Raw genomic sequence first — 72089 nt, 5'->3', positions numbered from 1 at the left:
GTACTCTCTGGAGCAGGTAGATGAAGAAATGTCACACAACAGTAAACTGAGAAAAGTCTTCATAATAAATAAAAATGGAAATAAACAAGGTTGTTTTTTGTTTTTTGTTTTTTGTTTTTTTTTTCTGATTCTAATAAAAGCATGTCCCAAAATGTTACCTTCATGTGAAGTCCTGAAAAGGAGCATACTGACGTAAATGTAATGATTACTGTATGCTGTAGTTATCACTACATCTAATTTCAATAGCTGTTCAGAGAAATAACTTCCATCTTTCAGAGATAGACTGTCTTTCTAAGGGTAGAGCAAAATTCTATGAACAGTGTCTTAGTACTTCCTTTCTAGTGAAACAACAGCAAAACCACCACTTTATGATAAGAGAAGACCAATTCCTTTATTAGTAATATATATATGTATATATATATATATAAATTCTTTATATTTATTAGTAATATAGGTAATTATACGTGACTTTGAAATAGAATTAGCTCTAAGCCAGTGAAAACATGTCACAGGTACAATTATGTGAAAAACACACAGCAAGAAAAGGAACTTTTTAAATATCTGGAATGACTAACCCAAATAACAGAAACATCAGTCTTACACTATTTTTGCCACTAATTCATCGATTTCAGACAGATTTACAGTCAGTTTTTAATGAACATTCTTAGTATTCTGTCTGTAGCAACCTCTGCACTTTCAGAAAGATTCAGGCTTCTGGTGGTACTCTCCACATAGACCTGCTGCCATGAGCAGAGTATGCAGTAATATGTTTTCACATTACCTCCCCTCTGAAATATAGATAAAATAAAACTCCTTTCCCTTTCATTTTGATTCGACAGACTGCAATGTCTTTTACCACAGTACATTTACCTACCACTGTGAGTTACCATCCAAGACTATGAAACTAGTTTTGATAAAGATAAAACAGATTAGCAGACTTGAGGCTGCTTGGCCTCAGGACTGTGGGGTGAAAAAAAAGTTTCAATTATTAACTGTTAGTTATGTGAAAGGAGTTTCACATGTTCTGAGCTCATTCAAATCTTTGGCATTAGTCAAGCTTTGGTTATTTATAGGGTCAGGATTTCATTCCAAATATAACCAGGCAACTTTTGCCTCAGGCTTTGATAGACCAAGATTTCTCACTTGGACTTAAAAGCAAAAGACTCATGTTATGTTAATCACAACAACCCGAATGAGAAAGCAGTCTGAAAATAAGTCTTCTAAGATGCAACTTCCCATGGGGTTTCCTGACAAAATGATTAATATTTCTCAACTCATATGGAAAAACACTACTCAAAACCACTTCTTCCTGGCTCCACTAGGAAAAAGTTAACTGAAATCAAAGCATATTAGAAACCATAAAATATTAATGCTCTGGATTTCTTTAGCAAACTTTTTCAGCTTTGCATTATTAATGACAGCTAATTGTAGTTGAGATTGCTGCAGGACAAGCTACTTTTACGTCTGCTACAGACTCTATATTTTTAACTATAAATATTTTCTTGTAAAATCCAATGGAGCCCTGGCAGGATTTCATTTTGTCATCTCACATTCTTCAGTCTTGGCTGAAAACTGATAAATAGCACCAATTCCTTGCGGAAAAAAAATAAAAACAAAAACAAAAATCTAGACATGCCTTATTGATTGTGTAAAATCAAAGAAGAATTTTTACTTTTCAAATATTCTTGCATAGGCCACATTCAAGGAACATTAAAGCTAGTTTTAGTGTTTTTCCAATATCAAGAAATATCTCACAATTACCACAGTTGCCAATATTAAGGCACACAAGAGCACCATAACTCTGCAGCATTTTAAACAAGTTGTATTCTTTCTACAGAAGCCCAGTATCAACAGAAACTGCAAACCCATGCATCTGGTCTGAGACATGTAATAGACAATGAAGAACGTGATTTGTCAGCTACAGGTATGCATATTTTCAGAAAGAACCTCTCAAAACTGACTCTGCAATGAGGTATTTGTACGGAAGGCTCAGAACATCTTAAAAAGTTTAATTCACTCACATCACTCTGGGAGAAACAGTAATACACTACTTCTACACACATTAAAGAGTAATAGAAATACACTGTTATATTCTTAAGGCCACAGCAAGTCCGAAGAAATGCGTAAACTGCAGGAACAGAGTTCTGGTGCTAGGGACTTATCTACCCCACGGGACACAGCATAGGGAGAGGACAAGGGTGACATAACAGTGAACTACCCACTCTCCATACTTCCCAGGTTGACGTTAGCACTAAACCTTCAGGATACAAAACACAGCTTATCCTGTCATGGAAGACTGTTAGCATCACCAGTTTATTCATGTAAACGCACAATCCAGTTGGTCATGTATTGCACAGAAATAAATCCTTAAGCTTGTAAGTGTGTCTTATAGATAGTATCTCAGATGTGTTGGGTCCTGGCTATCCTAGCTTGGCTACATCAGCCAGCAGATTCAGCAGAGGAGTCCAAGACCCATCACTTACTGATCCGATATCTTCCACACAGGAAACTAAGCAGCAATTTGTTGTGGTTTTATGATTTTTGATTGGTATTCCATCTCATAATGTCACATAATATACCAGGAGTTAAAAAGTTGATAATGTAGTTAGTAATGTAAGCATTGTCAATATTTCTGGTCTCTCGGTCTCAGAAGAGAAGAATGAACTACAACTCCCAGAAGACTTCATTGTTTTGTTTCCATTTTCTGTTTGGAGGGAAAGATAAAACTGACTGGGAGTCACAAGACAGCTCTTTGCTCCCTCAACACATCACCTACAGAATTAAGTGTAAGGACTTTGGTTTGAGAAACTCCCTCTCATTTTGTTTCATTTATTAGCTTCAATTCCAACCTTGTTGTATTATCTCATATTCTGCTATTTTGTTTAGTACTTCACTCATTGATGCTGTTTTCCTCATCTAGACCCATCTCCCTACATTTTCCCTTCCGCCCCTCCTTTTCCTAGGGCATGAATCTGTGAGTCTCTTCACCCCTTTTGTCACAGAACTAGACTGAACCAGGCAGAACTGTGACACAATTACATAAACATCTCCTTTTCACATACAATCATAAAATGCAGATGACCACCAGAGGAAATATAATGATGGGACAGAGAGGACAAGGCATGCTCTGTCATGATACTGTCTTCCTCTTTATTCTTGTTCCAGGCTTCTTAAAAGCTTGCAAAGAGAGATAGTAGAAGCTTTATTCTAATTTCTTCCCGAAGTAGGGATTCTGAAAAGCTTTCAGAGTTACAAGCATTAGTTCATAAAGAAGAGGAGGTTATTCTTTTTTTTTTGTTTGGTATCCATACTGGAAGTATATTTTCACTTACATATTTACGCCTAGGAGGTTTTAACTCAAAAATTATAGTATAAAGCAACATACAACTACAATTTTATTCCCAGATGCAGTAGGAAAAGTCGTCAAACTAAATCCTTTATCACAAGCTGCAGCTCTGCAGCCTTTAAAGCAGAAGAGTCCAATTCATTGTTTCTGGACTATCCTATGTTTACCAAATAATTATTGGAAAAGCCCCCCCCCCCCCCCTTTTTTTTTTTTTTTTTAAGGGGAAAGAGACACTAAGTATTTGGAAAAATTGTATATTTTGCACTGAAAAGCAACTTAAGATTTCAAGCTACAATTGCATATGCCACAATGAGCTCTTTATTTGTCATACTGAATTCTGAAGTACGTGTAAATAACACGCATTCATTTATACAACAATTGAAACGAGGCATACAGAAATCTAGAACGAAGCAACTCCAAGTTCATCAAACTTGAACCTCACACCAACTTCAGCAAAAGGTTGGAACTGTTCATTTAGTATGAATCAGCAAAATCATTAAAACCAGAAATTACCAGCTAAGCCCTTAAGCTAGGTACACAGAAAAAACTTAGATGTAAAACTTCATCTTTTGGCTCCTGAGGAGGTCATATTCTTGAAATAAAATCTGTCTGCCCTGTCTAAAGGGAATCTAGAAATTCACCATGTCAGAATAGGACAAATTAAATCACTGAGTAAGATGCTGTTTATTGTTGCATGTAATCACCTTCCATTAGCCTAACATTTGATACCTCAAAATGTTAAAATCCTTTAATTTCACCTTCACCAACTCCAGATGCATGGACTGGAACCCCTCCCCCAAATCAATTTATATGTTCTGCCATTAAAAGACCTGAACATTTTCACATCTCTTAGTGCACAGGCAGAAGTTTACGGTTGCTGTAATGAAGTTACAATCTATCTGTCTCATCAGATCGCCAGTCTTTAAGACTTTCTACAAATGAGTTGGTAAGATCTATAATCCTTGCATTTGAATTCTTTCTTAAAAGAATTCTAATCCTGACCTCCCAAGAATTTCTCAATTGAAATGCAATTTCAATTGCATTGCATGCTTTTATGGAACACTATATTTCTGAATTAGTCTTTTTAGCCCTGTGGCTTTAATATCTGCTATAATCTTAAATCAACTGAGACTGATCACTCCTGTTCATTTCTCTCCCTTATCATTCTAACTTCAATTGCATTAGCATACATTGCTGAATATCCAAAATTACTGCTCCCAGTCTAATCTCCAGTAGTTCAAAATGCTAGAGCATCATTTAATTTAATCTGTTTATAACTCAAGGCATAGAATACTTTTTAATTTTACAGTTTACTTGAACTTCTATTTACTTTACCATAGCCTGTTTCTGCAGTCCATTTTTATTAAAATTTTGACGGTCACCCTTGTATGCATTTCTTACATGATCACACAAATCACAGAACATTCTTCACATCCAGACTTGATTGCTTTTTACAATCACAGCTACAGACATTTGCTCCAACTACCTTTATTGCATTCTTAAGGATCCGTTTTAAAGTACTTTCTATGTAAGTTTTGGTAAGTTTTCATGCTGTATGACTTATTGTGTGGGCTGCTACATTAACATTCAACAGAAAAATTGCCTACAATGTCAAAGTACTTTGCCATAAGTATGTTGAGATATAACTATTTACTAAGACAAAAGAGGAAAGTCGAAAGAGATGTGCAGTAACAATATAAATATACAACACAATTAGCCACCGTGTGCTGGCCAACACCCAGCTAACAATACAACTGCTCCCCACTGATGCAAGCTACCACTATCAACTGACAGCTGTTCCTCAGCCATGTCCCCATAACTTTGTAGTCTTCCACATGATGTAGCAGCATTGCCTAATTCAGCCCACCTGACCTGACTCCGCTAAGGTCCCTGCTGCCACACCACAAGGACAGCAGCTCTTCCCTGCTGAGCGGCCTGTCCAGGCATCATTCCGCAGGATCCAAAACATCAGTATGCTTTTAAAACTGTTTCAGCTGAAAGCAAGTCATGAAACACATTGTTTTAATTAAACAATATTTGAGTGGTGAAAACAGTTCAGCTGAAACTTCACACAATGAGAAGTTAAAATAATCTACCCTACTTGGTGTTTTTGATTTACAAATATGTACAGAACACATTATGTCTGATAGTTGGTTGATACCAAAAGATATAGAGAAAGCTGTACTCAAATCTTGGCAAGCTTATAACCACATTTAAGTACTGCTGATGTAATAAGGCACGTCCATTCATTCCTATAATAGAAGACCATATATCCTCCCTTACAGATCATTACATGCACTTTGCAGTTGCATTCTGCTGTGTGCTATGTATCATTGTTCACATACACAGCTGCCCACCAAATCAAGTCAAATAAAGACACATGTACAAGGCTGACAAATAACAGACAAGGTGCCTATCTCACATTTTCTTCCTGTTATTACATTCAATTTATGTCACCACCACCTACTGTTATAGCACTAATTACAGTTGTATTTTAAGTCGTTTTTGTATTCAAATATGAATTCTTTTTCAGCTTCTGTGTTTAATAAAAGAGTGCTAAGATAGTTTTGGATAGAGTTAAAATAAGACAAGATTTAGTTTTCAAACAACTGGAAGATTCAAGAGACAAACATTGACATATTATTGGTTAATTTCTAGAACACTTTAGAATGCATACAGAAGGAAATAACGTTATCAAAAGAACAAGAGTCAACTGAAAGACTCAGTAATATTATGAAACACCATGTTATGCTTCTGATTTCAAACCACTTTTCCCATCAGGACTGGGCTCATACATGCTGTATGTTTTGAAGGTGAAGCTTATTCTAAATAAAGGGACAAACAGGGTCCCAGGCATTTCTTCAGTTCACTTAAGTCCTTGAAATAGGGCTTACACTAAATTTAGAGAGAGGAAAGGTAGTGTACCAGAAAGGCAATTTCATATTCAGTTAGATGCATTGATCTTTAATGAGAAATTAAAATGAAATACATGCTTCTATTCAGTCTTCGGAGACATTTCAACAGAAATTATGGATACCTCAGTAAATAGGGGGGTCATTATTACGAGCCTTGGTGCCAGAGGTTTTGCTGATGTGTCGAGAAATAAGCTCAATAATTTTAGCCATTTGACTGAGCTTAACAGTGCTCAGGGGAAAAGAATGGAGCAAACACCCTTGCAAAACCAGGGAAATACTTCATTCAATTTTCATTGCCATGTTAGCATCTCAGATGCGACAAAGAACTAGAAACAGTTGTGAAAGAATGTTCAATTTCAACAGGAACACAAACTTTTTCAACAAAATCTGCCGTGTTTCATTACACAGGCTAATAGATCCTTTGTGCTATGTGCCTACACTGAAATTTTATTGACCAATTCTGTTTGTTTCACACTGTTCCAAGAAAAAAGAATAAATTCACTGAATGTATTATTAAACTACTGACTTTACCACAGACAGCTTAGTCTGCTGCTAACTGCTTTTCTCTCTCCATAATTTCTCTCTTCTTAATTAAGATGCATTTATTCATAGAAGTCTTAGTTGTCCTTAATTTCAAATTTGAGACATTTAAACAGAATTACATTTTCTTTCTCACTGTGAATGGAAAGAACAAATGTAATCTGGTAACAATGCTAGATGGTAAATGAAAAAAAAAAAAAAAAATTAAAAGGAAATGTATCCAAAGAGAGGTACTTAAGCAAACTTAAGGCTAGCTCTGAAAATCCTTTTAGATTCAAAAAAACAACAAAAAAACAAAACAAAACAAAACAAAAACAACAAAAAAAAAAACACCATAATGGCAAAATGTATTGTCAGCTCAGTGAAACATAGGAACACAGAGGTCACTGTCACACTGCACTATACCAGCAAAGGAAGGAATCCCTGTATATCTCACATTACAAAATGTAATGACTAGTGAATGATCATGCTGCAATTTTTGAAGTTAGTTTTAATTCCCTTCCTCTACATCTACCATTCCTGCAGTATATTCTTTCCCTTACAGTATACGTTCAATTCAAAACCTGAATGTAAGAAAAATGCTAAATTGTATACCAGAGCTCATTATACAGTAAGCAACACAGTCTAAACAATATGACTAACTACCTCAAATAAATAACATAGGAGTACAAAGATAAGTTAAGCACATCACTAGGTCTAAGCTAGAACTGTGTTATACTTCCAGTTTTGAAATATTATTCTTTCTTAATAAGAAATTAAAAAAAAAAACAACTACATATTACCCTTGCAATTATTTCATAAATATTCCCATTACAACTAACAAGTTAATTAGCAAAGAAATCATGTATGTTCATCTTATTGCACTCTGTGTCTAATGTAAAGATATATTCCAGGCTTAATAATGAGCAGTAGTAGTAAGAGGAGACAAATTAAGAACATAGAATTGAAAAATAAATAAATAAATGGCTTGTTTGTGGGAAAATCAGTGCCAATTAGAGTAAAAGAAGACTGTAAATAATGGTCCATGAGGCATATTTTTAACTTACCTACTGATCCTAAAAGGAACCATCTAAACCTGTCAGAGTTCAAAATAGGAGGAAGACCATGTAGAATTTTCTTCCAACCTTCTTTTAAACTGTGAAAAAGCTTTATTGTATGGGCATTCTAGAATCATTAGCTCTGTGGAAGAAATATATTTAATAGCAGTAAGCAATTATGCAGATGCATTTGTAAAGGAGAAGTTAAAGTTCTATTATGCTTTCAGATGAATAAAATAACGTCCTGTATAGAAATAGCCAAATATTTTAGAAGTTTACATTTTGTATTTAATCTATTTCTATAATTTAATCGTGATAGTCTTATGCATTATATTAGGGTTGAATAAGTGTGTAATTAGCTGAATGCAAGATTTTTATGCATGAAATAATTACAGTGCTACAGGCTTTCCTCACAATATAGACAAGGATAGATGAACCGATTAATTTTTTTACAGATTTTATTTCATGCAAGTGTTCCGTATTCTTGCGCAAATATAAAAGGTTTATTAAAAAAAAAACATCTGTAATAAGGACATGAATATGAATTTAGCCTGTAAACGTTTGCTGTCTGTGAAGGAAGTATATCTTAGACATAACAGAAATCTGTAAATGCTGTATTAGCTCCTCAACAAAAAATAAAATGAAAGTCTCTGAAGGAACAAAGTTAAGAAATTGAAACTAAATAGTTAAGTTTACTGATCCTAACATCATTTGCATGACAAGTTATCAGTGAACCATGAATGCACCTTTTCTATAACTTGACTTTAAACTCCTTTCTGCTAACATACCTCCACTATTGTTATGAAACACTAGAACTTAAATGCACAGAGATTAAAAGGCAGAACATTTCAGGGACTTGCACAACTCCCACACTGAGGAGCTCACGGTCCCCTAAAGGAAGGACTTTATCCAAGTATTACCACTTCTCAGTCATTTTTAGGTAAGCTTACTAACCAAATTTTCTATGAAACACAACACAACGTCCTTAATACCTATTGGAAGCAAGAAGTACTGCACTTTAACATTCTAGTTTATGCAATTTTTAATATTACTAATAACGATACGCATACGTTAAGAAATTAGACTGCAACAGACAAAGAAAAATTGAAGAAAAATTGTCTATCATATAAACTAAAATCTAGGAAACATTCATTCAGATTTGTGAAAAAAGTTGGATCATATCATAATAAATTATCAGTATAATAAAACATTGGCAAATTTGCCATCTGAAAGGGAGTGATAATATAAAGCCAATCTAATTCAAGTATTAGCATTGAGGCTCTTATAGTTGATGCTACGAGCATTAATTACACAAACATAACCAGTAGCTGAGACTTCCCTTTATGAAGACAGTAACAGCATTTTATAACAGATTACTACTTGTCATGTGAAGAGCACAGTTATTTGCACTATAAACAATTTGATACTTGTTTATAGATGTCTTGGTTTCAGCCAAAACAATGTTAATAGCAAACCAGAATCTTGGTTTTTACTGAATGATTTGAGCACACCTGGGAACAGTTACACCTTCATCGGATTGCAGCAGAGGTGGGATAGAGCCAAGACAGGAGGCCTATATTAGGCTAAGGATTATTCCATACCACCTGACATTGAGCAAAGGTCATAAAGCTCTGAGCAGCCACTGCTTTAAGGTTACTCAGGTGAGAGCTTGTGTTATTTGTGGGCTATTGTATTGTTTCTGTGTGGTAATTATCTGCACTGTGGATATATAGAAATATATATAGATATATACATATGCATATATATACATTGTTATTATTAGATTTTTGTTTTCATTTTTCTGTTTTTCCTTAGTAAATAGTTTCTATCTTGATCTACAGGTTCTATTTTATCTCCTATTCTCTCCCACTTTCAATTTGGGTGAGAGGGATGAGCAAACAAATGACTGTGGTGCTTAGTTGCTTGCTGGGTTAAATCATAATAAACAAATTCTAAACTACCCATGAAAGTTTCCCTGAGGCTTGGGTCACAATTTGTATTTGTTTGAAATTCTGAGCTAGAGTTTTTCTTGTTTCATATCAGGATTTTTTATTATTATTTTCCATTAAAAATAGAGAATGATCTAGGACTTTGAATAACTTTTGGTTCCTTGGTCTGTGGTATACAAACCCTGGACATAAAACCCACTTTCTACTTTCAGGTATTTGTCCTATCCATACTTTTCTCCCTCTAACAAAAGATTTCTTTATTCAGTAGAAATAAAGATAAGCATACAAAATAATTGCATCACACAATTCACAATCAATTTTGGTGAAACAACGGAGATGATCTCCCTACTCCTTCCTTAGCTTGCACTACCACTTGTATCTAATTACAACTAACACCGGCTCTGTGTGGTGAAGGGGTACTACAGGCTGTCACCTCCAACAGCTTGCCACTAAGTTCTCTATAGGCAATGGTTGACTTGGCATTTTAGTTCCCTTACAGGCACTACTACCAAACCCTACTAAATATGGATTTAGCATCTGTATGGTAAATGTTGAGTCACGGCCAGAACCACTCATTGAGCACCTGGGGAAAGGACCCGATCAGCCCTAGAAGCATAGGTGAAGGCAATTCAGCTATGTGACCAGAAGGGGTGGAGCCTGGCTGCAATGGCTGCACCTTTCTTAGGCTTCATTGAAGGGCTGACTGCCACTGAATCTCTGGTTGGAGGTCTCTCCTTGGTGGAGCTTTCCCCTGTGAACCTGAATTTTTCTGATACAGGTGAGCAATCTTCTTCCCTTCCTTTATAGCACCTTTCTATCGTGCTGGTCCTTCTGTCATTGTACCTCTGGTGAAACAACTTTTCCCATTGTATTGATCTGTCTAATTGCTACAGCATCAGTCCAAAAAAAATAAAAAGCTGGCTTATTTCAGTCCTGATATTATAGGATCACAGAGTATAGACTTTCAGCATGTATGCCAAACCCTCATACATGGACTTTAGGACACAGTTTTAGGAAGAAATGTGTGTCACATCACAGTCTTGTGCCCAAGTATAAAAAGCTAAGAACAATAAAAGGAAACAACCAACCAAAGCTATTCTTTGCCTGATCAGGAGATGTACTACTATCCCAGAGATGTCCATTCCCTACAGTCATAGCTTTTAAGAACTTTCAGTGCTTTCATCTTACAGCATTTCAGGAAGACAATTCTGAAAACTGGCAGGAGAAACTACAATGATGATTGCCCACCTGTCGTTCAAGATGTATAAGCATGACTACTACCAATTCACACATGGGGAAAAAAAAAAAAAGAGACTAGAAAGCTACCTTGCACACTGAGTCTTCTCATCTTTTCATATCATTAGTTAGGAAAGACTGTCTTGCTGGAGACTCAGGTAACTTGTGCAGCAATCATTCTAACACCATCAGCATTTCTTTTGTCTCTTTGCACATTTCTTAAGTACATCCTAACAGCAACCAGGAAGTACCAGAATATTACATGTAGTCACATAAGGACACCTCACTAAGAGTCTGACTGAGAAGCCTTTGGAATGGAAAAGAAAGAAAACAATGAGCATTTCTCAAGTTCCCGGGTTGCACAGTGTGAAGCTTTCATTTTTATATAAATATATAAACAATGCAGCTCTATTTTGTGACGTTCATTTCATCTTAGAGAAATAACAAGTATTTACTAAATGGGAAGATCATTATTTTACTTTGTAGCAATCTGCAATTGTTCAAATATTAAGTAACCACCTGGAAATTTTTTCTTTTAATAGCTGCCAGAAATATATTTTCAATAAAGAAGGACGTGGAACTTAAGTAATGACCCGAAACATCATTATTTCACTAGAATGTTTTTGTTAAGCAACTTCACTACTGTTTTTTTAATCAAATCTCATTTCCCAGCAATAGTTTTAATAGCTCCTTTAAACCCATCCCACTCCCTTAAGGGACTTTGGGATCCGCTGAAAACAGAATCATGAATTTGTTTTCTTATACAGCAGAAACACGCATTAGTAGTTGCAATTTGTTTCCTTAGCACCCTGCTGCACAATTTATTAAACGCAAAGAGACTAAGGAGAACAGTTATGCCTCGACGCATCAGGACGAGCACCAATACTAACTCTCTCCTGCCAGCCCGGCGCGGCTGCGTGAGCACCTGCCGATCAGAGACACACAGAGAGCAAAGCAACCATAGCTGGCGCTGTGAGCATCTCCCCCAGCCATCAATTTACAACAACAGAAGGAAGGTAAAAACCGAACCGATGGTTAATCTCTGAGAAGGGTACGCCGCCACGTGATGGCTGAAGCCCACTGACCTGAGAGCAAGCTCCTACCCGCGCGGCCGGTTGGGAAGGAAGAGCGAGAGCACCACCTCACGCACAGTACCGCGCGCGCTGGCGGGAAGCACCGCCGCGCAGGGAAACTTCCCGAAGGAAAGGTAGCCTGCCCTGAGCCTTGTCTCAGCTGGGCGATAAGGTCGGGCGCTGCGGCGATAATTGTGCTTAAAGCCTGCTGCTGCTTGTCGTTGGCTGCCTTTGGTGAGTTATTCCTGAGTCTTTCTCCTCTTACAGGAGGCTTTGGAGCAGACCTGCTGGAGAAAAGATCTGTAAGGTCCCTTCCAGCACGAGTAGTTCTATGAATTGCACCACCGGAGCCCTGTGGGCAGCTGCTCCGACCGGCTACAGAGCTGGATCCAGCCTGCTGGGGGGTAGATGTCTCTGCCGCTCCCAGAACAAGAGCGAGCAGAACACTTCTGGTTGCTCCGTTTGATTCAAGTGCCAGATGGACTCACTCAAACCTTTTCACACGTCATTTCAGAAGAATATTTTTGATGTTCCTCAAATGGTGGTAGCAGCTGAGTCAGTAAGGTGAGGTGTACAGCCACGTTCCTCGCCAAGGACTGAGCTATGAGCTGTGCTATCAGCAACCCCCGCTGCCCATGTCCAAGGCTTTATCAATGTTTCACCTCAGCATGAAATACAGTGCTGTAGATTCCATGGGAGGTGCCTAAGTTAAATCACCTTTTGTAACTGCAGCAGGCTAACATTAAGTGAGTGAATAATCATGGTGGTGCAGCTTTCGTGATCACACATAATAACAGGCCTGCGTGCTACATGCTCTGCCCAAGCAAGCTTGGGGAAAATACGCAGAAACTGAAAACAGAAACGTACAAATTCTCTGCAAGGAGACTGTCTGATGGAGAAACACAGTGTGTTTGATTGTAAGTATGGTAAAATGTAAGAACAGTGTTGGTACAAAACTTACCAAAGATTGATTGAGAATGGAGTGGGTGTGACTTTACTCTGAAGACTGTGGTTTTTATTTTTATAGACAAGTTATGTTTTTAAAACAATATGTTGTTACAAAATCTGATGAAATTAGCATCAGAACATGAAAATTCCCTGTAACTCCAATACAGTATATCTAACACTGAATGCTAGGTTATACAGCGTTTGCTTTCAGGAGTAATTTCAATAATTATTTTTTCATGTCTACTAATCATCTACATATCTAATTATTGTTTTATAGTCAGAAGTCTGAGTGATTCTATACAGCTTACAAATCGTCTTACAGAAAGAAGCCATAGCTGGTTCCTTATTTAATCTGAAACTATAGCAATCTGTGGAAGCCTAAGAAATACAGTGATGCTTTGCTGCAGAAGATGCAGAATCTCATATTCAGTAAGAGACAAGGAATTTTTGTGTTTGCCTCTTTTTCTCTTACAGTTTTGCCATCCCATCCTTTGCATTTCAATCTGACTGCATTTCGCATGTACAAATTTCTGTTCTTTTGATTACTTCTTTAATTTCTCTGTTTACGTTTCATTTGTTATGTTCTGCATTTTGATTTTCTTCAGCTTCAGACATACTCAATTTTATTCTTCAAAAATGAATATCTCATTTTATGACTATCACCAGCCAGGTGTCATTTTCTGACCTGTTAAATTTCCCAGATATTAGTAGAAGTAGTAACTCAGTAAATGTGACTAGGGTTCATTGCCAGTAGTCAGTTTCCACATTAGGTAAGGTAGCTATAGTAATGTTGTGTGGATTCTCTAACTTTAGGTCTAAATAAATTTAACCTGTTCTTTATACCGTCTCTTCATCTTTGTGCTAAATTTCTGTTCTGGATTCAAAAGAACAAACTGACACAACTAAAGTTAGGAAATTTGACAATAGTATAAGCTGTTCCATCTATTTAATACCAAACATAGAACTAAAAACTTTTTTGAAAATAAATAGTTTTAGATTGTAGTCAGTATTGTTTAGAATTGAAAAATACCCTTCAGACTCAGCAGTGAAGTTACTGCTCAACTCCAGACAATGGTTTAGGTGTAACAGTCAAATATTCCCAGCCTTACCTTTCAGAACACTGCCTCAGTGTTTGCAGTGTTCCTTATATAGAAAATGCCTCAGAATGCATCCACAGAGGCCGAGTGTCTAAGCAAATGAGTAACTATAAAGGCATATTTAACATTTAAATTTGATTTGAAAATGACTGCTGTGGGTATTGCAGCCTTAAGGTTACATATCATTCTATTTAATAGCATATACAAGTAACTATTTAGGAGTTGTTAAGCTTTCATGATATCTAAGGTATAATTTTTCCTTATTTATGTCATGAATGTGGGAAACACTGCTGGAAATATTGTTTCGTGAGCATGGGAAGCTTTTACCTAGTCATTTAAACAGTTTAATCTTACTATCTGCTGATGTAACTGTGAAACATGTTCTCTCTGCATTTTTAATTAGTATAGAACAGATGGTAAGGTTTCTAGTTTAAAGTCACAAGCCTATTTAAAAAATCTGTGGTGACTCTTCACTGTTAAAGATGTTTACTGTAAAGTGTGTATGGAAAGAAAATGAAGCCTTTTTTTTTTAATTTCATGTTGCTAATATGTCACTTTAAATAACTTTGGCATATTTCCAAAGATTCTCACTAGAGTTGAACAGTTCTTAGGCTACCTGCCCAAGAGTGATTTACAACTAATTATAGGAGAAGGATCTCATGACATTTGTAGTACAGAACACTGTTGAGCATCTTAGAGAATATGAGCACTAGATAAATGGATGTGGATTTCTGGTATATTGCATTGTTGGTAGAAGGAAGAGAATTTATTAACTGCATCATCTGAATATTTAGTCTTCAGCTGCTATTTCTGAATCCCAAACTTAGTTTCAAGTTCTGAATGACCTTTAGAACACCCCTACACTTACAACTGACTTCAGTATTCTGCTTTTCATTCATGAAAACACAAGGGCATAAATGTGAGGGGGAAAAAAAATGGAAGGGCTCTTTAGTGGTGCAAAATGAATGTATTGTGAAGTAAATCTCTCTCTGCTTATCAGTCATCAAAAGCCTTATCGATTTTTAATATTTTTTCAGAATTTTATCCAAAAACTGTATGTGAAGCATTTCTAGATGGAGCCAGAAAAGTCTTTCGGGGAAACTGCGTGATACTTTAGTATAAAGACTTAACTTGTAATGGTTCTATCATTATATTGCTGTCTATGCAGATTTACAGTAGTGCTGCATCTGAAGTCTGCAGAATACTTTTTCTAATATAACAAGATCAATTCAGGTTTCCCACTGATAATTTCTCCTCACTAGAGGCTTTGCCTACCTTTTTTTTTTTTTCCTCATCTTTCTTCTCAGTAGTGATCCAGTGATTATTTCATTTTTTTTTTTTCTTTGTAGTGCATGTTCTGGTTTTATGTTAAATCAGTTAAACACAAGACCCAGCACAATGCAAATGACAACGCTGTCAGAATTTTTTCTTCATTTGCTCAAGTTTTGCCTATGCACTGCAGTTGATCAAATTGTTTTTCTGTCATTGCTTCACAACTGGACTAAAAGTACAAAAATTAGCTCTGTGGGAATAGTATTACAGAATCAATTGGTTTTGATCTCTAGAACTACTTAAGGTATTTGGCTTCCCAAACATGGAGCTCCCATATTTTTTTACATATCTAATTTCTTTGCTACAACTCTACTTATCTTAGTTACTTTCAGATGTAAAGAAGTGCTATCGGCATTTTCCAGATCTCTTGGATGACGTTCTCATCATGGCCCATGCAAATCTATGTATCAGGAATTTATGTGTTTGCAAGAGAAAACTAGCAGACCTTCTCTTTCGCTTTCAAAGACAAGAGAAGATTCCTCGTTATCTAATTTTTGTCTCTCACTATTTCTCTATTTCTCAGATTACCATCATAGTTAAAATCGGCTCTGAATTTATCCTTCAGCATACCATAAAGGGAGATATTAATGGTGGAACTTAACCAGGTCTGTTCACCAGCAGCCAGAGTTGTCTCTTTGCTGTAGCTAAATTAGCTTTGGCTCTAAGCACAGACGTAGTGCACACTGGCTCCAATTTCATACTTGAAAGGTTCACAGAAGTTCATCCAGGTGATGATGGAGACTCTCAAAGCTTAAGTTAAAAACGGGCAATTTTAAGTATGTTTTAGCTAATGATTATTTCTGGTGATGAAGCAGAACCACTCCTGATGTTTTAAAATACGGATATCTGCACTGGAAAAGGCTCCCCAGGGAGGTGGTTGAGTCACCATCCCTGGATGTATTTAAAAGCCGTTTGGATGTGGTGCTCAGGGACATGATTTAGCAGAGGGTTGTTGGAGTCAGGGTAGTATGGTGAGGTTGTGGTTGGACTCAATGATCTTGAAGGTCTTTTCCAACCTGAGTGATTCTATGATTCTATGATTCTATACAATTGTACTTGAAAAAGAAAGGAGAGATGATGGAAAAGGGGGGGAAAAAAAAAAAAAAGAAAAAAAAAAACCCTAAAAACAAAACAAAACAAAACCCACACTAAAAAAAAAAAAAAAAACAAAACCAGCAAGATCACCATTAAAGTTACATCAAAAGCTTTTAATTCTTAGATTTATCTTACTGGTCCTCTTCGGTAGGCATGCAACTGGTTTAAAACAGTTTAGAGTAAAATACAATGCGTATAACCTAATTCTGAAGGCAAAGTATAAGGTGAGTCCAGTGGAAATGATAAACTAGGTTGATTTTTTTTGTTTTTCCCTTTCTTTCAAGAGGTGAAGGCTATATAATTACCTAGTACTTTCTTAATACATTTTGGCTTTTCATTGTTATAGGACTTTTGGCTGCCAAGATGGCTTCATGAGCCAATTACTATCATTATAATTGAGAGCTTGCTTGGTGTGAGAATATTCATATTGTTACTTTCCAACTAGGACTAAATAGGTTGTTATGCATCACCTGTAATTATTATTATTATTATTATTATTTTTAAAGAATAAATCTTAACTAAGAATTATCTTTTGTTAACATAAAAATACAATTTACTTTTCTACCTTTATATACTTTTCGAATACAGGCATTGTTCTGGGTACCTAAAGTCAGGCTGATCCCTTTAACTGGCTTGTCAGCATACAACCAACAGCCATACACTTATAATGGATATTTAAGAGATGACTGCTGACTGTTAGTTCATAAACATTAGATTGGACATTACAGTTAAGCTGCTGTGAAATCCTCTGAAAAATGAGCAATTGTCTTTTAGCAGAATGCCTCATTTAAATGAGTGATCTGCTTCTGTAGAGTGCATTTGGTCTCTCTGACTCCCTTTATTTTGGATAATCAATAAATATTTAGGAATCATTCCTGCTGCTTTATATTTTTTTATTATTGCATCCAGTGGGAGAGTAGGAACTTTTACACAAGACTGCTTTCACTGGAGATTACCACCATGGACAGATGGATTTTTCATTACCTGCTGTAATAGACTACACATTTACAAGAGCAGCAGTAATATATTCTCTCTGGAAAATTAAGAGCAAATCCACCTGCAAGAAAGTTGTTTTTCATCCAGATGTTCTCCCAAACTGAGACTGAAAGAAAGCTCCTTTTAGACCAATGAAGAATGTATCATGTGCAAAATTTAATGCTGTTGAGCTATTTTTTATTCACTGATATGAGCTAAAAACATATAGTAGCTTCCTTCTTATGTGGGACCAATTCCTACAGGTTGTATTAGCAGTAGGACCTTCCTCTCCTCAATTGTGAGGGCCAGATCTTTTGGCATGGTAATTTGGTATGTATAGCTTTGCAAACTGTGTGTATGAATCAGAAAACCAAGTTTGGACCAGAGAGAAGAGGAAAGTATGTTATGGCTTTCTCTTAACACAGTGAGATCAATCCATGGAGGCTGGAATGAGGAATTATCACAATGTGACTAGCCGAGGCAGTGAAATCCAGTGGCAAGTGCCTTGAGAATATTTGGCATTTAGAGGTTAGTACATATCTCATGAATGAAACCTGAAAGTACAGTAAGATTTTGGTTTGCACATTTTATTGGCATTCAGCAGCAGACTTCCTAGAAGTGAAATAGGAAGAAATCTAGATTAAACTGGTGGGGAAAATGGACTCATAGTTGTAACAGTTTTAAAACATGCAAAAGATACTTAATTCACTGTGGTATTTATATGACATGATTTTTCACTCAATACATTTGTGCTTGCTTCTTCAATGTAAAACACTGCTTTATGATAAGTTCAGTCTGAGCAACAAAAGAACTGGAGTAGCACTTAAGATATTTTAATCCTATTCTTGGTTATTTTTAATGTCCACATGGTTCTTTTGGTTATGCTTCTAGAAAAACTAGTTTCAAGGATTGCAAAACTCATTGCATCTTCACTTCTTGTAAATATCATTAAGAGTAGAGAAACAGAAAATGTGAGAGGTGGTGTCAAAAGGGGGAAAGGGAGGAAAAATAGGAGTTTAAGGAATAGCAGAATATTGTTAGTAGTGGAAATAAAGGGCTGCTAAAGATTTACATGATTGAAATTCTTTCACTGCAGCCAAAGCACTAAGGCCATAATTCACATGGAGGAAGATTGAAGTTCCAAAAGACTACTCAGTTTGATTATGTGCATGAAACATTGCTTCATTGATCAGCCAGGAAGTGACAGCTCATGGAAAGATTTGGCCACCATCTAGAAGAGAAAACTGGGGACATAAAACTAGCCACACAAATATAATTCCCAATTCATTAGAGATTGTATATTATAAAAGGATTATAAAATACTGCTGAGTGTCATGCATGTTTGGGCATCGCCCTTTTAGTCTCTCATTAGCACTGTCAAAAGTCATGACAGTATACTTCTTACACTGGCATTCTATTTCAGTACTAATCTTCTTTTTCTGTATTACTGTAGTGGAAGGAATAATTTCCATGTATCCTCTTGTCATTTAATTGAGAGCCTGAAAACATCACTTCAAGGCATATTCTTTTCAAAAAAATCATTTTGCTCTCCACTTGTTGTCTGTCTGCCTTTAACTCTTACTTCAATGCGTTTTTAACAAGGCTATAAATGTTAAGTAACTGCAGGGCTTGGGTCTTCTGGCTGCCTCTCAACAGTTTGCTGGGTTTCATTTCCATTATTTTTATTCCACCAGAACAAAGTGAAATAAATTTTTGCCTGTATATCACAGTATTTAGGTAAAAATCAAATCTAGAGCAGAAAGGGGGTTTTCTGAAGACCGTTGTTCTCTGGGAAATGTTACAAACTCTATATTGTTCTGTTTATTCCTTTCCTCTAACTTCTAGTACAAGCTCACCTGTTGCAAATATGATCTGCTTAACTGAACATGAAAAACTAAATAGGACTGACTTAGCATTTAATCAGAGATGATCTTTCATATGCTGATATGTTCCACACAAGATTTGCCATTCTAAGCAGAACAATGGTAACCAGAAAAGTCTGGTTTCTGACATGACTGATTCTAGTTCTTAGGTGCATTGTTCTCTAAGTTGATTTAGTCCATCCATGATTACTGCAAATCTCTTTATTACTTCCCTGTATCATGGCTTGTGAAGTATGCTCAGTTTAGGATTAGACAAGGAAGGATTAGTAGTGACATAGGAGATTTCTGTCATTTCAGCTTGAGATGCCTGACAGATCTGCTTGATTCAGAGAGAAAACAAAATTGTTGACTTTATGCAGCACGATCCTTGGAACAGCTTAAAAACTTGCTCATGTCAGATGCCATAAAGAATCATTTTCCTTTCATGGGCGCACATATAGTATTAGAGATTTAAAAAATATTCCATGTGAAAGGATCAGTAACTAAAGCATCCACTGAGCTGTCTTCACTTGTCCCTCAGAAGGATGGAGAAAAAACTAGAAGAGCAAAAGTGAAAAAAAATCATGGTTCAGTATGAAGACAGTTTAATTTATGAAGATGCATGTGTACACAGAGCAAGATAAGGAATTTATTCACTAATTCCCACAGACAGGCAGGTGCTTAGCTTCTGTCTGGAAAACCAGGCCTCAGTAGATGTAGTAGTTACTTGGGAATGTGAACAGTATAGCAGTGAATGTCTTCACTTCCTCCTTTCCCTGAGCTTTTTGTGTATGATGTCACTCTTAAATCAGTTCAGGTTAGATGCATCAACAGTGCTCCCACCCAGCTCCCTGCACAGCCCCAGCCTACTCACTGAGTGGTTTAGAGAGTGGGAGAAAGAGAAAACCCTGATGCTGTGCAAGTGCTGCTCGGCACCAGCAAAAACACTGGTGTGTTAACAATGCTGTTTTAGATATAAATTGAAAATAATGCCGCAGAGGCTTAATGTGAAAAATTAACAGCAAGACAAATAGCTATAGAAAATAATCTAAACTGAAAAACAGGATTCAAGCTATCGCTGGGATTTTTCTATACTATGTTATCAATGTGTGCCTACCTATGCATGGCTATAGTTCTCCCTTGGGAAAGGTATCTCAAACACATTTGGAAATAAGAGTCTACTTTATGAGCGTCTCACTATTTGCTGGTACTCACCAGTCATCAATAAGTACCATCAGTACAAATTTTGAATGTTTTCTAGTTTTTCTCACATTTAAAGAGACCGTGTGTTTTCTCTGTAGTTTGAATTTTTACAGCATTTTCAGGATATTTCTTCATTTATTTTATATACAGAATAATAATGATTAGCACTGGCATAAAACTTAAGGGTTAAAAAAGCAGACGAAAGAAAGAAAGAGATTTACAGAGTGCTTGAATTCTAGCTGATAAGAATTGTTTGTGAATATGTGTCACCTGCTCTAAGTACCACGTGGCAGAGCTTTCTGGCCTTTAGTTCAGACTACATTTTTTCCTCTTCTTGCTTCAGTACGTATCAGCATTTCTCTGAGGTCATCATCTCATACATGTTCTGTGTTTAGTTTGTTTGCTTTTTATTAACAAAAGACTTCTTTCCTACCATGGCACTGTGACAGCCTACGAATGTTAATAAGTATCACTTAGTAAACTTGAGCTTTGGGAATATCTTTGTCTATTATTGTTGAACTAGACCTGATGAGCCTGGAGAGAAGGCTTTAAAGAGTTTGACTAATTGACATTCTTTTTTACCTGGGCAATCTTGTCATCTTACAGGGAGAAAGAAAGTGTGACATTAACAAATTTTAACACTTTGTTACAGAGTAGTTGTTAGGAAATGACACGTGAAGCCTTCTCTATTTCAGCAAATTATCACCGAGAATGCTTTTTGCTTTTGAATTCAGGGGATGATGTTGAATTTAGTATTAGTTCAGAAGCACTCAATGCAATTTACAATGACAGCCAAAAATAATGAATAATATATCATCCATTAATAACCATCCATCCATTTAAAAGTTTCATCCTAATGCATTCTGGAAATCTGCAAATTAATTATGCAAAACCCTGAATGAATATAAAATTGAAATGCTTAAGAATTTAAATGATGCAATTAAAAGTTATTGCATCTAACTGAAAGTTATTTTGTTCTAATACCTATTCATCAATCTTAATTTCAGTAAAAACATTTAGAAACAGAATCAGATCTTATATCTTGTCAACATATTGGGAATTTGAACAAAGACTATTCTTCTACTTGAATTATATTATTTTCAGCCAGCAATTTAAAGTCTTTATTTAAAAAGAAGTGGCCTTCTAAGGACAGATTACAATGTTCATCAGAATTTCAGAATTAGCAGGGTGAGGTCTGTGGTGTTTCTTAAAAAAATTAAAAATCCAACAACAAGGACAGGTCTAAACCAATGACAGTCATAGCTAATACTCCTATGTAATAACCAGGCCAAAACTCTATCTGCCAATAGGCCTACTTTTATATTCTGAGTACTCAAGTGCTAAATTAAACTGTGCATTAATATGCTAGGATTTTGGTGTGTGTGTAATGAATGTATCCACACATTATGTTATATTATTCCTACTGGACAAAATCTAGCATTTAATCAAGGTTTTAAACATAATACTGTAGATTGCTGTTATTTTGTGCTTCAAATTTTGTTGCTGAATTTTGTGCTTCAAGTTATTTAGCCTGGTGTTTGCATCCATTTGTTTATATTTCTTCAGTGAGAGAAGTTTGGTTTCATTGTTATTCTCCTTTTATTTGGAAAGTAGAGTAGTGAGTTGAGCAACATATAAACAGCTGATGATTTAAAGTGGTGTTTTGTTTTCTCATTCTCTTTAGTGACCAACATACATGAGTGCTGAAACACAAAGGAAAAGGAAGACCCTTTTCTAATGTATGGATGCAGACTGACCGTTGTAAAATGTCATTGGGCTCCACTAGAAAGGTAATCAATGTCCTAAATTCAATCACACAAGAAAGGGGAAAAAGTTCTGCAATCTCATCAGAAATACAGGAATAAATATTTAGCTTCCTTCCCCTTATCCTCTGACACCAAGACTTTCTGAATGCAAGGCATTAGCCTTTGCATTAGTTTATTGATCTTTTAATGTAAGATCTAACTTGCTTCGGGGCACTATAAATCCAACATTGCAGAAGTCCTACAATATCAATATTAATTTATTTTTATTGATTAGTTGCCTAAATTCTGGGCATTGAATTAATGTATGCTGGATAACTACTTCAATTAATAAAGTTAAAAGTGGCTCTTAAAATCTACAGAAATGTTTTCTACTACAAAAAATGTTTATTTTCTTACAGTCTGCAATTACTTGCTTAATTTGACTTAGCCTTGGAACTTCACTAGAGGTTGTCCAATAAGAAAATAAATACTATTTATAAACTTCCATTATTTACAAAACATCTTTTTTTTATGTCCCTTACCAAAGCACTGGAATTATTAAATGAATTTGACTGATTCAGTAGATTTCAGAAAGTTAAATTTTAGAAGATGAGTTTTAGATCTTGTTTTTTTCTATGATTGTTTCGGTGCACAAAGTACATCTATTTATTTCCGTATATGTCTGTTATTCATGGTTATGCTGATAGAATGCTTCTGTGAGTATCTGTTCAGAAATATGGTAAAGGTGTTATGAGTCTTTTTCACTCTTTGTAAAGACACTCTCATGGTGTCTTTCTCTTTACAGCCCTTGTTTCTTTGGTAACATTTTGCCCCTATGTATTTGACATAGCAGCCAGTGTTAGTCGAAGACAGGCTGAGGGAGCTGTGCTTGTTCAGCCTGGAGAAGAGAAGGCTGTGAGGAAACCTCATTACAGCCTTCTGGTATTTAAAAGGGGGTTATACAAAAGAACGGGGGAATTCACTTTTTACAAGGGTAAATAGTGATGGGGGAAGGGGAACTGGAAGGAAGGTTTAATTTGAATGTCGGGGGAAGTTCTTTACACAGTGAGTGGCGAGGAGGTGCTGGAACAGGCTGCCCAGAGAAGCTGTGGATGCTCCGTCCCTGGGGGTGTTTAAGGCCAGTTTGGATGGGGACCTGGGCAGCTGTTCTAGTACCAGATCTGGAGGTTGGTGGCCCTGCCTGGGGGAGGGCGGGTTGGAACTTAATGGTCCTTAGAGTTCCTTCCAACCCGAGCCATTCTATAATTCTATGATTACTCAGTAAGGAGAAGCCCAAATATTCAGACTAAATTATCTGTATTTCAATATGTTTATTTCACTCTTATCCTCTTGTACTTGAATTCTTATTTCAACAAAGCTCTATGCTTACATCCGGCAGTGCACTTAATTTAGACAATTTTTTAAAATATTTTTCCATCAAAAACTTCCCATGTAGTAAAAGAATGAAACAGTTTTGGATAAAATACACTCCTTTTTCCATTCCAGATAAGAAATTTCAAAAATTTGTATGTTTTCTGAGCTAGATACTTTCCAAAAAAGTTTATTTTCCCTTTTTATTTTCTTCCTTTCCAACTGTTACTGTAGGCTTTATTTCTTCTCATAAGAATTCTTCTCATAAAAATAATGTATCAAACTCAAAAATTATAATTATTCAGAAAGAAGCAAAAGAAATACAGACATGGATTCCCCAAGATACAAAACCCCTAATGGGAGATGAACATTGATAGGCCTTCATAGATGGCCTAGGACATACACACACGAACATGAGACTTACTGGGAATGTATGTGATAGGCAGCTTAAACCTAAATGAAAGTAAGCTTTTAAAGCATATTCAGAAAACTGACAGAACAGTATGACTAACTGTATTATAGTTTGTGTAGCACACTTCTGTTAAAAAAAATCCTTTTACAGTTGTCTTAAAATCAGTTCTAGTTTTTCTTTCTAAAACCTAAGAGTGCGTGATTTTGTTCTGAGTTCCAGCCTTCACAAAGTAAAAATGATATTCTTGACTGCCGCATAATTAAAGCTAGAGAACCTTGGCACAATTTGTGGTCTTTGATTCTCGGCAGTGCAGTTTGGTACAACCTTAAACAGATGGAGAAAGTTCTGTCTTAGGTTAAGGAACCATTTGTCTTTGTGTCAGACTTAGGAAGAAATTTTTGATGACTTAAATGCTTCTGATTGAGTATCATTATGGCATCCCCATGGTACAAGCTGTACTGATAGTAGTAACCCCAATACTGACAACATGTTCAGTGTGAACTGAGATAAAATCATAGATGAAACTGAAATTAAATTTCTCTTTAAGTTATGAAAAATAACTTTTGGACATACTCTTTCTAAGAATTTAACATTTGAATATCATTCTTCTCTTATTTTCAACTTAGTTGTGATTTTAAATTCTCAGGATCATAATGCTTTTCAATGCATTTTAGAAATAGCCCTGATAGTTCTGAAAGGCCTCTCTTTCTACTGGTAAATTCCCTCTTTTGATGGATGTGAAGACATTTGTCTTTTAGATGTTTGAGATAATACATGATAATATGGGATATTTGTCTTATTATGGAAAACTCAGAGAGCAAGAATCTGGAAGTCTGGGTGTGCGTTAATCTTTCAAATGAGTTGGGTAGAAGTTATGTTTGGTGTGTGATAGGATATTGTCATGAGCAATTATTTTCATGCAAAGAAACAAAGGAATCATGTATGATCTTTGTAATTTTATTTAGATAGAACTTGCATGGGTGACATCTAACAGTGTGGTGTATTTATAATATTATCATTTTAATCACCACAGGAGAATAATCTAAGAGAAAAGAAGAAAGGATTAGGTAGTTCATGTGATTCTGTGTGATTTTCACTGTTTTATATGTTTTTAAATATAATATTTAACTATATTTTCTTATATTTTTAGTGTTCTTATATTTTTAAAATTTATTACATTCACTTATTTGACAGCATAAACTATATATATTTCCATCCCTATGAAGGGCTACCCAGTTTATCTCTGCACGTTTTTTGTCCTAATTGTGAATGGAAATGCTGAATTTGATTTGTAATAAATGCTTCAGCTCCTATAACCAGTATGAAGTGTAAATACAGAGTAGTGTACCAAATCAGAACAGTCATCAATCAAATTTTTGTGGGCTTGCAAGCAGATAAGCAGATAAATCTGCCTATAAAAGGCAGATTTGACTACAAAAAAGACTTAAAGGATAGTGAATCTTCTTTTCCTCTTTTTTAATCTCTCCTTTGTGAAGCTAACCTAGTTGATTGGTCTCTTTTAATGGATACATCTATCTCATCCAGAGAAGTTCTTGATGCAGCCAGCACGTAACTGACAGTAGAATTTGACTTTAACAAGTCTGTAGCTCGTATATACCTTGTGCTTGGAAGATAGCTATTATAGGAGACTACTGTTTCCTATTTACCTAAATCTTGCAATATTTATAATTGTTTCAGCAAGTCATCCAAGTTGTAATCATCAAATAAGTGGAAAGAAGCACCTCTGGTTTGCCATTTTCCTTGTAAATCTATCAGGTACTTAACTCAAGCTGCCAGCTGTTTAAAATCAATGCACAACAACAATATACACACACATACAAGCATCACTGTTACCACTGAAAAAATTATTGATCTTGCCAAGGATCAGTTAACTTTTTGAGAGAAAGTTTGTTAATATCAATTCTTACAAATAGTTTAGAAAAGAAAAAAGCAATTTGCAGTTTAGGCTTTGAATTTTTTGTTCATTGTTTGAGAAAAACGTGCTTGAAGATAAAGCTTAGGTGAAACAATGTATTCTTTCAGAATAGTGTCATAGATCCATAGAATCACTAAAAGGCTTGGCTTGAGAGGGAGCTTAAGGATCATCTAATTTCAATGCCGTTGGCATGGAAGAGGTGTTCAGGATCCATCCAGTATATTCAAATATATTATATTCACTAACAGCTCAGTAAAGCTTATGCCAGCTGGAACAGTCTTTGTTTCCAAATCTAACAATAGTCTCCTTGTTTACAGAATTTAGCTTCAAATATGCTTCCATTTTATGGCTCTGTCTTGTGTGCATTCTTACCTCTATCTTATGCTCTTCTTCAAACGATTCTTCAAATCTGCAGTGGCTGAAATTCAAGTACGTTGCAGTATACATGGAAATAGCTGACAACCAACCACAAAATTTAATCAGCTGGTTTCTGTGAGGCATGAATAAGAGGAAATTTTAAATGGATAACTAGAGCAAACAGTTAGGTTGAATGACTTTTATGTTCATGAAGTTAATGTTCTAATTTAAATTTATGTTCATAAAATGGTAATTTACAATTTAACGTTTAGATAAACACTATTAATTGAAGAGAAAGCAAAATATATCTTTTTTTAACAATTTGTTCGCATGCCCTGTATCCAGCAACAGAGGAACATCATAGCAGCTAGCTCTCCCTTTGAGAAGAAGGCTTAACTGGCTGAGCATTTTGCAGTTTAGAAGAAATAACTGGCTGTTTGCTGTGGATTTTTTGTTTACTTCTTTGTTTTATTTTGTTTGTGTTCATTATTTATGTCTTAGTAAAGCTTTCTAGAATGTTTTTAGAAATCAGTAAGGATTTTTGATAAGACATTCTGACCCTTCTTTAACAAAATCATTGTATTTTTTACAAAATCTTTTTACAGTCACTGGGAAAGGAATGATTTCAAATATAGATCACTGTAAATTCTATTAAATTTATATTAGGTCATAAATGTCCCCTGAAGTTATAAAAATAATATGAAGTTTATGTATGTAAAGTAATTGTTAAAATAGGCACTTCAATTACAAAAGGGCATGTTTAAGGAACAGTTCTTAAAAATAACTTAAACATCATAATTTTTACAACTATTTGTAAACTTTTAAAGATGAAAAGCATGAAAAACTGCTAACTGCTATTATTGCTTCATTTTTGTGAACTTCTTTGATTTTAGTGGTAAATAGAACATTAAAGCTTTCTTTTTCTTACATGTAGATTTTCTGTAGTAAATACTGGGTCAAACCAATCTATTAATGAGTTTTTTTGCTTAATCTCAAGATAAACTGATGTTATCATTGACAGAAAAAAAGCCAGATATTAATGGAATGTTGAGTTTTAACATTCAGTTTAGATTAGTTTGGAAAAAAAATCTTCTTAGTAGTCTGTCTGTTGATGTGAATATTTGGATGGAACAGCAATGAGCTACTCATACTATGCCTTCTTGATTTGTCAGCTGATGATAAATATGGAGATTTAGAGAAACATCCGTTAGACAAAATTAAACCAGTAAAATCAATGAATGTTTTGGAAGGACCCAAACAAGGACCCCAACTATTTCCTGTACTAAGTCAACAAATAGAAATTATAAACTCAAGGAAAACTTTTGAAACATTTTCTTTGCCAAACAGTGCCACTTCAATTCTGCTTAGATAATTTTCTACCAGCTGTATTCCAGGAGGTAATTTTCCATGGCTAGTGGAATATCTGTAGAAGAGGAAGTGTTACATCAGCTTGTTACATGATTAGTGCAACAATTCAGCTAATGATACATGATCAAACTTAATGGCATAGAGTTGGTAGCTTAAGTGTGTGCTGTCTTGTAATTTCTTCCTGAAATAACCCAATCAAGCAAGGTCACTTTCTACCACATATAAGTGTGGTCTTTTGACTTCTCACATATCTTAGTAATACAAATGGTTCTGAAAAGTAGTATTAGTTTAAATCAGTCATGTCTTAGTATACTGTATGATGTACTGCAGTCCTGTGTGATTGATATAGCCTGTACTGCAGAGCTCTCCGTGAAAAATTAGCTAGGAAAGTGGGTGAAAAAAGGTCACTTTTTCGTATTTCAGTTAAGATCTTTTCTACAAGTGCAACTGGTTTAAAGAATTATCAGGACTAGATTACATACAGTTTGAGATTTTGTGACCCTTGAAGAGTAAGTATTAAATTTAGGCAGAAGTATTTTCTGATATTCTGCCTCTAAGAGTGTGTTCTACTTCATTGTGCTCATGAGTTCAAGCCTGACTTGAGGTGTAACTCAGGCAAAAGATGGAGCAAGACTGAGCTTTTCTTGCAAAGGTTTGCAAAGCTCAAATTCTCAACTCAGTTCTCAGTGTCCACTTAAACAGATCATTTCTGTTCCCCAAAGTACAAATGTGGTTCTTTCTTGTTCTGGCAGCCTGTCTGTATAGCTGATCAGTGGAGAAGAAGATCCTCCATTTCTGCTGTCTTTTGCTCACAAAACAAGGTATTCCTCTATGCGTGCCTTCATAGAGGAAATCTCCTGATTCCCTCCTAAATTTAGTTGAATATATGCTCACAAACAAATGTGAATATATTATTTAAACCTCTCTAAATTGTTTTAAAGGAGAAAGCACATGAATTTATCAATGATCTAGGACTTGAAAACATGAGCTTTTATCTTGAAGTCTATCATGGGCCTACTGAACATCATAAACATTTTATTACTTCATGGCACTTGCTTTATTTATAAAGTAGAGATAATAAAGCCACTTACTTTGTAAAATGCTTTGAGATCTAGGAGTTTCACGAAAACATTAGTTTATATTACTGTCAGCAAATCTACTTATAATAAAAACCCCAGTAATATAAGCTGTCATTTGATAATTTCATTTTAATTCTTTAAATAAGGTCAGTTGTCTGTTGCTCTGCAAACAGTACCATGAACCATTGGCTTGTCTCAAAAGCCACTCCATTTCTTGCCTGCTGCAGCTGCATGTTGTTGTGCTTCTCCTCCCTCTTGCTCCTGAGAAATTTGTTCAACTTTAGTGAGTCAGGCAAGAATGTTGACTTGTAAACAGTTAAGTGAAAACATAAATCCATGTGCAAACATTTTTGTTTATTGTTTTCGCTGACTGGCTGAAAGCAAGGTCACAGAAGTTCAGAGAGCTGGATATGTGTATCAAATAATTAAAACAAAAAATAAATCTTAAGAAAAATGACACAAAAATACCAAGCTTTCCAATCTTGCTTTCATGTATCTCAAATGTAATAGTTTTCATTAAAACATGATTTTAAGCCAGGAATCAAATGTAATAGTTGGGAAATACCAATCATACATTTATACAGCTGGATTGGCCTTAGGCTTCATTGTAGTGTGGGGTGTTTTTTTTGTTTTTTTTTTGTTTTTTTTTTTTTTTGGAATGCTGTTTCTTATAATGACCTAAGATGTACAGAAAAGTAAACAGGCTTTCTTGGTTTTTGTGAACGCATCATAGAAATACAGGAATTGCAGGAGAGGAATTTTAACGTGGTATTTTACAATCTATCTTCTGCCATTATTGTGGGATTGCCCTCTGAAATCTGAGGTGGAGTGACTGTGTCTGTATGTTACAAGAGCTTCACTTTTAAACTCTAAACACAATAGGGGCAAGCAGGAGGAGCACATTTGGACTGCTTTTCTTTTCATCATAATGGAGATTTGTCTTTATTGCACTTTACCTTCTTTCCGTCTTTCAAGCTGTATTTGCACCTTGAATGTGAACTCATTTGAGACATATAACTGTTCCTTACAACACACACCTTTTATTTAAACAAACTTGGTTCATATACTCACTGTATGCAGTCTGTATTTTATTTTAATGTCCTAAACTAGATTCAGCCACTTAATTGAACCTGTTCCAAAAGCAAAAAAAAAATCATCCAAAGTTTACATTCATTGTAACTGATGTTAATGGGATTGGCAAAACACAAAAATCCCGTGTATAGAGACAGAACTGAATATAGCAAATGGATACATTGTGTTATCTACATTATAGCTGTGTTTCGCAAACAAGGTGTATAAATTCACACATTTCAGAGTGAATTGTGTATTTTATACAGAAGAAAGAGAAGAAACGTATTTTCCCTAATTTGGAGTGTTCTGACTTAGGCCATTCACTGAGTGTTTACTGTGGTTTTAAATTTTATATTGCCACTTGTTGGAAAACATGCTTTTTTACAAGTTCAGGCTATGTGGAGACACACCTATTTCTATTTCACCGGAATAAAGAGTTCTTTATTCTAATTTTGAAGAACGAAATACATGAAAAAAGTAGTCCAGTAACTTTAGGATCAAAACTGCTTTCTGAATAGATTTTCTCTCATCTTTTTCTTTTCCTTTTTTCTTCCATGGGGATTAGGAACCCCAGCTGTTTTCTGCTGATTAAAATATTTCTGTATCTCAAAGTTATTTTAAAACTGCATTTCCAGTGTTAAAATAAAGCTCTTCAATATGTCAGCGGGATCTTCCATAAATTGCACCATTGTTATGAACTTGTGCGGAGAGCACTACGCAAAACCGGTTTGGTTGTCATTCTGCTCATGCTTTCTGTGCACGTAGATTTAGCTGAGCAGTCATTAATATTTTTAAAACAGCCACTGGAGCACCCACAATGTATTTTCAAAATCAAGAGGGCATTAAACTTATGATTTCAAAAAGTAATGAACAGATACATAAAACGTGACCAGGTTTTTAATATTTGCTCATATGATGGGATTTTCTCATAATAGAATTAAATCAGATTTCAAAAAACCACAAAGTCAAAGACACAAGGTCTACTTACATTGGTTTTGATTTCACTTTTTATGTGCAATTTATTGCTTTCAAAAATCAGCATTTCTGATTATTCAGAATTATTAGTTTTGGAAACTGTCATTTTCCGTTCTAATTATTATTGTGTCTTAACTGATGTCAAAATGAGTTTTTCTCCCCTTTTATTGAACAAAAACTATTTAGGGTTATCAACTTTCACCAGTTTTGAAATCCTAGTGAAGCTTTATCACTGGGTGATTGAGACTTGCAAGTATGCAGCTCATGAGATGAGATGCTTGACAGAAATACTATTATCTTTTACATACCTTTTTGCATACATGATGTAAAAGGGTCTTATGTTTTTCTTCTTTCCTTGTCTTTTTCTCTTTTTCAATCTAGTAATTTCAAAGTATATAATTTTAAAATATAAAAGTGTGCTCATCATTTTCCTCAGTACCTACAAGTTTCTAACTTTTACTTAATGTGTTGAGTCACTTTGGTAAATTACTACTGAAACATTATTTATCAAATCTTCTAGTTGTAGTTTTTGTCTTACTACTCAATGTGATGATTAATAAAACCCTGTACTTTGTTGACTAAGCAAAAAAAATTGAAATTGAAATTGAAAAAAAAATAAAAAAGATAGAGAATAGTCTCACAGACCTATGCATTAAAATACTGTGGCTTTAAATGAATGGTGGCCTTTGGCAGTTTACCTGTGAATTAATGGGAGTAGACTACTGGAAATACTTATCAAAAATTGATGAGTTGCTAGTATATGCTATAAAATAGCAACTGCAATTAATAGCTTTTGGAATTCAGGAACCTTTTAAATATTGACAGAAATATGTTTAGAATGGCTGTAAGGGATTTGAAACAAAAAAATATAAGAGGGAGAGTAGGGGATGGAGGGACTTTGAAACTGAAAATACAATACGAAAGCAAATTAAATTGCTGTTAAGTTCTTTCAACTGAGCTGGCTCTTAATAGACTGAATTACTGCAAAATGTGCTAGTGTAGAAAAACAAAGTAAAACTGTAACAGAAACTAGCATAACATTTTAAAATTCAATTTAAATAAAGGATGGTTTGAACAGCTGCAGTGTTTATAAACCAACAACTCGCAAGTACAGACTAAAATGGTAGCAGTGCAGATTTGAAGCTGTTCCAGTGATACTGAAGAATAAAAATAAGATGCCAAGAATAGATGAAGAAATGTAAAACAGGAGTAGATTTTCTTGAATAAGAATTTCAAGATCAGAATGTCAGCTACCCCTTCCTGGAAATGAAACAAGGATAGTACCATGCTAAATGTGTTTGAAGTCAAGCTTTTTGGACAAAGCTGTTAGATTCTCCTACCTGTTCTGATTTGGAAGAAAAGTCAGAAAGAGAATGTATGCGTCACTTCCTTTCTCTCTTTCTTATTCTCCATCTTTCAAGGGCACGTATGATGAATTATGACCAAGGAGTTATGTGTCACAAATTGTTCTCCATGTATACTGCAAGGAAATTATGCAAAGAGAGCAGTTTTTTTGAAAACACACAAAGGTCACAAACTTATTTAAAACAGTTCATAAAGCTGCGAGCATGACACAAATGTTTGACATGGAAAGGTCATCTGGTCCCTGCAGTGAACAAGGACACCTACTGCTAGATCAGGTTGCTCAGACCCCATCCAGCCTGACCTTAAGTGTCTCCAAGTATGGGGCACCTGCCACCTCTCTGGGCAACCTGTTTTGGAGCCTCACCATCCTTATTGTAAAAAACTGGCTGAAACCAGTCTTGGACTACAGTGAAGATATTAAGTTGTTCTTCATTTACTGGTAAATATACATATAATTCAGTAGGATTTATCTAACATATCCACGTCAGAAAACGTTACTTCATGGATGTAATTTATAAAGTTGTGATTTTCTGGGATATTGAGATATCAGTTTCCAAAATGTGGTGAAAGTAGACTCTAATTCTTCTAAGTGCAGTGAATAAAATGCCTGTTTTTAATAATCCTATGTTTTTCACACTGCTCAGAGATCATAATAAGTTCTTGAGAAAGAGATTGTTTGCCATAGATGCTTAGAAAATGGCTTACTTCCTAGTATTACCATACTGTAGGTACCTGAGGTCAGGGGAGTAGGAAGAATATGTTCTTAAAAGAGTCAAGAACTGTCTTTAAATTCCTGATGGCCAACTGTCCCAAAATGCTGATAGAACAATGCTAGTAACAACTAACAAATGCTTCTTTCATTTCAGAAAAATATTAGTAAATCAAAGCCTTTTCAGTATACTTAGTGAAGAACCTATTGTGAGAATCAATTGTGTAGATGATACTCAGTATAGCAGCATTCTGCTTTTCCTGGGTTATTATGTATTATGTATTATTATATATTATTATGTTATTATATTATGTAGTCAAGAGGCAATTCTCCAAAAGCAGTCCAAAACTAGTCTGTGTTATAGGTTAGTGAAATGCGAATGTGCTTCAAATGAGAATTTTTTTCTGCTGTTCTTTAGAAAACTTCGTTAACTTTCTTTTCATTATTTTAGTATTCAGGCTTGATTTCTCCTCATACTTACAGATATACCATCCCCAAATAGTCCACTAGACTGTGCTGTAGGAATTTATCAGCTGGAAGGCTGTACCACATCTGCACAAGAAACTGGATCTTAGTTATCATTGTACCATCGTTGCTTGACACGGATTCTTGCCTTTATTCTGACTGTCAAAGCTGCAGAAAGAACATCAATAGTAGGGGGGAATTTATGCCTTCTGGGCACTGGACACCGTGCAGAGAATTCTAAGTTATTTCTGGAGAGCTTTGACATCAGCACAGCAGAGGTATTGATCTACTGTGACTGGGTGTCAGCTTGATCCATTGATATTAGCAGAATAAAAACATAGCCACAGTTTTAAGGTCTTGAGGGTGTGAGAATCCAAATAATGACCCTATTAAGTGTGCTTTTCAGAGAAAGGTAGTCTTTCACCAGAGATTCCATACAGAAGTTTATAAGATGTCATGCTTGGTTTGTACACTGTTAGTATTCCAATTTCTTTTTCATTAAGAACCATCTGCAATTAGGGATGGAAATAGAGCAACCAATGAGCTAAAGAACTAGCCTACTCTTGTTTTTCTTAGGGCAAAAGAAAGAGGAAAAGGTCAAGTAAAAGATACTTTTTTTTTTTTTTAATTAAAAAAAAATTGCATTTATTCATTTAAAGAAAAAAGCTTTTACTGTAATTTTAGTGGATTTTGCCTAAAAGGACAATGTTACCAGGGCATTCCTTCATTCTCTTTAGGCATTATTATGTCTGTACTTCTTGGCAGTGTATCACATTAAACTAAGTATGTACAACTTACCTGTAGTCTTTTATCACAAATAATCTAGCATGGGTAATAAATTCTGGAAATCTGAGGTTGCATAAAATAGAGATCAAAATAATCAGTCACTCAGAAAACCTGATCAAGCCTGGAATATAACAAGAAAAAATTGTGACAGGAACAAAAGAAAATATGGTTCATTTAATCTTTTATAAATTGATAAACTCTTCCAGCTTTAAAGGAATGACCCTTGCAAAGCAAAATAACCAAATCCATCTTTTGTCACTTTGGTGAGATTTATATGTGGAAGCTGATGATTTTTTTCTGCAGTATTGTCAGTCTGCTTTTGAGATCAATGCCAGTGAAATATTTTGTTTACAATTTAACCTCCATTTCCCCTAGAATTTGAGAGTGTTAATACTAAGAGTACTTACATTTAACTCTATTGATCCGATGGTAAATTAAATGGCAAAAAAACTACAGTTGTATTACTTCGTCAAAATACTGTCAATAGGGAGAAAAATTCTTTATTAAAACAGGATATGTTGCACTGAAATGAAAAGCAAGTTTCATTTCAAAAATGATCTTTAAAAAAAAAAAAAAAAAAAAAACAAAAAAACAGAAAAACCTTCACATAGGTAGATTTATTTAATGGAAATTGTAAAAAGGTAATAAAACTGAAATTGTGTACTGGATTTATTTTATGTAGTGTAAAGACAAAAGACCGCTGAAAGTTTAAAGTAGACATAAAATGTGCATGTGATAGTTTTGTGTTTAAAATACCTTTTTCTTTATGTAAGCAGTTCACTTATAACTTCCCTGGTTTTGAGGTGTTTTCTGTTTGTTTTTGCTTCCTTCCAAATCCTCTGTTGATCTCTGAAATATGACACAGGGACACAGTGAACACTTGGATAAAGAACTTCAGAAAAAAAAAGACAGGGACTCAATTCAGTGAAGTCTATTAAATAAGTAAAAACCGTCAAGGAGGAATTTCCAAGGTAGAATAAACTGATGTTTCAGCCAGATTAACGTAATTGGAGAAATTACTGATTTAATGGGTTGATAAAATTCTTATCACAATTATTAAGCACATGAATGCCTCTCAATCTGCTTGCCAAAGGTTCAAGGGGAGTTTTGGAATTAATTTCAATAAGGCAAGAATACACTTTCAGAAAAATAAGGGAAGTCATATAAAAGTTTCTCCTTGTATGTGATGACCAAATGTAATACGAAAAAAAAAAATAATGTAATAAAAAAGGATATTCAGGACTAATGGTTTTCAATACAATTTGAAGGATTTGCATCAGTGCCACCCTCTTAACATATCTCTAGATATTCAGACTCCAGCAGCTTACAAAAATAAATTTTAGTCTAGTCTAGTCTAGTCTGTTCTGCCATCTAGCCATCTGCAATTATTTTCTTTAATATGACATTGGCTATTTATACTGGAGGCCACATGAGAAAATTTTTTTATGATAAATCTAGATCTGCTACAAATAGGACAGCATGATTCCTTATAATCAGCTGCCTGTATCAAGAATAACAATTGATGCAACAAATAAAAACTCTAAAGAATTCATAACAGATTTTCATGTCCTATGTTTGAATACATTTTACTTTTAGGAATATTCAAAGTCATTCCTTAAACTCACTGAAGTACTGTACTTTGGCACCAAAGCTCTGAATGGGAAGCAAGGCAGAGCTATACCTCACCACAGGAGGACTAGGCACACTGTAACTCACAGTAACTGTGGCCTACTATAGTGCTTTTTGAACAGGTGTTATGCTGACCTATTGATAATACCTGATCTCCAGTCCCTAGGAGAAGTGTCAGTGCTTCATGAATCTCTCACCTGGAAACACAAGTTCACTCGTTCAAGTTATGTAAACTAAAGCTGTAGTATTTCCTTATTCTACGAGTAGAATTTTAGAATTCACTGAGAATGAATTTCTGAATTGGGCATGTACCTGTTGGTGCACGTTGGCATTGATCTGTTGAAAAGCTGCATAGATTGGACAAGTTACAGTCACTGAAGCAAAATATGTGGCTGTATGACAATATTTGTTGATACCAAATCTAATTGGTTCCTCCTTGTATCAGTATCAGTTTTCCTTTGATGCAGAGAAATGTGGGATAAAATTTCCCATTTTACAGTGGGAAACATACACACATTGCAAGTGTGTGGAATATATTCTTATACTAGATGGATAGTAATTAAAGGACTCTCTCCTGTAGTATTTCCCTTACACAGACGCTCAGAAGTAGAATTTAGTTTTAATCAGAGACCTGCTTTTGCAGTAGAAGTTTACTCAAATACACCTCAACCCTTCTCTGCAATTTTGTGGTGGTGTCAGATGAAGTTGCAACTAAAGAAGAAACAAAAAGGGCTAGACAGATGTCTTAAAGACATAGCTTTTGAAAGCTGTTTACTGTCTTCTTGTTTCTGGGTTGGAGAGTGTCGATTGAGAGTGTTGTGGCTACTAGTAGTATAAAAATGCTCATGAACATATCTTGGCCGTCCCTCCTTCTGTGGTAGGACCTGCTCCACTGCACATAAGGCTATTTGTAAGATATCTGTAGGAGGCTACAGTTAAGAAGGATATCTGCCAGATATCTGCTCAAACTAAGGTGTTCAGTTCCCCATTTTCTGAGGGACAGGAGTCTGCTGCCTGAACTTGCTCTCTTTTTTGTCACTGAGCTTGCACTTTGTTTTTTTTCCTTATTATGTACAGGGATTTGTATCTATCTACAGAAATAATAAGACAAAGAAGATGGAGAAACTTGTGACACTAGTTACATATTTTTATTTAACTTATATTTCTTTGGTTTGGCATTTATTAACTTCTGTTAATGAAGTTTGTACTAATTTTGTTATGACGCTCTATGGAAGTGTTTTATTTAAACAATGGAATTTGCCTTTAATTCTGTTTCTGTTACTAAATTAATTACTCTAGTTCAAGAAGATGAGCTAGAAAAGCTGGCCCAAGAAATCTGCTTGGTGAGCTGTCAAGACATGAAAATTTTCTTTTGATTCAAGAGATAAGATAAAAAGATGAAGAAATTCTAGTGTAAATGACAACACACATCAATGAGATTATATACCAATACTGAATCACTGTGTGACTGAAATTCAGAAAGTTTAAAAGTCTGCTAGATAAGAGCTGGATTTTACAGTTCAAGAAATTAAACTGTCATTAAAAAGCACCTAGCTTATTAAATAAATACGAAAAAAATACTGGAAATAATTGAGAAAAAAGAAAACACAAGAGCAAAACCAATGCACATTACATGGTTTATGAAGGTTTCTTCTGTGTGTATCACTCTTAGTAAAAGCAAAAGTCAAGATTACCATAATTCAAAACTGACAGAAAAAAATGTTTAACCTAAAATTTGAAATGTTACAAAGAATCTTAGGAAGGAAGCTTAAAGTTTAGGGGCAAATATCAGTGATCTGTTTATTTTCTTATGCTTCTCGAGGTGATTTCTTGTTGTTACTGATAAACTCTGTTCTGCTTAGCATGCAGACACAAACATGACACAGAAACTGCAACTCTGTCTATGGCCAGGTGAAATAAAAATTTGTTCTTGCTGTTTCCATCAATCTTTTTGAAGGGGGTAATAAAGCTGTCAGGAAAAACAAAAAAAAACGAGGAAAATAAAAAGTAGAATTAGTGGTTCACAGAAAATTTGAATTGTTCCTAATCTTGACTTTGGTCTAGATCTCTCCAAAGTCACAATTTCCAAAGTTCCTATTAACTGAAAGCAGACAGAATCTCATTTCAAAACACCAAAACATGAAATGAAGCAGGCTTCATTGCGGCTTCATTGGTATTCCTACCACTTATACTGCTGCTGTTGACTCAGAGGCTGAGTAGAATACTAATGCCACTGAGCAGTCTGGTGTTCCCAAAATCTATCATTCTGGGTAGTATATCCCAATGTGAGTGCATTCTTATCTTGACTTTCAAACTGGGATCTTGAATCTTTTTTTAATTCCAAAATCCCTGAATCTGGAGCAGGTGGACATTTCCATTAGTGGGGAACTACTTTGAGAAACATCAACATTGAGATGCTTTGGATAAATAGAATATTGTTGCAAAATCATAAAGCACAGAATTCTAGCATTAACAAGGGTTAGTGCCCCTATGAGTTTCAGCAAAATATTTTATTTACTCGTATATATGTCCCAGATCCATCTTATTCTGCAAAGTCAACCTCAAAAGGCCATATTTTACTTCTGTACAGTGATGTCTTACGTACCTCTGACAAACCTACAGAACAGGTCATAGGAACTCTTCAGAAATAGGCAGCAAATGTGTGGAACAACTGAAAGTCTCTGAAAGAGCACCAAGAGATAGAAATCATGACCCAAATACTGCTACTGCCAAATACTGCCAAGACACTGAGAGAACACACAGAAAGATATAGGAGGAGATATTATGGTGATACACTCTGTTGAAATATTTTAATAAGCTTGTGTTGCTGATTTAAGGATTTAATGGGCTTTCTTCCTGGCTCTTCAACAGTCTTCTCGGAGCTGTGATTGTCCTATGTTTGTTACTAGCATACATATGTTTGCTGAACCTGCAAATCAGATATCAGAGTCAAACTAAATACTCATAACAGAAAACAGCTTCATCATTTTTGCTTTCAAAATACTTCCCCTACTTTTTTAACAGAAACCATTTTTGTGCTATTATCAGTGCAGGTAGAATCATTTTTAAGAAGGTTCATGATATCAAAAGAACATTAAAGCTGACATTTTGAATGTAGGTCCTTTGAGCTGAGGAAAAGATTGTTAAAAATACTTTTAATTATTAAAAAAAATGCTTATGAGTCTTATACTAAACTAGTGTTTTAGGGCTGAGTAATGCATTCACTAGGAGAGTTCTCATACATTAATCTGTACGTCAGGATGCTGATCAGCCAACTTCCACATTTTACCAAGATAGCATGTTAACATTGAATTTGACTTATCTTCAAAGTTTTGTAAGTCAAGTGCAATAACAGCTCCACTTGGTTTTTGTTTTTCTTTATTTAACTAAATAAGAGCGTTAGCAAAATTGCATTTTGTATCATTGCTGTGCAGACCAACAGTGAAAGTATAAAGCTGTCATTTATGTGCTATGAGACCATGATTTTTATCTAGCTGTATAAATTGGACAAAATATATTCAATGACAGTCACAGTAGCTAACCTACAAAAGATGTTTAAGAAGCATAAATTAGCCATATGTCTGAGTGTTTCATTAACAGCATCTTAATACGAACATTGATCTTGCTGAACATGGCAGTAACAATGTTTGAAATGGTCTATTATGCTTAGATGTGCATTTTCAATTTCAGAAGATATTAAAAGTTGTTGAGCCTTAACAAATAAACAACGTGAGGGTACCACGTATGTTAAGAGCCAACTATCATAGTGCTTTGAATTGGTATTGACTTTTCTGGTTTCAGAGGAAGATTCTGCCTTCCATTGCTTTGTGAAGATACGTGCATTGTGACATACAATGGCCACATCAACGTAAGCAATAGCAATATCATGTCATGAAGTCCTGCCTGTGTTCTTCTCAATATGATAGTTGGCAGTTGAGAAAAAAAAAAAAATGGATCTGTTTTTGTGAGCTTTCTAGTAGTACTCAGATAAAGTTTTATGATTAGGGAATAAACACAGGCGATTCAGAGCAGGAGTTTATTTCTAATTTGCATTCATTGAACTTGACTACAGTGAGACTCTAGAGCAATGCCTTAGCTGAATGCAACCTGCTGCTCTTATGCCACTGACACTGATGTAAATGTAGATATATACATTTTATCCTTAAATATAAGGCTGAAAGTTTTGAAATTAAAGCTATAGTATTCAAAAATAAACAGAGCACAATATAAGAACAGACTCCCCCTGTTTTAATCAAAGATGTGGAAGTTCATCATATGAAATACTTATGTGTAATTTTTATTTTTTTTCAATAATTAACAGTTACAGAATCACAGAATCACAGAATCACCCGGGTTGGAAGGGACCTCAAGGATCATGTAGTTCCAATCCCAGTTGAAGCTATGTAAACCAAAATAAGGAATATACTAAAAAAAAACTTTCAAGAGCAAAATTTAATTGCCTTTTTGAGGGTGAGGAAAAAGAAAAAAATTCTTTCACTGACATTTCACAGTTTCCTTAGGGTATTTATAATGCTTCTTTCTTTATGCCCTATAAAAACTTTGATAGCATGTTACAGAACATGGAAGAGACTTTTATATACTTCTTCAGGATAGATAGAAGCAGAACTATGGACTCAGTAGCAAGCATCGTAGAAAGCACAGCAAAAAATATCACTCAGAAAAATCATCAGGATGCTGTTAGTTCCTGTTCTCTTTAATAAAAATTGACAGGCAAGAAACTATACTGTACAGTTTCTAAGCCATAAGATGTTTACTGGAACTATTGATGGAGTAATTGAGCCTTGCTTTGTGCTATTTTCTGCTTCTGTGTAATTCTCTGCAAGTTACAGTTCTTTTTGCTTGTTACTGGCCATGAAAACAGTCAGTGACAAGATGGATCAGTTATCTAACTCACATTATCCTGTGTTTCTGTGTAAGAGACATAGGCATAGATTTATGTCTTAAAAATCACATAGTATGTTAAGCTGACAACATTTAGATACATAGATATTCTTAAACTGTCTTTAACAGTTTAACCTGACTTCAAATCCTTTTTTACTCCAGCATTTAGAACGTTTTCTTGAGTTCTGATTATTTCTAAACCCGATAAAATGATAATATACCCTAAAGTACTTTTTTGTTTGTTATCAGGATTGTCCTTCTGTGATGAAGGACATTCTTCTTCATTCTTCTCAGATAACTGTAAATGGTCAAAATATTTTTAGATGTATTCCAGATCAAATTATGACCTATATACTTCAAAATATGCACCATCTCACCTTGGTAGTTAGATGGAAGCAAATAATCGAATTTGCATTATTTTTTACAAGCAATGTTATCAATTGCAAATTATGTTGATGAGATGAATGCAAAAATTTGCTTATTATCAAATTTTAAATGGTGACACTACAGCAGTATTGCATTTTGAAATATTTGTAATACAGCTTATTGCTGTCTTCCATTTGCAGTATATTTGGCATTACTGTGGTGTGAGGAATAGAAAAAAAAAACCAAAATTACTCCCTTTGGATGTATATAAGTTATTATATTTGATGGAAAAATTACATGTGTTTTTTTTTTAAATAAAACTTGTTTAGTGCTATGTCATCTAATTGAAAAATAGTTTTTATTTTCTTTCTATAAATGTTATTGGTTTACTTTTCAAAACTATGCATTTCAGAGTCGTTAAAAAAAAAAAAAAAGCTCGAAGAGCTCTGTTCTTTCATGTTACACTAGAATTTTTTTTGTTTTATGTCCTTCATTTTTCTCATGTTTTATATCTGACAGACTGGTATGAGCAGTTGAGAAGTTTATTCTGCATGATCTGCAATAAGAATTAGGGCAGTTATTCTAACATTATTGATTCTTGAAAGAATGTCTGTACACTCATTCCAGACTGCGTAAATTCTCTTTTCTTCAAGAGTTAGATGCTGATTATCACAAGTCTCATTGTAATTATCTTAGCCAATTGGAAGCAGTAATTTAGATATATTTATTTAGCTACAATGTAATATCATTATCACTGGCCCTTTCCAGTGTGGTACAGAACAAATAGCAGATACTTAGATGAATGCAGGAGATAAAATTGTGTCTATATATGAAATTGTTATACAGGACACTTTCTGGCTAGTACAGACAACAGTTCAGACTTTTTTTTTGCACTTCAGCCATGGTTGAAGTTGTTTCATAAAATTTGTGGAGAAATTCAGGATCTGTTGGCTGAGATACTATATAAATATTAAATAATATTTTAGTGCACTACAAGATGATGTCACTAAAAACTGCTTTTGACAAAGATTCAGAGGTCTTGCTGGGACTTGGAAATTAGCATAGTGCAGTTGGTTTCAGCTGTTTGCTCTTCTCTGAACAGCTTTCCAGTCTGCAGATTGTTCTTGGTAGAAACAGCAGCATCCTCCAGTGCTCTCTTTGAGGGAATTCCACTTATCAGTTCTCTGAAACTTTTCATTTTCTTTCTGATTCAGTTGAGTTGTTCTGATATTCTGTAGTTTTCTCAGCAGCTCACCACTGTCACAGGAAACGGGAAGCCGGGTTTGAACAAAACTCCTCCCAGATCACCTAGAGCTAGGTTACCTAGACTGGACTAAATTTTCCAAGAACTCTGATGAAGTCTTTGGATGTTTCCAAGGATACTTTACTTTCTGAGCAGAGAAACCCCATTTTTTTTGATGTCTTTAAGGCTTATCCTTCACAGAACAGTTAGTGAGACATCAAAGTTTATTCATATGTAGACACAATGAACATTTACAGCTTCTTTAACAACTAATTAAACTGTGTAGCAATTTTCTTCTGTACATGCCATTTCCTTACTGAACTTACAGGTACAAAAACAGGCTGGATTAACGCCACAGTTTGACAGGTAGAAGTTTAGAATGAAAAGAAAGTTTAAATCAACGAAGTATTGGTTAGCATTGGTTAGCATTTGAAAAAATCAGTTCATTCTTACCTTTGTTTAGTGAAAAATGACTGAAGTATTTTCCTTAAAATGAGAGATATGTGATAACTGTCTTTTATTTCCCTTTTGAATTCACATTTTACAAAAATGAAAAAGTAGAAAATGTGGGGAAAAAAAAAAAGAAAAAAAGAATGTGAATCTGTGTTCTATTTTGATTTCTGAATGTTGAAAAAAACCCTTCTAATATTCCCTCCCTCCCCTCTACTTTTTTCTTCATTTTATGCCCTGAATGAAATGCCTGCTTTTCCAGCCAGCATGGGGCAATAAATATTCCTTTAGAGCTGTTTATACTTTCTTTTTGAGCCCTGATGAGAAATCTTGGAAATTTACTAGATTAATATTACTTTTTAGTCAACTCACCTTGCAAAAATGCAGTGTAGTAAAATTACACATTACTCATAAATTCAAATCAAATGAATATTGAGAATTGTCAAACTAATAAAATGATTTTTATTGACTTCTGTCCACTTTCCTGTCTGCTTTCTATACATCTAACTATATAACGAGCAGAAATAAGAAATTCCTGTGGCCTATCAGAAACACCCTGAGTGGTCTCAATATTTCTCTACAGTTAACAGAGCAAAATCAGAAAAGAATACTGTGTATTGCTGAGATGGCTAAACAGCAAACTTATTTCCTGAAGTAGGCAAGTGAATGCCTATATTCTTTTGCTAAACTACATTATATGATTAATCACTCTCCCTGAAAATCTTTAAAGTATCAGAAGAAACGTGCAGATCTTTTCCAAACTGTTTTCCCATACCAATTAATTGTATGAGGTGAGTAAGCAGCATTGACAGCCTCGACATATCAAATTTGACTGTTCAATGAGTTCTTTACCTAGGAATTTGGAGAAGGGAAAAGGAATGCATAGATTTTTGAGAAGGGAAACTAACCAGTAATGTGATCTTAAAATATTATCTGCAGGAAGTTGCTACTTTTTTGTGCATTATGATTTACTTTGACATTTTCTCAAATACATACTTGGTACTAGCAAATGCTGACCAGGGTAAACTGAGGTCTCAGAATTTACAAAATGACAAGCAGTATTTCTTAATAGTTTTGCTGTCAGAAAGATGAATGTAGCCGATTCATAGAAGAAAACTTGCCTGCATCAGAGAGATTAGGGATAGCAGTGCTTAATAACTCCATAGGGCTCAGAGTTCAACCTTTGTGTTTTGTGTGCAATTAAAATTCATCTTTGCTGGCTTTCTCAGGAAACCTGCCTTAAAATTGTAGCTAAGCAGATATAAATAAATACTATTAGTGCTTTCATCCTCTATCAGAACTCTCAGCTTTCATAATCTGAAGATGGATAGTTCTAAAAAAAATACAGATTAATTAGAGTTATGACTGAAAATTTAAGCTTTGAAATAAGAGATTGTTAGCAGGTACACTGAGCTTCAAAAGACACACATTGCAGGGAAGCTAGCAGTTAGGATTTCATGGAAATATGAGCAGAAAATAGCATCAAATCCCAATTAGAAAAAAATATACACTCACTGGTATTAAAGTGTGAAATATAAATAAAATATACTTTATATTTAAATATTATAAAGGAAATTTGAATGCAATATTTATTCTGATGATAGAACTGTCAGTCATTCTGAAGGGGACATTACCTGAAATGAATGTATCAGAAGGCCTGGTCTTCAAACCTATGAAGATAAAGAGATCAAAGTTCTCAAGATACATTCTTGTTCTTTACCGTATTACCAGAAGGTAACCAAGAAAATAGTTGCAGCGAGTAGCAGGATAAATATATTATGTATTAATAGTACATCTGTGTTAATTGAGAATGAGAAATTTGCGGGAAGGAAAAATACCCAGGATGACAAAGACACCTTCCAACTGCTAAATCAATTAAATTCATGCTATTTTAAAATCTGTGGATAGGGACTATACGTTTCACTTTTAATATTGACTGAATCCAGTACAACTAAAGCTTCAGGAGACTCAAAATGAAGCATTTATTTGGTGAGGTCCCGAGCGACTGGAAAAAGGGGTCACATCACTCCCATCCCTGAGAAAGGGAGCAAGGAGGACCAAGGGGTCTACAGGCTGGTGAGTCTCACCTCTGTGAGACTGTCTCACTGCTATGGCTGTGGGCAGGCTGTCTAGTGGTTGTCGACCCTGCTCATGGCAGGGGTGTTGGAACTAGATGATCTTTAAAATCCTTTTCAACCCAGGCCATTCTTTGATTCTATGATTTATAAGTCTGAGAAGAACAGTTTACAGAATTGTACATAAAGGAAAGAAAATATTTGTCTTGGATGACTTTTTTTTTTTTTTTTTTTTTTTTTTTTTTGCTATACAGTTGTACACTTGTATTTTTTGTCTTTATTATCTAAACAAACTGAGTTCTCCAATATTTTGTATGAGCGTTCTCCTCTTCCCACACGTTCCACTTGAGTTTGTTCTGCAATAAGCCATTTGCTCTGTGTGGTAAATTATTTTAACCACTTCTACCTTGCATTTTGCATTAAGTATTTGTAATCTTTTCATTAAGCCTTCTGTTGGCTACGTGACTTACCTATTTTTACCTTAACTCAAGAACTACTATTTTTAAAAAAAAAAAATTTCCTATTAGCTGCAGTTCTAAACAAATGCATAAAAACTATGAGCAACACATATTTGAAGAATAATTAAACATTTCTGATAGACCCAACTGTCCAGATCTATTTAAGAAAATACTTTCACTAATTTCATATGAGTAGAACTTTATTATGTCACAGGCTACCTATACGAGTCAGAAAACTTCATACATTATTTCTATTTATGTCCTATGTAACTCTGCGAGCTATAGTTTAAATGATACCTATGGTTAGAGATCTTAACTCTCCCTTTCTGATGAGATCAGTTTCATCCTAACTGCTCAAGCAAAGTCTTCCAGAGGGAAAGGAGTCCCCCAGAGAGTGCAGTCCTTTGTCAAAGCGTATACAAAAATGATACATTTTCTGTAAAAGCTTCTTCTTACTAGCATGTCATGTGATCCTGTTGATCCTCACTTATCAGGAAATACATGATGTTAACAATGTATTTCCTGTAATTGCCGTGATACAGAAATTTCTCTGACCACTCATAGAACTGCCAGTAATTTCTTGGTCTTGGTTGAAACCTGGGGAAAGGGAGAATGACAGTGATCATCTCCTTATATGTAACTGTTACCTTAGCATAAAATAAGATGAAGCAGAGTATTTGCTCATCAAAAAGCCCTTTATCAGGTGCAAAGTAGACAAGCTGTTCATGTAGTGTCCTTCCTTATTGCTCTTTAAACATAGATATAAATGACCTTATACCATTTTACTCAGGTAAAATTACGTCAAAAAGATATGCAATAAAACAAAATAATATTGGGAAAATGTGCTTAGATTTCTAAAGAGACATCTTTTGTGGTTTGTATCTTGAAATTTAATGAGACAAAGTCTGAATAACTTTGCATACTGGTAAAGGTTTTTATTTTTGTTTCAATCAATAAGTTATATGAACATTTCTCTGACAAAGTTTTTGTCTCAAAAAATCTGCTTCCTCACTTCTGTTTCCCAGATACAGTCGGCATGTTGTTTCCCAGCCAAACTTATAGTTCAGTACTATTCCTATAGCAAGAAACTTGCATAATAAAAGGGAAATAGAAGATGTAGGGGAAGTAGAACTACACTTGCTAATTAGGTGTCCAGCTCTCATTGATTTTGAATAGACTCTGTGTCCCTAAGAATTCTTCATGCCATTGAAAATTTCTCATGTAATCACTTTCTGCTTTGCTTGTACAGCCCCTAGCACTGAAAGACTTATGGTCTGACTAAGAGAGAGCACATGATGCCTAGTCTAAATTATCCTTGATGGCAGAACTACTATTTACAAATGAAAGATTTTAGAAGGAGAGTCTATATTTTTTGACAGAAACAAACTTTAAGGCTGTCCATATTTTACACAATAACTTCTTAACTACTACAGTGCCTGCTTGTGTGTATCTTCATTCATGTGGCTTCAGTAAGTCTATGTGCATTAGATACATTTCTCCCTGAAAGAATTTTCTGAAACACAAAATTACGTCAGAATAACACATTTAAAAGATTTTAACGTTTTACTGAAACAATTACATATTATGAGGTAAGGCAAATTGGAAATTAGTTATTCTGCAAGCCACACTCAAATGTGCAACGTGGAATAATGTCATACGAAGAATGTTTTGAATATATTATGTAACTTTTATAAATCTATTCTAATAGTCACTAGTTAACAACTAATTTCCCCTTAGATTCTAAGTATTCTCCTAGTTATTCAGAAAATGTTGAAATAGTATGTAACGTGTATTGAGTCTTTTCAGAAAGCTTAACCATTAGACTAAAAAAACAATTTTATAGTAAAAGTGAAGTGCAGTGGAGTGCAGTGTAAGTGAAACTCACTGTTAATATTGATGCAGCAAAGTAAAATATTTTCACCTCTGACTCTGTAGCGTACATTTCTGATTTTAGGGAGATGGAGAAATAAAAAAAAAAAGATGGAAGGAGAGTTAGGGGAAAAGATGATAGTGTTCAGCAGATACTCCTAGTGGGAGGTATTCAACTTGAAACCTACATACCTTAATAGGCACGTGGTTTGCCAAAGTATACAAGTTGAGTCTAAATATAATTCAAAACCACTGGAAATGATATGAGTAAGCTTTTTTACAGGTGAATCTCTTCTAAAATTAGGACTGTTAGTTATGATCTAAAAACAAGCGGGAATTCTTATTAATATATGGCAGAATGCCTTGCTGAACAAAACATAATCACACGATATATCACATACAATCAAATTGGAAAGGACCTTGTTCTTCAGTCTGCTCTCCTATCAGTGGTGGAATAATTGCTTCCTCAGAAAGAAATGTTATTAATGGCTCTTTAGACTTTGAATGCAACTCAAATGCTGCATACCAAAATAAAACTATTCTGTTGCAAAATCTGGCTGCTTAGAATAATTCTAAAAAATTGAGGGCTCTGTTTTTATGTCACAAGGATGTAGAAATATTGTCTCAGAAAGTTAGTTGCAGTTTCAGTGTTTCAAATTTTATTCAGAATAAGGAAAAATAAACCTAGTAAGAGAAGTATGTTTTCTTCTAATCCCATTCAGCACTTTGAATGCTTTCATTGGTCTAAGAAATGAAGCAAAACCTCCAAATTAAATATTATTTTTTGCTCTCAAGCACAGTAACTGGAATTTACTTTGTGTATTCCAGTTGTAATCTAACTGTAAGGAAGCAGGTAAAACTTTATAAAAAATTATGAACAGTGAATGCTAATGAAGTAGACACAAAACGGAAACAACAAACAGAAAACGCATAACAGCTAATGGATAAAAACTGCGAAGTTTAAATTGCCCTCAATTCATTAAGGTGCTGACTACCTCAGTCTTCCTTCATTGGTAGATTTCCTAAAAATGCTATCTGATGACAAATCAGTTACATGTGCTCATCAGTATTCTTGAATAACTTTTGCTTTCCAGGAATTGGATTGGTGTATGGGAACTGCTGAGTCACGGCCTGAACCTCTGATTAATCACATGAGGTGAGCCTTGAGTCAGCCAGAGGAGCACAGGTGAAGGCAATTCACCTGTGCTGCCGGAAGGGGTGGAGCCAGGCTGCAGCCCTCCTGGACCTATTTAAGAGCTGGCTACCAGAGGGGAAGGATCTCTTCTGGAGATCCTCCTCTTTGATATCTTCTAGTGAGCTCAACCCAAGGGTAAGCTCTTCTACTTACTCTCTTTTGTGATCCTTGTTTGCTTTTGCCTTACTCTTTTGATTATATTGCAATTATAACATCTTGGTCATACAATTGGTCACACAGCTTTCATTAACCTTTTCTTCTTAGCTATCTGCATTTTCACTTCTTGTTATATGTTTAATGAAATATTATCTAGGCATGCTTCTTTTGCAACACAGGCATAAATAAAAAAAAAAAAACTCTGATAAAAAAAACCTCTATTAAGCTACCTAGTGTGGTGGTAAATGTTAGCCAAGGCTCTGATAAGTCTTTAAAAGAGAGTACAGTGTGCATTTTTATCCAGTGGTGAACTTGCAAATAAGTGTTATAATACTTTTTCCATTCAAATTCTTGGAAAACACCCTGATAATGCTAATTTAACACGAAAAGCAAATAAAAAACAGACCTGTATTTATCAAATTATAAAAACAAAGCTAAATTTGGGATACTAAAAGGGATTTTCAGCTATTTCAGTCTTTAGTTCTGCCCTATTTCCTGTAGCCTCTGCAAACCACAAAGTATTGTATAAATAAATAAAATATTTGAAATATGGTTTGTCAATACTTCAGCAACAGGTCCTCGCATCTCTGAATTTCTGTTGGCTGAAAATTCTTGCTTAGACTTAAATGAAACTCATGCTGTAAGACTTGCATGTTGATTCAGAGGTAATTTTGTAAGATTTATCCTTTTAAAGACTTTAAACAAGTTTCTTACATTACTTGGAGAGAAATGTTTTCCTGAATGTATTTGTTTATGGAAAACTGCAGTTTTAATTAGCTGGATTATGTAATAAATTTAGCTTTTAACTAGAACACAATTAAGTCATTAGCGCTGTAAAGTTTTCGTTTGAAAATAAGCTATTACTAGAATTCTTAAGTTTTAGCTTTTTAATAATTCAGTGACCAAAATAGATATCTATTTTAAATTGCTCATCCCATAGTTCATTGCCAGTTACAATGTCTCTTAGTTAATTTTTGTATAAATAGTGAAATTTTAAAGAAATTTCTGTAAATATACACAAAAACTCCAGAACTCTTCTTTTAACTGATAGTAGTTCATGAAATTTTAAATATAATTCTGTTTTTCTCACCATGGTAGTTGCCTAAACTGCAACTGTATTTTTTGAGCTTTCAAAGTCAAACTTAAAGCATATGCTTTTTTACATAAATATCTTCAACAGCTTTTTTTTTTTTTTTTTTTTTGTTAATGTTTATATTTCATTTAAGTTATGCCAGGATAAGAATGGAAGGATACAGTACTGTCGTCTTTGTGACTGGGAAGCAATCATTGTTTCTGTAATTTTCCAGATAGCCTGCTACGTCTGTGCTGAAACGAATCATACACAATTACCTGAGGCTTATACAAAAAAAATCTGAATTTTCATTTTGTCCTAACTTTTTTTATAAAATAAATTGAATGAAAACTCAAGTTCATTGACATTGCAAGCAAGCATAAACAGTACACAATGTTAAATGGTTAAAAATCAGTGATCCATTTCTAAATTAACTGTAGAATCACCAAGGTTGGAAAAGACCTCCAGGATCATCTAGTCCAACTGTCAACATACCACGAATATTTCCCAACTAAATCATGTCCCTTAGTACAACAACAAAATGTTTCTTGAATACTTCCAGGGACAAGGACTCCACTACCTCCCTGGGCAGCCCCTTCCAGCACCTAACTACTCTTGTGAAGAAAAAATTTTTCCTAAAATCCAACTGGAACCTGCACTGCTGCAACTTGAGGCCATTCCCTCTATTCCTATCACTAGTTATGCGAAAGAAGATCACGAACATAAATTCAATTTTTGAACTTTTTTTAAGACATTTACTTGTACCAAAGATTATTCTCAAACTTACTAGTAAGTTATTTAATTATTTCCCTGTAACATTTTATGTATTTTAGAAAACGTTGCCTCTATTTTTGACCTAACATTAGGAAAACTTTAATCTCAATTTCTGCTCTTTATCAATTGAACTTCATAAAGTAAGGAAATTGAGAGCATCCTCGCATCTTCCAGAAAAGCAATTGCATTGGAAAGCTTTCTCAGGAAATATGCAAAAGCCTATGTGGCAACATTGCTTCTCATCACACTTGCATATGAAATAGAACCTTTCTTGTCTTACTAGTTATTTAAATACAGCTCTGTGTTTAACAGCAAGTTGGCGTAATCTTGGATCTGTGTGATCAACTGTAAAGATGAGGAGAAAGAAACATGGAAAACGGCAAATCAGGATGCACTTAGGTAAGCTCTTTAGCAAGCATTCTGTCTATATATACAAGATCGCTAGTGATGTATATAATTTCCCTGGCATCACTTTTTCTTCCAGAATCTTGATTAGCAAAATTTCCCATGCTGGAGCTGTGCACCTCTCATAAATACAATGAAAGAAAACAAATTTGTTGGTTTCTCTATCAATTCTGAAATTTAGTTAACATTAGGAAGGAAAAAGAAACAGACAAAATGTTCCCCTATTCCTTTTTGAAAATAGTCACATCCAGGTAAAGATATTCTAACTGAATGGCTTAGATATTTTGTTAGAAAGTGCATGGGAACTGCTGAATCACAGCCTGAACCTCTGATTGACCACCTGAGGCAAGCATTGAGTCAGCCCTTGGTGCACAGGTGAAGGCAATTCACTTGCTCAGCTGGAAGGGGTGCAGCCTTGCTCCACCTCTCCTAGACCCTATTTAAGAGCTGACTGTCCCTCTAGAAGGGAGCATTTGGAGAATGCTTCTCTTGGAGTCTTCTTAGTAAGCCCAGGGTGGGGTAAGCTTTCCATTCATTCTTCTTTAGTGCGATAGTTTGTTTAGTCTAACTTTCTTGTATGTTTCTTAATTATAACATCAGTATATTCACTGATTATACAGAAAGCAAATAGATAATGTGGCTGAAAACTGGAATTAAAGGAAAACTTAGTCATGTGATCTGGCCTAACCACAGTTTTGTTATGAGTTTATGTTCACCCTTTTTCTAGCATAGTGTTTTCATTATTCCTATACTTCATATTCATTGTTAACTCTTCTCTGTTGTAACTCATGTTGTTTAGTATTACAGAAATATTTTCTAGTGACTTATTTTTCTAGTGACTTATCTTTGTAACCTATTTTTACAAATATTTTTGAGCAGTTCTCAAGACTATTGTTATCTCTTGTTGACCAACTAAGTAGTGATTGCTGCACATGTCAACGTAATCATGACAAGTTAATCAAAATCATAAGTCTATGAAGAAACAAATTAATGCACACAACTATGCAATAACTGTTGATTTATCTGTATTTTACTGGAGATTGTTTTTAAAAGATATTAACGGTAATAAAGTTTAGGAAATTTATTATCAGGCCTAGTTATTAACATCTGCGAAAATTTGTGTAGGTTTATAGCAGGTTCAGGGTGAATGATTGTTATTGCAACTCTGTTATTAAGAAATAATTCATCTACTATATTACATAAAGCACTGAAATATTCACATCCTTCAGTCTCAGAGACTTCAACCTTTCATCAAGTGCTAACCCACATGAGTCCTCCACTGTATGTCATGCTGTAAATAACAAGCAAAGTATACAAGTAGGTCTTTCTTCTATCAGTGGCTTGAGAACAAAAAATAATAATTCTGTAATTAAGTTCAAAATAAAAATGTTGAAAAAGTATGAATCTGAAGACATTATTGATGAATCTGATAAGTAGAACATTCTGTTTTCTAACTCAACTTCAAGACAAGTAACTTATATGTTTTAGGCTGACTCTACTGGCATAGAACTGCAAAGATACCACAAGCGAATATTTTTTAATTAAATGGAGGAGATGTGCTATTATTTAAGGGAATAAAATTCATAAACATTCTTGCCAAATAGAGGGAGTTCGGGGTTATTCAAGCTATTCCATAACACAAAAGGGAAAAAATGCAAGAAAATAAATTACTTGAATTATTATGATGGTTTGGGGATGCTGACTTTTCATTTATCTAGAACAAGAAGCAGTTTAAAATATGGTAGCTTAGAGGATGTTCTTTTTTTCTTAAGAATTCTTCAGATCTGGTGGTGGGGGTTGGGGAGAAGAGAGGTAGGAGGTGAAGATGACAGGGCACTATCACCAATTCAGTTTAATGTTAAATGCCAAAAAGCTTTTCAAAATCAAATACAGAAGGGGAAATTAGCATAAGAATCACCAGTAATAAAAGTAAGGAGAAAGAATAAAGTAATTGCTTTTCACCAAAGTTTAAAGTAAAGCAATAACAGAGAAAATGCTGCAGCTTAGCAAATGACTTGCCATTGCAATGATTCATTTCTATCCTATAATAGGTTTTATTTCCCTGTTTTGCAGTAATGCATTCATTACGTGCCCAATTTAGAGCAAAGTTAGCCAGAGAATTCTGTATAAATATACTACAGAGTCACTTGTCAGCTCATCTTGAATGCTACATCAGCATGACAAACTGGATATCAGTGTAACACAACAACCAGTGTGGATAATAGTTGTCTAACACCATTTTATTAGCTTAAAAATAGGTTAGTATAACAAGAATTCATTGCAAAATTGATTAGACCATGTTCTAGAGCTGGTAGCACATTGTTCTGACTGAACTTAGCATCAGAAGGACAGGTTTTTCAAATGTTTAATTTGTATGATGATTTTTGAACTAATGGCATTAAGCTTAGAGTCATAGAATGGGTTGAAAAGGACCTTAAAGATTGTCTAGTTTCAACCCCCCTGCTATGTGCGGGGCCGCCAACCACTACACCAGGCTGCCCAGAGCCACATCCAGCCTGGCCAGGAATGGGGCATCCACAACCTTTCTGTGAGACCTGTTCCAGTGTGTCAGCACCCTCTGTGTGAAAGACTTCCTCCTATTATCTAACCTAAACCTCACCTGCCTCAGTTTTATACCATTCCCTCTTTCCTATCACTATCAACCCACTTAAACAGCTGTTCCCTCTTTTTCATATGCTCCTTTCAAGTGCTGGAAGGCCACAGTAAGGTCTCCCCAGAGCCTCCTCTTCTCCATACTAAACAAGCCCAGCTCTCTCACCCTTTCTTTATAGGAGAGGTGCTCCAGCTCTCTGATCATCTTAGTAGCCCTCCTCTGGTCTATTTTCCTCCCTTTCTTAAAAATGAGAGTAATAAGAGTATGTTTTCCTTTTATCAGTCACTGAGGATCTTGCATGACAGCAGTAATTTTTCAGATATGATGGAGAGTGGCTCAGCAACCACATCAACCATTTCTCAGAACCCTGGGTTTCATATCATAAGCTCATGCACTTATATGCATTCCCAGTTTCATGAAGAGGTCTTGGATTCATTCCACTGTTACAGTGGAACAAAATCTGTTCCTCTCACCCATGCCTAGAGATTCAGAGAGCTGGTGGGGACTTGGGAAGCCTGAACGCAAGTGAAGATTGAGGCAAAGCACTTATTGAGTACCTCTGCTTTTTCCATGTCTGAGGAAGCCAGTTCTCTGTTCTCATTTACCAGAGGGAAAGATTGTCCTTGATCTGTCTCCTTCTGCCTACGTACATGTAGAACCCCTTGTTATTTTCCACATCCCTTGCCAAGTTCAGCTTCATCTGTGCCCTAGCTTTCCTGATCTTATCTCTAGACATGTGGACAGTGTCCCTGCATTATTCCCAGGCTGCGCAACCTTGCTTCCACTTCCTGCATGTTTCCCTCTTTTCCCTCAGTTTAAGCTGTAGGTCCTTGCTCAGCTATGCCAGTCACCTCTTTTGCTTGATTTCTTTTGCTTGAGAATGAAGAGCTCTTGTGCTCACTGAAGAGTGTCCTTAAAGAGCTGCCAGCCTGGGGGATCCCATCCAGCAGTTCCTTCAGCAGCTGCAAGTTCACTTTCCTGAATTTCAGGGTTCTGACTCTACTTTTTGCCAGGCCTCCACTTCTCAATCAAACTCCACCAGGGCATGGTCACTAGAGCCCAGGCTGCCTCCAACCTTAATCTCTCTAATGCTCTCCTCTGCATTGGTGACCGTGGTGTTGAGCAAGGCTTCATCACAGTTTAGTGCATCTAATACCTGGATCAGAAAGTTATCCTCAAGAGACTCCAGGAATCTCCTGTATTGTCTGCTACCTGCTATTCTAGCAGATATCCGAGTTGAAATCCTCCATCAGGACCAGAGCCTACAAGCACGATGCTTCTTCAAATTGAAGAAAGAAGGCCTCATCAGGTGGCCTGTTAATCTGATGGAGGTATTTGTGTTTTGACACATTGTATGCAGTCAGTTCATATGAGTCTAACTGCAATCATCTGCAGAATGACTGTTAAGATTATACAGATCTAGCAATTTTAAAATTCTTTGTGTAATACAGGGTGTGGGAAAGTTGTATCTACTTATGTCAATGAAACAATATCAAATAGATGTGTTTGGCGCCAGCAAAGCCAAATAGTAATTTAACACCAGAAATTCTCACCCATTTCGTGTTTACTGTTAATAACATTAATTTTCAGAGAAAAGAGGACATATCTTAGAAGTTTTTTTTTTTTTTTTTTTTCGAAGATAAAAGCCGAAATAATAAAGCCATCTCTCAAATGTATGCACTAAATTTTTCTTTTTCTTAAGCATTAAGAAGCTAGTGGATTTTCTGTGCTTCTAGTACCTTACAGTCAATGGATAAGGTTTTGACTTCTTGTAAGAAGGAAAGCATTGGTTTTAAATTTATGTTCCCAAGGCAGGCAGACAGCAACTACTTGAAGCAGTTTTCAAAGGCTTCTCTGCCTTTACGTTGACTGCCTTGGCAACTTACACATCTCATTTCAGTGTTCCTTAGGGTCAATAAAATTATGTGAAAACTGTATACATTTTTAACCACATCCAAAACACTTCATTTTGTCAGATGAGTGGGTTTTGGTAATTCATTTCCAAGAAGTTGTTAATGAAACATCTGAAATGAAAATTGTCTTTCAATAAGTTTTAACGGCACTTGATTTTTACAGTGTAACAATTGCACATTGTGTACGTATTACCTTTTTTCCTCATATTGACAGGTTATTTTTAGAGATGCAAAAGTCATGAAAAATAAATGCATTATCAAATGTCACTCAAAATCATAGCCCAATATATTTAGACTTTGCCACTCCTAACATGTTTTGGTTTAATGTCATTAAATGCTTCCTTGCATCACTCATATCCTAAGGATTGTATATTGAAGTAATAATAGAAGGAAAAAATCTATTTGTGACAAAGTCAGTGTCAAAATTGGAGATAGATACACCTCTGGAATGTAGCAGTGGTAAAAATATAGCACTATTGAAGTTAATTGCAGAATTGTTTTTGAATATGATAAGATTGAGTCTTCATGCTCAATCTTATTTTAATGATTTACATGTTCATTTTCTACCCTAAAATGATACATTTTAAAAATTCAACCACTTAGTTATTCTGACATACAGTCCAGGAGAGCAGGTGATCTGGCAACTGAAAAATATTATGACTACTGGAAACTGTTTTTAGAAATATCAGTTGCTGAACTGGATTTCATTTTCAATTCATTTTTTCAGTTTTCATTTCAGCAAAAACAAATAGGTTAAGAGCCTTCTCTTTGAAGGTTGTGTTCCTTTGTAATACAATAGATGGAAGTGGTATTCACTGCCCTTATCAATAGGCAGACTTATCCAAACATGATTATATCTTCCTTACAGTTGAAGTTTTCAGCTTCATGAGTTAGGGTATATTCTTGATGAAGTCATTTCTTGAACAACTTAGAGTTTTATTCATCATGTTCACTTTAGACAATATTCCAAGTTCCAGAGATGTGCTCTCTACTAAATTACACAGTCAATCATGCACAAAATGATACATCTATGGCCAAGCACCTTTATGAAAAGGTACTGGCTTTTAATTATTTGTCTAGGAATATCTGTTATTAGTTCACAAAGCAACCAAGTGTACTCTTGCAGTATCTTGGTTGCAGAATGGAATTGTTTTGTTTTACTTTCAGAAATAAAAATAGCAGTGATACTTTGTGTCATGGTTTTATGATTTTTCTTATTGGTATTCCACATCATAACATCATGTAAAGCACTGGCAGTGGAAGAGTTAATGCTCCAGTTTCATGGACTGCTGATCTTCTTCAGATCACTGCTGCTCTTCTGTATTTAGATCCATCTACCTTCCTTCCTCGTAGTTTTAAGGACTGTCGATTTGACACGTGCAAACACTGAAGTTATTAATTTAACAGTTTAATTTACAAAAAAGTTTTTGTGACAGTGATACTAAATGATGGAAAAACAGGTTAGCTATTGGGGACAATATTGCACTATATATATATATATATATGGCCGAGTTATTTATATTTAGGTGTAGAACACTTTAACCAAGTGAAAGTAAACCTCTTAAGTCAACTAAAACACTTAAAAATAAAATGTACCACAGCAATGAAAACAGTCACGCAACTCTAGGTAATCTAATAAATATTGTTGTGTTGTTTTTGTTGTGTTTTTTTTTTTTTTTTCTTTTTAAGCATATGAAAAGTGTAGAAGTGAAGACTGTTGAGTAGTGACTTAATGGACATTGAAGAGAGCATTAAGATCCGGTTGAATTACGTGCAACTGAGCTTGATGAATAGTTAGAGCAAAATGAAACTAAATTTAGTGGCCATCTTTGCTGCTAGAGACTATGATTTACTGGCTGAAAATGTCAGAAAGGAATGAGGGCATTGGAAGATCTTCCCCTTAATACTTTGTTGCATAAATAATCAGGACAATGGAGAGTACTTCAAGAAACATTTAAGAAGTAGGAAGACAGGGAATGAAAGATTTACTTCAGTGATGGCAGGTGTCCACACTATCTAGATGACGGGTTGCAAAGAGGTCTTAGTATGGAAGTCAGGAAGGCGGTTTCTTCATGGCTGCATCTTGTCTGCATACTCATGACACTGGAAGGCTGTCGTGCATCCCTGTTTGTCACTGGCTTCATTGCATTTAAGTTCAGCTGGTTACCAGGTGGTAAAAAGGCTTTTCAGCGGTTTTGTCATAATTGGTCAGTAGGCACTTCAGTTCTTTGTGATTTCATTTATTATTCTATTTATTGTCCCCTAAGCTGGGGACAGAAACCTACAACTGCATTTACAAAATGCTATAAAGCTAAGCAGTGCAGGCAAGAAAGCTCACATCTTACTTCAAAGATACCAAATACATTTTAAATATTGTCCAACACATTAGGACTTTCCACATATTTCCTGGAAAGGAATGTGAGAAATTGAAGTATTTTTATTAACTGCAGAACAAGGTGGGCTTTGTAGTTACCTTCTTGAAACAAAACCATATTGTGGTTATGTCAAATCTTACTTATGTTAATGTTTATTGCAATATATTATAATTTGTACTGTGATATAAGTTATTTATAATACAAAGTTAAACTTGTTAATCAAATCAATACAGGTAACGTGATAATACTTCAAATTAAATTAGTTCTTGGATGAGTACTTAATTGGCATGTAAATGATGGTTATTGTCAGTTAATTAAATGTCAAATGTTTGTTCAAAGTGCATGATTTGATACATGTAATGTAGTTAGAAACATGGCCATGGAAGAGTAATTTGCAACACATTTGTTTGGACTTGGTAATCCTAGAATATTCCTGAAAATGCTTTTTGCTCTCTGAAAGTGGAACATTTGTGACTTCTTTTTTTTTCCTGAATACACTGCTAGCATAATAGCAGGACTGTTGTCTGTATGAATAAGTGAATCTGCAGTGTTCTGAGTTTTCTAACTTAGGGTATGGAGCTGTAACACAAAATACAAATGATCTCTTCATCATTTTCGCAAAACAAAACAAAGTAATTTTGGCAGAAAACGCTACTGTGTATGCTGTCAACTGTACAGTTGACTATTTCTCCTCAGGCTCAATTTACGGCTAGAAAATTTTACATTAACAGCTGTGTATTTTATTTTCTTTTCTGATGTTGAACTTCAGTGATTGTTCCTACAGAGTGTCTCTGAATCTGAATGAGTAGATAGCTTGTGCCGAAGGAAGTGGAGGAATGTATATGAATGACAGAGAGGAGGGGAAGTGGAGGAATTCTGTGGCCTTTAAATTCTGTCAAAGTAATTTCATTTCTAATCCATTACTTTATTATCCCTTATCACCTGTCATCCTGATAAGGGTAATGATTTAAGTATGGTACACAGCATGGTACTTCATTTTAGCTCAGTTAATTTTGTCTTTCGTTTTTCTTTGATAACTCAATATTGTTTTCCTTTTGTCCTTAGAAATAATTCATAAACTACATCTATACTGATTCTCTTCAAGAATGTTTTTTTAAACAATTTGTTGATGTTTTCTGTTGAGGGATGGTGCATTTCCTGAATGTTTTCCGTATACAATTTTAATAATAATAATAAATACCTTCAGTGTGTAGCAGACAACAGAAGAAACTTAAAATTACCTTTTTTATTAAAGGAGCTATTTATAATAATGTAAACTAGACATATTTTAGCAAAATTCAATACTCTTACTCACTGAGCTGAAACAGACTAATGGACTAAATGCTGTGAAACTCAGCTGGAAATCCTTATTTTCATACTCTGCTACATATTTGATGGATTAGGAAGTTATGGGTGACCTTTTAAAAAGATATGTATTTTTTGAAAGGTGTGGATTTTCTGGTCCCACTGAAATCCTTGTTTATTTGGTAGAGAGAAGCCTTACAAATGGTTTCTGTTCAAGAGTATAAATACGTCTGTTTTTCTGTTTTGTATCTTTATTATCACTCTTCACTTAGCAAACTGAGTTTGCATCTGAGTACTAGAGTGATGGAAGTTAAGGAGTGTCAAATGGGAAGTATAAAAAAAAAAAAAAACCTCCTGGTTTAAGGATGCCTAAAGTTGGAAGACATATAAGCTTAACTGGTTGAAACAGGAATAAAAGTGTATTACCTGAAAGGTCATTATTCATTTTTGAATGGTGCCCTACCGGAGGAAAAAAACAGCATCTAAACAACAGATTTTTCAGAAGTTTTTCATTAACATAAACTTCATATCACTCATAAATTGATTATTTTTTAAATATTTTTCATTTGTCATTAACAAGTACATACATCTGGAAGGAAATATCCACATACAACATGATAAAAAAAAAAAAAAAAAAAAAAAAAAAAAACTTAAAGAAAGCAAATTGGTGACAACCCTTGAAAGGAATTTGTAACTCAGTTTTGACTGAGTTTTTGTGTTTGTGGATTTTTTTAAATTACTACTTCTATATTTATTTAATAAGTGAACATCAGTTTATGATAAGAAAATTTCTATCTTGGAGAGCTATTTGGCAAAAGCTTTCCATTAGTTATCACAACCTGCATAATGAGTTGGAAGTAATGATAAAATACAAGAAATTTCAAAGTTCTTCAAATCAACACTCCAAATAATAAGATCTTACAGAAATATATAAATAGTGATCATACAGCAAAAAGAAGGTGGATTACAAAGTTTTATTTTAGCCATGAAAAATTGATAAATAAAATGGAATTTTTTTATGTTTTATAAGTAATCCAGAGCGTTCTACAGATACTGAGATATGTAACAATTGGATCACATAAATTAGTTCAAATAGTCTGAAACTTTCCACTCTAGAAGACAGGATTGTCAATACAATTTTGACTTGACTTACAGATTCTGTCCTGGAATACAATGAGCAGTTACAGCACTGTTAGATATGTGTTTCATGAAAATAAACACAGTCATATTTCTATACAAATATAAAGACTTTATCTACTGTTTTAGTTTATTGTGAAACTTCATCTGAGAGATGATTCATTTCAAGATATTAGTCTTTGTGGCCTGGAACCTGCGACCTGCCATTAGAAAAATATATCTCTGTATCTCTTAGGAGAACTTCTTGAGGACAGCATGACTGGATCAGATCTCATCCAGTGTCCTCTCAAAAGCAGTGATCATCAGCAGCTATGTATGACAAAGGAAGAAAAGGATAAAAATATCTTATCTATAGTAGACCCCCAGTATGCATCTGTTTTCATTTCAGGGACTTAAACTGTCCTTGGAGTTCATGAGGTTTTATGTATTTCGTTCTATAAAAGAGCTTGTGCGTTCAGTGATACAGCATTCTTTTGCAGGTAGGAAAGATTATGTCTTTTGATAACTGTAATCATTTACAGTTTCAGTGTACTCTGAAATACGATACTCATACTGTGAAGGTAACTATCAGAGTCAACCTTTGAGAGAGTCGCTAAGCCCATGTCTTGTTGTTGCCAAAATATGTTATCTAAATAAATGCCAGAAGATTATAAATACTCCAGCTGAACAGAAAGCACCTTCTAGAATGTATTTCCAGCAAAATGAAGATGAGAAGAAAAAACTGGGATATATGCACATAATGTCTCAGAAAACATTTGTTTCTGCAATGGAATAGAATACCTCAGTAAGAAAACTGTAGAATTTAACATCTGAAACAAAAAGCTTTACTTGGAAAATGTTCCTTAAACATGTTCTAGTACAGATTGGCTGATAAATAGCCATGGTCAGGTTGTGAGCTTATGGGTTAAAATCAAAGATCGATCCAGTGAAGGACATCTGGTTTGGGGATGCCCCATCCCTGGCGGCATTTAAGGCCAGGTTGGATGTGGCTCTGGGCAGCCTGGTCTAGTGGTTGGCAACACTACCCATGGCAGGGAGGTTGAAACTAGATGGTCGTTGTGGTCCTTTTTAACCCAGTCCATTCTATGATTCTATGAAATTAATGATGCTGTAAAAGAACAGTTTTAACAGAATTGCAAATGCTTTTGCTCACCCCTGTAGCGCATGTCCATAAAATTTGTTTCTGACCAATATCAAGAATTCTTGAAAAAGTGTTACGTATTACGCAATTTTTATGCCAACATTTTGTATACCAATTCAATGAAGTAGTGCAAGTGGTTGCTAATTAGGTGCAATCCACAGAGTCTCATCATCCTGTCCTGGCAAATGTGTAATTTTTTTGTTTTGACAAATCATCTTTTACTACAAAGCACTAACATATTTGTCTGAAAGAAATGCTGTGTGGAATTTTTCAGAGTTGTCAGAATTACAGGTGTATGCTAGATGAAGCTGGTTTTGTCAGTTAGGAATGTTGTACCAGTACTTCCCAACCATGTGTAACATATATTCACAAGTGTCCATAATAGATAGTATGATTTAATCAAAGATTAGACACTTTCTACAGGCCAAGTTGTAAACTGTATACTTATATAATTTTTCTTAAGAACTTAAGTAGTCTTCATACTTACCAGACTTTTGTAAAGGAGGCATTCAGTGCTTGGCAACTGAGGAAAGAATGAAAATGGGTTGCACTGAGCAATGATTTTACTGGAAGGAGATGGATCTCTTTGTCCACTTATCAGAGTAAGAAGGGAGAATCTTTGATATACCCGGAGTGAGATTGAGAGACAAAGTCAGAAGTTGTCTGACTAGTTTATTAACAATTAAAGTGATGGGGAAAGGAAAGGCTGGTGATTATCACAAATCAGGGCAATGGGGAAGGGAAGGTGGGTGATAGAAAAGGTGGGAAAACAGCAAGAATTATGTAAAGTGGAACACCAAGGATCCAGCAGTGTCCCGTTGTACGCCATTCAGACCATCTAAGGCCTATGCAGGAGTAAGGGCTCAGGGGAGAGGGTGGCAGAACAGCTGGCCTTATGCAGCAAGCAGGTGAACAGTAGGCAACCAACAGTGGGACCAGGGGGAACAGACACAGTTCAGGTAGCAGGCCCAGGAGAATTGGGCAGCAGGCAGGTTATCACACCACAGGGTGTCCGATATTGGGCACAGCCCTCATTGGTTATAGGGGCCTTTTCTTTTCCTCTTCTGCTGGCATGGCATTCCTGGGCACTAAGTCTTTTTTTTAAAAAAGTCATAATTTATATCTTGTTATCAAAAAAATGATTTTCTCCCAGGTTTTTGGAGTTATTTCTTTCAAGAAACAAATCAAGTTATTGTAGTTATTTAGCATCAGTGTCGATAATAACGATTTGTAAAAACTGGGTTGCATGTACCAGGTTCATAAATGCGTTTTACTGTAATGAATCTCATTTTGTGTGTAGATTTGATGTATGGTGAAAAGGAAAATAGGCCCTGCAGATTTGACATGAAAGAGCCATCATGTTGAGCCAGGGCATGCTTGTTCTTATCTTGAGCTAATTCTGGGTTACTCAGTTTTCAGCGATTTCAAATGATGAGATGCAAATGATGGCATAATAAATGGAGTCTTTAACATTGAAGGAAAAGGTTTTTTTCATTCAATCTGAATAAACAGGGAAAATAATTTCATTTGTTCCATACTGGTAAGATCCCATTTACAGGATAGATTTTGAATACCAGTGCATTTGTGGAGGACTTATGAGCCAGGGTAGATTCACTTTCTGAGAGGTAGTTAAGTTAACCACAATCATTGCCAGCAGTTCTAAGCTAGGGTAAAGTATAATGTCCTTAGCACAACTAGAAAATTAGTTATAGATTGAGGAATGCTAGAGATCTCTGCCTTGACATTCCTAAAAATGATTAGTGAAAAATTAGGAAGGACAAAAAGTAGACCTAATCAGTAGTTCCCTCCAAAGTTCAGTCAGCTTTTTGAAACTTGGAGTTGATTGAGGGGGTTGATCACGGTCCCAGCTCCGGGCGCAGTTCAATTTCTCATTCTGGTAGTACATAAACTCAGTGGCTGAAAGTGGAATTTCAGTGTATTTGGAGTAGAAGTAGGATACAGTATCGTATGGAGTAATCAGCCATTAGGAAAAAGTTTACCAAATGAGGCAAAGAATTTCTTAACAGATGAAAATACCTTATGAATTTGATGCAGCAACTCTTGAAAAGAAGAATTTCTGATGCATTACACAGGTCAGATTGTGATAATAATGGTTCCTTTGATCCCTAAAACCTGTAATAACATTGTATATAATTATGATAGAAGAAAAATAATCTCAGGGAATTTTGTTATAGGGTTATAGAATGTCATATTATCATTTTCATTCTAATAGAAAATATTGATCAAATACTGTAATTTGTGGGCCTGCAGGAGGGTGGACACTTTCTCAAAAGAGAAAAAAGTGAATAGGTCAGTATATTTCAATCAAAAATATATCTTGGTAATATACATATAGGACACATGCTTCTAGAATGTAAGATGTTTGATTGAAAGCAACACATATTGTAGAAAGAAGCTGTCCTGAATTGGATTTGAACCATCACTGCAGTTAGAAAAATGCACTAAATAGTCACAGAAAGCATTAGAACAAAAAATGGACTTACGCTTCAATGAAAGACCTGGTTTCCTACAGTGAGAATGAAGTTTTAGGTCATTCCAGTACTTCAAGAAAAACAAGTGTTTGAATTTAAGATGCATTGTCTAATGCATTCCATCAAATGTTGAAGAGTGATAACAGCACAGTTGTTCTTTTGCCTTGACTAAGTTAAAACAGAGGAAGATGGAAGACAGATGAATTGATTGGTTTTTTTTTTTTTTTTATTATTTGATGCCAACAATGAGTTGGTTTTACAGTCTCTAATATTGCTATCCTAATTGGAGCTGGATGGGGCTGGGCGTTAAATTTTTTCATCATTATGGTTCAGAAACTATAGAATTATAAATATTTCTCTGTGTTCACAGAAGTTCAAAACTCCAAGATAACAAAATTTGTCCCACAGGCTTTTCAAAACAGGTAAAAGAGAAAATATGACACCTGTACAAGTATCTGAGACTTGTATTTCCAAGGTTACTGTTGGGGGAAAAAAAAGATTATCACAAAGAGCAAAGTATAATATTGAGCTCCAAACACTTTTTCTCTTTTATAAATAATAAACAGATTTAGTCCTACTTCTCACATTGCTTCTAATGATCAACTGTATTTATAGCTCAAAAGCACATGCTGTCAAACTGCAAAATAGATCTGAACTGGACAATGTCTTAAAATTATAGCTCTATCATGTTTAATTGTCCTGATATTATAGTAATAATACTGACAATTATGAACTCACTATTAATGTGTTTGTCATAAAATGCTTACATAATTGCTTCTAATTTTTTAGCTTGACCTTAATTTTGAAGGGCAACCTAGAAGTTCCTAGTGTGAAAACTTTACTTGGAATAGAAGGCAGGCTGGGAGCATGATGCTTGAACATGAAGCTTGGTTTTCCAGAATTTCCTTCTTGCTGCTTGACAATATCTGTTGGATAAACACAACATTGACCAGGTGTAGTGGTTATATATGAGTAATAGAGGTTGATTACATTAAAAGGAAATCACAGAATCACTCAGGTTAGAAAAGACCTTAAAGATCATCAAGTCCAACCATGACCTAAGTACACTACGATAACTCTAACAACCCTCCACTCAATCATGTCCCTGAGCACCGCATCCAAACGGTTTTTAAACACATCCAGGGATGGTGACTCAACCACCTCCCTGTGGAGCCTATTCCAGTGCTTAATAACTCTTTCTGTAAAGAAGTGTTTCCTAATATCCAACCTAAACTTACCCCGGTGCAACTTGAGGCCACTTCCCCTCATCCTGTCACCAGTGAGAAGAGACCAACCCTACTCTTGCTGTAAGCACCTTTCAGATAATGGAAGAGAGCAATAAGGTCTCCCCTCAGCCTCCTTTTCCCAGACTGAACAGCCCGAGTTCTTTCAGTCTCTCCTCATAGGCCATATTCTCTAAGCCCTTCACAAGCCTTGTTGCCCTTCTTTGGACCTGCTCTAGCACTTCAGTGTCCTTACTATGTTCAGTTTTTGGCACCTCAGTACAGAACTCGAGGTGAAGCCTCACCATGCTGAGTACAGGGGCAGGATGATTTCCCTAGTCCTGCTCATCACACCATTCCTGATACAAGCCAAGATGCCATTGGTCATCTTGACCACCTGGGCACACTGCTGGCTCATATTCAGCTGGCTGTCCATCAGTAAAACACTTCAGAAGTAGAAAAAAAAATCAGAAAAACACTTTTTGTGAATTTTCTTTCTGTAAAAGGTAGTATTTATTCACACAGACAACTTTGTTGTCTTTGGCCTTTCAGTTTATATGTAGATTATGAAGGCAGAGAGTGAATTAATTTCTGAAGCGTCTGATATAGTTGAAAGATTTCTGCTTTACTGTAAGTGATAGAGCTGGTTCAGCAAGGAAATGTTTAAGAATTCCTGGTATACAAGGATGCCCACTAATAACAGTTTGAAACATTGAAAATTGCCTGTTTGCTACAGCCCCCATGCCTCTACCCTATGTTTTGATGTAAGCCACTACAAATCATTTATTTAAAATCTTACGTATTTTCATTTTATAGCAAAAGACTTAAAATTTCTGCTATTACTCAAAAATATATTTTTCTGCTGGGAAAAGGAGAAAAGAAAAAAAAAATATTGTGATACACAACAGTCAATTTGTGCTACACCCTTAGATGTCATTTCAATATATTTCAACTATTCCATGCAAAAGTTCTATATAACAAGAGCTTTAATGAAACACTGGTAGGTTTTTAAGCTACTGTTTTTCAAGAGGAGCCATATGATATCAAGAAGAGAATGATCATTCTCTGAAAAGAAAATAAACCTTGGTTTCATTTGTCCTGTATCCAGGATGTGATGTCTTTAAAGGTTCATAAAGATGGTTATATAAATTCTACAGTAGGTGAGAGAAAAATAACGTGTCCTATCATTGTAACATACTTGTCTCTCACTATGAGAGAGAGTATAAAAATATTATTATTAAATTCTTAAAATTGCCTGGAAATCCTGATCACAAATTTGTTGTTAGGGGGATCATGTCACATCCATATACATTGCTATACTATGTATACAAACCACCTTAAAATAGGCCTGATTCCCAAGTGATTCTTAGAGAAATCTTGAACTCAATTGCTGCTGTCAGTGGTTTTGCTATACAATCATGATTGCAGATCAAAATTTGAGATGCTACTATTCTAAAGTCAGTTACAAAGACTCCTCACATCTTCGTTTAGAATAAAAATTTCTGGAAGGACAGCTACATGGTGTTTTTACAGTTTGTATCTTCAACACAGTTTCAAAATATTCTTTTTTTTTATTTTTTTTTATTTTTAATCTGCGTGTTCTTTTAAAAAAGTAGAGAAAAGACACTGGTAACATTTTATAATTGCAAGACTAAATAAATCACATTTTCTTCATTCCGTAGGGAAGATACCTACATATTAGTTGTGTGGTACTATGATGGATCTTGTGCAATTTGTAAACTCTCTTTTCCAGAGCCTTGGTAAAGAAATGAGCAATACGTGTTTACATTCAAACTTTACTTGGATTCTTGAAGTAAATAATTTGTTGAAGAGTTTTCTCTCATTTTCAAATTCAGAGCCACCTATGTATTGACAAGTTTATATTTTACACATATGAATGGCTGCTCCTGTTTTTTCTCAATTTTATCTCAATTACCTGTATGTTCATGGCCAGAATTAGAAAATGCAAGATCTAAGCTGTAGGCTGAGAAGTTTTTCACAACATATGATCATCTCTGTACTTTTAAAAACAGAGATTGATCATTTTAGCTCAGCCAGAGAAAGGAATACTCAAAGCTTCCCAAATCCATTAATTTTACTATCTCGGTCATGGTGTGGAAATACAAAACAGTTACCAGCCTTGGCAAATATTTGAAGTTTTTTTGCCTACCTCCTAAAATATCCATCAACAACTGAAAAAAATCTGTAAAACTGTTTTTCAGCCATCAGTATCCCAGCAGGAGTTAGGTTTATTATTTCTTTTATTCTGTATTCTAGAAAATTGAACTCTTCAAGAAATACTGATAATTTTACTAAATGAGGCTTTAGTATGGTGGTCAGTGATTGCTTCTAAACTGACAGATACAAACAGATACTTTGAAGACAATTATTTGTCTGCCAAAATACAGTGTGAAAATTGATACTGTGTTCAGATTTCTGGGAAGTCCAAAACTAGCTCCCGAGTTACATTTAGAAAGAGGAATTATTATCATGGTTCCAATTGTGTTCAGTAAACATTCTGCTAAGCTATGCAATAAGAATCAATAACAAATGGAAGGGAGGTGATTGTGTAAGTGATTGAATGCTGTGGGAAGTCTGATCACTTTGTTACTGTGATCCTTCCCTGTTCTGTAGAAACCTAGAGAAGGCAAGGCTCTGAATTACTGACCTTCTCTATCTCAGCCATATTTAATTTCATGTCTTCTGAATGAATATTTCAACAAAGCCTTTTACATATTTATGAATGATGAGCTGCCTTATCCTTCAGTGATATAATGTAGATAATCTATTTTATGCTTTTCCTGCATTGGACTTTATATTCATCTGACACGGGCACTTCTGACATATTTTCTGAGAATCAGTTTCTGCCTTATGTAAACGCTTCTCTGGAGGATTTCTCAAATAGAGACAGGAGAAAGAAAATTGAAAGTCTACTATTAAGATAAAAATAAAATCTAATGTTTTCACACAAAAAAATCAAATTAAGTACATGCACAGGCAAAATAATATTTGAGTCTTTCTTTTTTGTCCAAAAATAGGACCTAGATTTTGTGAAAATAGAAGAGGCAGAGAAGATAAGTAGCTCAGGATAGTTAGGATCAGTAAATCATTAATGTTCTTAACTAAAGGAGTCTTAGACAGAGATAAATACATTTTAAAATTAAGAAGCAGCAGAAGAGGGGGTAGAAAACCACCTTGCTAAACAGACTTGATTCTCTGTGAAGAACATCTGGTAACAAATATAGATGTACCTCAAAGGCATTTCAAAGGAAAACACTCAGCTTTTGCTGAGAGACAGAAGCGAATGTTGTACATAATTGAAACCTTTAGAGCACAAAAATAGTTAATACTGCTTATATATTATGAAGTTGTTGTTGATAATACAAGTTGCAATGAAACTAATGACTGCATGAGGTTAGTAGTGAGCATTAAGAAAGCAGTGACTCTTCTTTGATATGTTCCTGTTTCCTTTTGGTCTGCAGAACTGGATTGTTTCTAGCCTTCTAACTTATTATGTAGTAGGCCTTGTACAAATTCACACCAGAAGTTCACACTGCATACCATCTTTTTGTAATCTAAAATTGCAATGTCATAGCTAATTAAATTTAGTTATCACATTCTAGTATATAAGAATTCATTGAAGATTCACAGTAGAAGTTTTCTTTTCCGACATAACACTTAAAAGTATGCAACCAAAAGGTCAAACCTGTTTGACATCATAGAAGGTTCATCATTACATCACAGCACTCATCATGCTTTCTCAAAATCTTAATGTTATTTCTTGGCATCTCATTAGACAGTATCATCAGTACAGAAATTCTGCCTCAGTTCTGTTTGTCTTCACTACAATCCAGATTTTTTCCATCACTGCATGCCATTGCATTCATGCTTTGGACGTTTCCTTCTGTGTTAACTCTTCCAGTTTCCACTTAGCACTTCACTTCTCAGCCTTGCTTCAGAAAACCTTCATCTTTCATCTAACTAATGCAATTCTTTCATTTGACTGCTTTCTGGAGATTAAGACCAGTCCATTAAGGCTGAAATGTGTATACTTGCATGGAAATGGAACCAGCTTCTGTAAAGTTTGGCTTAGCAATGGAACTATGATTGATATCTTTAAATTGCTGTTATCAGATTCTGTCAACATTTCCTTGGACTTAAGTGTTTTGAATATATTGCTTTTCAGTGTTTATAGGTTTTTATTTTAAATCCATGTATTTTCCTAGCAAAAAAATGAGCTGAAGTTCCTTTTTATTCTCATTTAGTTTTCTATATTGTTCATGAAATATTTCAAAAAAGGGAGGAAAGCATATTATTATGTGCTTTCAAAAAAAGAAAAAAAAAAGTTCATGAAAGAGACTTTTAAAATATTTCTTTTTTTCCTAAGACTTTGTTTTAATAGCATTATGTTTTCCCTGTTTCTTCTACTCAGCTCCCCTCCCAAAATGTATAGAATTAGCGAGTTGCAGTTACTGTATAAAGATATAGTAATAGTTTATTTTATTCTCCTAAATGAAATGTGCCAGCTAATTTTTCCTGGTGTTCTTTTCCCCTTTCCCATATCACTTTTGTTTTCTATTATTGCAGATAGCACAAGCCTGTAGGAAAAATTATTTATAGAACTCAGAAGTAAAGAATGAAGTCTGCTAGAAGAATAAATAAATACTATACTGACGTTTTCAAAAGAAAAAAGATTGTTTTAGTATTTTGAAGGTGTGTACAAGTAATGCATTTTAGAAACAAAAAATCATCCAACTTCTTTGCAAGTCACTTCCTTGTAAAATACATCAGATTATGTGACTATTAATTTATGGTCCATAGGCATTTCACATTGTGAAACAAAACCATCAAGTAACGTGATTGTCTTAGATGTATTTTAAGAGTTTGGGTGATTGGATAATGCCATTCAGAGAACTTTCCCATCATCTGTAGCTCTTATTAATAAATGGAATTGATACGGTTCCTTCAAAAAAACAGAGCAGCTGGAATAATCATAGCTATGATATTCTCTTTGTGGTATGTTTTTATGATATTCTCTTTCTTCTCATGTATATTAATATTCAAATGTTCTAGTAAAAAAAAAATGTTTAGCTCGGTGTATCAATATTATTTTGGCTATCCATTATCCTTTTGCTTCAATTATCTGTTCTCCTGTCATCCATCTCCAGAAATCTTCCAAATTTTGTAAGTCACTTCTTTCATGAATCTCTGCGATAAGGTACATCATATTGTCAGAAAATGTTCAAATATATTTACTATTTCAAATGTCAAGAAATACTTTGAGTAAATAATTTTTCAAACTTTTGAAGTGTTAAAATTATTAATTAACACTGAAGTCAGTAACATTCATTCTATTTTTAATTTTTATAAGAAACATGCCATAAGTCAAAATTAAGATGTGTCATAATTACCAGTAGACTTATTTTCCAAGGTGATATGGCATTTGGAGCAGTTTCATTACATTTCTTCATTCATCTTTTTCTGATTTAAGGACTGTTTTGTTAGATATCTGTATTGAAAGAAATACTGAATATTCAACATCAAGATTTCACTGACACAAACTAATAATGCAAATTCTTCAGTTATAATAATACAAGTTCTTCAGGTAAAGAATGAAATGATTTTTTTGCCATGGTATTGATATGAAGTTTGTTTTAAAACATGAAAGATCATCTTAGACTCCTGAAAAATGTTATTCAAATTTATTGTCAGATATTGCTGATTGTAATTGAAAGTCACTTCATTAAATTACAGTACAGAGAGATGAAAGACATCTTGCAGAAATGAAAATGGTTGCAAATTTAATTAAAACGTTAAATTATTGTTGGAATAAAGGTCATAATCATAAAATGTAATTGAAGAGAGTACATTAGCATGTACCCTAAGGTATCTTTTCTATCTCAAAATATATATTACATATTTGACATTTAAAGAGGAAATGGGTACCATTTTATCTGGATGAATGAACTACGATGGTTAAGAATTGTTACACATAGTACCTTTTAATAACCCAATATTTCAAAAAATCATTTGTTCCTTGCTTAGGTGGAACATACTAATTTTGTCTCTGCCTGGTAAATTTTGTCCTATTTATCGAACATTGTGGGCCTGCATAGGGAGCAGGATATTGTATCATTTGCTTAGACATTATCTCTGTGGCAAAAGTGTAATGGGCAGGGAAGATCCTGATGGAGTTTAATAAGAGCAAATGTGGAGTCTTATACCTGGGGAGGAATAGCCGCATGCATCAGGACAGATTAGGGGATGACAAATGAGCTCTGCAGAGAGGGACCTGGGGTCCTGGTGGACAACAGGTTGGCCATGAGCCAGCAGTGCTCCCTTGCAGCCAAGAAGTCCAATGGTATCCTGGGGTGCATTAAAAGGAGTATGGCCAGCAGGTCAAGGGATGTTATCCTCCCCTTCTGCTCTGCCCTAGTGAGGCCACATTTAGACTACTGTCTCCAGTTTGGGGTTTCCCAGTTCAAAAAAGACAGGTATCTCCTAGAAGAAATCTGGGATGATTTTGAGGGCAAATCTATATAATTTAACCACTCAGAGCACTCAGCTGTTCAGGTATTGCATACAGGTTTCTGGGCCATCGTATGTGGCATCTGTAGGGTTTCTGTAATATTTTCATTAAAAGTCTCTTGGACTTGAAACTTGGCTTTTATATGTGATTTTTTATGTGATTTTTTATTAATACCATACTCAAATAAGAAATTCTTGGTCGTGATGTACTTGAAAAAGTATTTTGATTTTTTTTTTTTTTTTTTGTTAGTATGTAAAAAAAGTAATTTAAATGTTTTCTCTAATTCTGTAAAGTTCTTGGCAGTGATTTAAAAAGCATTTACAGAAATATGTCCTGTACATAAGGGACATAAATTTCATCAGTTCAGAATGTACCCATTACAGTAGACAGAAATTCTGGTTAAGATAAAACTCATGGAATGCAGGAATATCTAGACTTTGGAAACTTTTTGCAGGTTATGAAATAATGTGATGCATTCCAACAATGCGTCCTTAAGAACTATTCTTACAACTCGAAGTG

Source organism: Lagopus leucura, unplaced genomic scaffold, assembly GCF_019238085.1.
Source record: "Lagopus leucura isolate 7727_CA_CO unplaced genomic scaffold, USGS_WTPT01 Super-Scaffold_100004, whole genome shotgun sequence".
Lineage (NCBI taxonomy): Eukaryota > Metazoa > Chordata > Aves > Galliformes > Phasianidae > Lagopus > Lagopus leucura.
Note: the sequence above shows the minus strand (reverse complement) of the source record.